The sequence below is a fragment of the Physella acuta genome, unplaced genomic scaffold (assembly GCF_028476545.2).
Source record: "Physella acuta isolate Inbredline_101_S28 unplaced genomic scaffold, ASM2847654v3 ptg000101l, whole genome shotgun sequence".
Classification (NCBI taxonomy): Eukaryota; Metazoa; Mollusca; class Gastropoda; family Physidae; genus Physella; species Physella acuta.
In genome coordinates, this window is record NW_026731621.1 from 343,914 (window position 1) to 416,002 (window position 72,089).

At 34.2% G+C, this 72,089-nt stretch overlaps 3 protein-coding genes and 1 long non-coding RNA gene across 7 annotated transcripts; all 4 read right to left on the minus strand.

The window, feature by feature from the left end:
• Positions 1-1,660: 1,660 nt before the first annotated feature.
• Positions 1,661-3,056, minus strand: LOC131930744 (uncharacterized). The gene is made up of 3 exons (XM_059287348.1): positions 3,013-3,056; positions 2,417-2,483; positions 1,661-2,084 (listed from the first exon to the last, which is right to left on the minus strand). Exons 2-3 carry the CDS (start codon positions 2,472-2,474, stop codon positions 1,765-1,767), a joined length of 378 nt encoding a protein of 125 aa, XP_059143331.1. The 5' UTR covers positions 2,475-2,483; positions 3,013-3,056; the 3' UTR covers positions 1,661-1,764.
• Positions 3,057-17,149: 14,093 nt separating this feature from the next.
• On the minus strand, positions 17,150-20,424 carry LOC131930884 (uncharacterized). Its single transcript, XR_009384184.1, has 3 exons — positions 20,313-20,424; positions 17,894-17,960; positions 17,150-17,575 (listed from the first exon to the last, which is right to left on the minus strand). It is a non-coding gene; the product is annotated as an uncharacterized LOC131930884 (long non-coding RNA).
• A 5,701-nt stretch (positions 20,425-26,125) lies between these two features.
• LOC131930890 (uncharacterized) lies at positions 26,126-28,973 on the minus strand. The gene is made up of 3 exons (XM_059287555.1): positions 28,902-28,973; positions 26,892-26,959; positions 26,126-26,562 (listed from the first exon to the last, which is right to left on the minus strand). Exons 2-3 carry the CDS (start codon positions 26,947-26,949, stop codon positions 26,243-26,245), a joined length of 378 nt encoding a protein of 125 aa, XP_059143538.1. The 5' UTR covers positions 26,950-26,959; positions 28,902-28,973; the 3' UTR covers positions 26,126-26,242.
• Positions 28,974-55,320: 26,347 nt separating this feature from the next.
• LOC131930833 (uncharacterized) lies at positions 55,321-62,310 on the minus strand. 4 transcript variants are annotated; one of them, XM_059287498.1, is made up of 6 exons: positions 62,161-62,310; positions 57,966-58,071; positions 57,569-57,680; positions 57,233-57,292; positions 56,793-56,858; positions 55,321-56,628 (listed from the first exon to the last, which is right to left on the minus strand). In XM_059287498.1, the coding sequence occupies exons 4-6, from the start codon at positions 57,282-57,284 to the stop codon at positions 55,706-55,708; spliced, it is 1,041 nt and encodes a 346-aa protein (XP_059143481.1). In that variant the 5' UTR covers positions 57,285-57,292; positions 57,569-57,680; positions 57,966-58,071; positions 62,161-62,310; the 3' UTR covers positions 55,321-55,705. The 4 variants fall into 4 exon arrangements, with proteins under 4 accessions (XP_059143481.1, XP_059143453.1, XP_059143464.1 ...); XM_059287470.1 differs by having other exon boundaries at positions 57,233-57,295; XM_059287481.1 differs by lacking the exon at positions 62,161-62,310 and adding an exon at positions 59,553-59,646 and having other exon boundaries at positions 57,233-57,295.
• Between the last annotated feature and the right edge of the window lie 9,779 nt (positions 62,311-72,089).

Here is a 72,089-nt window from a genome sequence, read left to right on the forward strand (position 1 = left end):
TAGCGTGAACGACTGCTCCCCTTTTGAGCATTTTCAGCAGAGCGGCGCCTTTATCGGAGATTTAAGTCAAATAAAATGGAAGCAAGTAGGACTGCTGCAAAGACAAAATATAATCACCTTTTAGAAACTACGAATTGAAGATGTGACCCACTAGACTAATTTTATGTGTTGTAAATGGGCCAACCTAATTTTTATAACTCACTTCATGCTTAGTTTTTCGCCTTCTCGGTGCCTGATCACCTTTCAGAAGTCACGAATTGAAGCACAAAATGGGCCAACCTAACTTTTATAACTCACGTCATGCTTAGTTTTTCGCCTTCTCGGTGCCTAATTGAATACTTGAAGAACATGGCTCACATTGTCAGTCAACATCTTTACATAATAATAATGTTCTTTATGTCATAGCTGATGGATATACGCAGAGTTTCTTCCATGCATCTCTTGAGGGGGTTGGGTTGGCTACGTATAAGCCCCCTAAACGAAATAGAATTTATATAGAAAATATATACTTCCCCTGGATGCAGAAGTTTTTTTGGAAGAAAAACTGGATATACTCCATAAGTCACAGCAGATTACAAGTAGGTCTACAGGCCTAAGTTTGTTTGCTCGTGTTTTATTTGCCATAAATTAAATGAGTGATCTATTTTCTTTTTCTCCTATCATTGGAGTATTTGTTTTGCCATTGCCTATCTTGTGCGGTTTTTAGCAAAAGTCGAAACTCTTTTAGCAAAGTCGTAACGATGCCGTCTGGTACTTTCTTTCAACAGAAAACGACAGGTCACTCGAAGGTCAGCTGATATAGGCAGCAGCGTAGAGACCCATTCTGCGCCCCCGTGAAGTATCATTTTTGCGCCCCCCTTCCCCTCGCCCATTTATAAATATGGTTACAGTTAATGAAAAAGCACACCCACCCCCATCCTCCCCTGAATTAGAAAAGTTAGTGTCACTTTTTACCATTCATCATCCCGTAAAGGATTTTCTTGTGGTGCCACACAATTGATGTAGAAACAGTTAAATCATATTTGTATAGAATTTAATACTCCAACTTGAAATGGACTTTTAAATTTTTTTTCTACCCCTTTTGGCGCTCCCTTAAGGTCGACCGCCCCACCCGCATTCTCCAGCTACGCCATTAGATATAGGACATCTTTCCAAGATGGTTTGAATTTTCATTTTAAATAGGCTGTTACTATTTTTATCTAAGCCTGTGTTTCATTCAATAGTATGTTGTCGAGAACAGCTTTTGTAAAATCATATGTCGTTTAAAAAGCTTCACGAAAGCGGCTCTTCTTTTATATATATTCTTTTTGTTATCGACTGTATGTATGATAAAACTCAAATGTGTTTGTGGACTAGATCATTATAACCTGAGATATTGTATGTTATAATTTCTGTGATCTTATGTTTACAAGTTACCTGTGCGTGGCATGCACTAATAAGCATCATAGGTTGATATGTTTGCAGTTTTAAAAGTTGAGGTTCTTTTACTATCTGGGGCTGTTAACCCCGCAATTTACAAACCTCTTCTTCAAATTAGCTTTGAAAAAAGGAATATCACACCATTGAATGTATTTGAATGATGAAATGTTTTAACAATCCGAAAAATATTTAAATTAAAAAAAAAGACTAAAATAAATTAACACCAAATACTTTTGCCACTTTTGCTTTTTATTGAGCAGAAATTAAAACATAATTTTTAAAGACGTTAGTAGCAAAACAGTTATGTAAAAATAAAGAGCCGTCTTTAAATTGTGTTTAAGATTTCTAATGGAATGCATACCAGCGCACATAGGCACCGAAGATCTGTGTGTCTGCCCATGTAGCCAAAGTGATTTGAGCACCAGTTGTTGTGATCTGTCCCACACGAACCGAATACCTCAAGTTTGTGTCTTTACTTGCATCCATAGTTTCCACTGATAACACTACAGTCGGTGGCGTCCCGTAAGGCTTGGCGAACTTGATAGTTTGAACACTTTGCTTATCATTCCCAGACACCTGATAGGTATTGGAGTTTCCAAAGGGGACAAGACCTTGTTCTTTGTGACCGGCCACTTCTTCAGCCAGCTTTTGTAAGCATGCTGGATCTGAAAACGTAATTTCGTTGATTACAATTTTAAATTGATGTTAATAACGTGTTTATATCGTCTTTATTTTGTTGTTTAACAAAATTATCATGGGTATCAATAAAATGTTACTTAGATCAAATGAACTATTTATAGTGAAACAAATAAATGTTATTTTATACATAGTAGAATTTAGTTCGTCCTTAAACAATCTAAATAAATTCGATTGTAGACTACGTTTACTTTGCAGAAAAATAAATTGAATCCCATTAGCAAAAAATACTTTTTTTAAACAAAATAAAGAATTTGAAAGGATACATGATATCTGTCTAAAGTAACACCTAAATACTTACAGCTAGTTGATGAAACTGCTGAAATTAAACCCAGCACAACAAGAAGTTTTCCGTACATTTTTAATTACTGAAACAGACATTTAGATATGAAGTAAGTCAAATGGGCTATTATGCACTTTTCGCAGTAATAATTATGAAATACCCTTAATAAAGATATAAATCAAAGATTTGGCAGCATATATTTTGCATTGTGAAGAATCCTTTTTTAAGGAAGTTGATATTAACAGTAGTTACTTATTTATATATCTACTATTTTTCTTCTTTCTAAATTTTTTATTATGGAATATATTCCTTTCAACACAACTAAGTATTAATTCGGGCATTTGTCGCATTCGGGCAAGTGTCCATTCGCGCGTTTGTTGCATTCGGGCAAGTGTCAATTCGGGCATATGTCGCATTCGGGCAAGTGTCCATTCGGGAAATCGGCCTTCACGAAAACGGCATTCGGGCAAATGTCTTTCGGGAAAACGTCCGGCTCCCTCAGATGACTATCTGAGTCCCCAATCTTCAAGGCCTGGAAGCCACTGATAACAACACAAATTGTTATACATGAAAACGAACATTTAAATCGTCAAAATTACAAAATTACTACTTACAGGGAAGAAATCGTAATTTTTACAAGAAAAATTGTAGATGTATGGCTGTACAGAAAATAACTGCATTTTATATACGTTTTCATGAATTTGTTAACATCAATCTAAATAATAATGAGAGGTATTGGAGAAATGTACAGTTTAATTTTTGAATTGTCTTTGTAGTTGTTTGATCAAAGCTAATTATTCTTAAGCCCAGCATGTGAGGACAAACAACCACACACTAATTAGCAGCAACATTGTATTTTAATACCCGCATTATTTAAATATTTTAGGCACCCACGTGTTGAAGATAATTACTTTTATCCGAGATGTTTCCAAGCATACTTTTGACAACCTACATTGTCCATCTGCTATAGAGCTGAACGCTTTGTCATCACATTTACAGCACAGCTATTTCTGACATAAATTTCTAAACAGAAAATCATTTGTGTTTTTAAATGTTTACAACACTTTGTTTAAAAAATAGTACATTTTTTACACTATAAAATAATTTTCTTTTTAAGTAAGCAAATTAAAACAAAATATATAATAATATCTTTATAAAATGGACGTTTTCTAAAAAAAAATAAAAAACATTAAAGCATTAAAGTTAGAAAATATTTTGATTGGAAACAAAGAACTCCCAAATTTATAATTTTACCACTTTGTGTTTTTTCAATTGTCTATGCTATCGTGTCATTAATAATGTTTTTAAATATTCAGTAAATAAAGCTTCCGATTGTAATAGCACTGCGAATTAATATCTATATATATATAATTCTCTTCTGGGAGCCGTTAGAAAACAAGCTGCAAGCGCGCGCCTTGCAGTCCCCTCTTTTCCTCTCTATCGCTACCACTCCCATCCCCCCCCCCCCCTCACATGGTCAGGTGAGTTGTAGTTCACGCTAAATGTTTAGTTGGTGACGGCTATTAGGGGCAGATAATTCAGTTTGAAACTATTTTAAACTTAGAGGAGGTAACTAGGAGGAGGCTGCTTTCACGGGGGGGGGGATGGGGGTTTAGTGTTTTAAAGCAAATATTTTCAGTGGCAGCATTGGTACAGTCGAATTCACAAATTATGAATTACTGAAAAGTAGAAAAAACAACTAAATAGCGGCGTATGATACACCGCGGGTCGGCTCGTTGTTTAAATTGTTTCATGGGCCGTTGGTAAAACAACGGTAACCGCTCTTGTAATTTATATTTTAAACGTATTCCTAACCCTACAACAGGTGTTGTTTTATCTTAGTTGTTCATGTGTCATGGACTTGTCCATGAGTCTGAAGAATGTATTTTCCATCCCCTTTACCCCCTCATCCCCTTCTGGCCATTCGACCAACGGCCGATTTGTTATCTTGTTACTGCACGCTGTGATAGGCTTGAACGCGTTCATCAGGCTTTACATCGGACCGTACACGGAACATGTGTTAATGTGTAGGCCCCTATGCCCATATCTCCGTATAGGATTTGCTAGCAACGAATGTTAACACTAGACAGGAAAGAAAAAAACACAGGAAAAAAAAACACAGAAAAAAAAGTCACAGGAAAAAAAGTCACAGGAAAAAAGTCACAGGAAAAAATGTCACAAATATATATTTGCATGATATTTGTTATTACTTTTATGTATTAAATATTTAGAGAGTGCAAATTAACTTAGGATTAATTAAATGTAATGTAATGTGTGTAGGCTGTATACACATAGGAATTTTTATAATTCATCAAAAATATTTATTATGAAGTATGTAGATTGTAATTATTTTAAACTTAAGATTAGTAGCATTTAATAGAATGCTCCAAAGTCCACGTTTTTCATCGTGTTTTTTTAAAATATCAATATTAAATTACCGTGAAATGGTAAGTTCATCTGACTTGCTGCCCTCAACTCATGGCAACAATAGTTATATTTAGTTCAACCACCTTTACTGCCCACATTTATCACATTTATAAATTTCTTTTATAATTAAATTTTCTACCGCGTATTTAACTAAATACGTAACAAAAGTTGAGATTGTTGTGTTAATTATCTTAGAGAATTTTACTTACAATTGTTATAAATCATAATGCTTTTAATGTCAATAAATAATTTATGCGATCAAAAAATACAACCCACAACAATAAACATACAAAATTTTACAATTCATAACAAATTAATAAAAATATTTCTAAAAAGATTTTTGTGACTTTTTTTCTGTGACTTTATTTCTGTGACTTTTTTCCGATAACATTTTTCCACTGTGACTTTTTTCCTAGCAAAAGTTGTGACTTTTTTCTGTGTTTTTTTCCTGTGACTTTTTTTTCCGTTCACCCATTCCCTTAGGCCCTGTACTTGACCCTATTTACACAGATGTGTTATTCACGGTTGAATGAACATTGGTAATCTATGGCTCATCGGTTCGTCACGCACTATCCAGCGGTGGGGTCGGGTGGAGGAGCGTGTCTAGCCTCAAGCGTTGTACCCAGTGTTGTGTAGTAGGCTATTATCATAAGGCAATAAACTTGTGTAAGCTACAATTTAAGTAGGGAAAGACAGTGTATTGAAGTAAGTAGACCGGCTAACAAACAAAAAAACTTGATCTGGTTTGATGATAGCTGTTCTGAGAATACCACTTGATTGATTGGATGTGTAATACTTAATAGTCATAAATTCATTTCCTGTTGTATACATATTTTTTGCGTACATAGAAAAATCTGTCTAAAATGTACTACATAAATCAAAGCGTATTTTATTAGTCAAATGGTTCTTCCACACATAACAAGAAGTCCTTTTCTGTTTACTATCAGAGGGAACACAGTGCCTTTTTCCGCTCTTCTTTTCACGTTTTCTCAACTTTGCATTTTTACTCAAAATTCAACATTCAAATCGCTAAGGTTTTAGAATCCTTTGTCGTACAAGACTAAAACATTCCACGTGCATTTAGCATTATACCCTCTACAAAACTACGTTTGTACATTAAGTTTACCACAATACTTTAGGAAAAATTGATATTTAGGTAGCACCACCCCCTAATTTTTGCAAATCAATTTACGAAAAAATGTGTATTAAAAATTGAGTACGAGCTATCGCAATGAGTAAACGCAGAAATGTATATTTTGTTTTGAGAAATCTAAATCTTTCATCCGCTTTTAAAATTAATTATTGGAACAAAGTTATAGCGCTTTGAAAAGGTGATATTTTTCACACCTTTTCGCGGTTTCCATGGCTATTGACGGCTATATATTATTTTTGTCTATAGTTTAACCACTATAAACATATGAACTTATTAAACGTCAAAGAAATGTGTTAAAAAAAATTCTATCCGTGGTGCCTATCCTTAACTTTAAAAAAAAAGTGTAAATAATTTGGGCTGGGGGGGGGGGGAGTATTAAATGTAACAACTAACCTTGAAGATTATTATATATAGATCTATAGCTCTCGCAAAACACACGAAAAACATGAATATTAAGTGCGAAATTGTTTTAGTCATGCAACTTTATTTAATAGAAAAATTTAAAATACCAAAATAAAAGGATATAAAAACTTTTTAAGCACAAGCTTTTTATGTAATAATGAAGCAAAAATCAGAAAATAAATGTTTTTATTTCAATATATAATAGATTTTAGGAAAAAAAGTCACAAGAAAAAAAACACAGGAAAAAAACACAGAAAAAAAGTCACTGGAAAAAAAGTAACAGGAAAAAAAAATCACAGGAAAAAGTCACAAATAATTTTACATGGAATTTGTTAGTACTTTCATGTATTAAATATTCAGAGAGTGCAAATTAACTTAGGATTAATTAAATGTAATGTAATGTGTGTAGGGTGTTACCCTTAGTAATTTTTAAAATTTATCTAAAAATATTAAGCATGAAGTGTCTGAGTGTAATTATGTTAAACATAATATTAATAGCATTTAATAGAATGCTCCACAGTTCGCGATTTCCATCGTGTTTTCTTTTTTTCAAATACCAACATCTGACTTACTGCCCTCAACTCATCGCAACAATAATTATGCTTAGTTAAACCACCTTTACTGGCCACATTTATCACGCTCATTACATAACAAAGCATGGGATCAAAATAGAAAACCGACAAGGTTCAAAGACTGTCATTGACACAAAACGTCAAAAACACAAGATATGTTCGAACAATAATGTGCCTAAATTTCTTTTATAATTAACTTCTATAACCGCGTATTTAACTAAATACGTAACAAAAGTTGAAATTATTGTGTAAATTATGTTAGAGTACTTTTACTTACAATCAATAATGCTTTTAACGTCTATAAATAATTTATGCTATCAAAAAATACACCCACAACAATAAACATATTTTTTTTTTACAATTCTTAACAAATAAATCAAAATATTTCTAAAAAGATTTTTGTGACTTTTTTCTGTGACTATTTCTGTGACTTTGTTTCCGCTAAAAAAAAAATTCGCTCACCATATAATACACTATTATTCAAATAACTTTAAAGAAATGCGTGGGGGTATCTTATAAATATTTGAAAAGGGACCCTATACACAATAAAAAGACCCACAATTTAAAAAAAAAAATAGTTATTAAAGTAGTAGTGTATTATTATGTTACAATGTTGCAGTCTACATTAAGAAAGATGTCTCATTGGAAGGCAACATAAAATTACAGTTCAGTATCTGGAGTATATATAATTTTAAAAAAGAAATATGTTTACTATTAATGCATTTTAGTTAAAGGGCTATTCTTATATCAGATTTGGAACCGGGGCTTCTATTAATCTAGTGAGCTAAACAGACGTGGCATACAAAATATAAATATTGAAACTTAACAAAAAAATAATCTCTGTTCGTTGGTATCTACGAAGTAGTTAATAAAATAAACAGTTACATGGAATTAAACAGCCTTGGGCGTCAGAAATGTTTGAACTGCTGGATGTTTTAAAAATGCCATTTTATTTTTCTATAAGACGCCACACTCGAAGAGGGGAGGGGGGTCCGTAATTTTGTGACGTTGTGTGATGAGGGGGAGGGGGCTCAGATGGTGCGACGTCACACTTTTACATTATAAAAAAACAATGTTTGAAAACGAATTTTAGACGTCATTTCGCGTTTTAGAAAACTGTTTTAATAAATTGTAATAGAATTTTAAAAATACTCTATTTTGACAGAGTTTACACAAGATTTCTGGAAAAATATCGATGTTTTAAAAAAAATTAAACTACAATTTTGAGGGGGGGGGGATGTAGGCTGAGGTGTCACGTCATTTTAGGGGGGGGGGGGTCTGGCTTTTTGTGAGGAGGAGGAGTGATGTAGGGGAGGGGGAGGTAAAAATCGTTTAAAAAAGCGTGACGTCATTTATGTATGACCCAACAGAAAATTCTTTATCTTTCATTTGCCTTCATAAACAAATAAATGACACCTGTTGGTTGGGCTCAGCTGGTGCATAATTAGCTTGAATCCAACATCTACAAAGACATTAAAAAGATTCAATTGTAGTTTTCTCCAATATCTAACAAACTATTCTCAGCTTACTTTCAAAATGTTTTGTTAAAACTTGTGTATGAAAATGTGATCTTTTCTCAGTTGTTTTCTAATCAACAGGATACTTCATTTACGCCTTTTAAGAGAAAGACTTGTTCCCTGTAAAGTTTTATTTTTGTTATATTGTCTATAAAGCTTCTCATTAATGTGTAAGGTTTTATATTAGTATCGTAATTGAATAGAAAATATTTGATTTGTGTTATTATAAAAAAGATATACCCCATAATCAAAATATACAAAATGTATTCCTAAGCGTATTGTGGCCTAGATGTTCAGAACGAAAGCGTGTGGGCACGGAGAGATTGTGTGTGAGAATGGCCTCCCCTTAGGAGTGTGTGAACTGTAGTGTGTAAGGTATGGTGTATCGTCAACTTAGGTTAGAATGTAGTCCGTTTTTATCGTGTGAATGTTCACTGTTTCTCTGTATTATTTTGGAGATTTTATTGGACTGTTACAATTGAACTGCGTGGATTCCGTTTTCATTTGTGTTATACCTGATTCCAAAAGTAAATGGAAAGCTGGGTGTAACAAGCATATTTTTCTACGACCTACATTGTTCAAGGTAGAAAGTGTTCGTTATAAACATATTAAGAAGCAGCATTACAGATTATTTTATGATAAGTGTTATTTTAGTATATACTAAATAAATAATTAACTTCAATTAATGCTTCGGTTAAAATTAAATTTATTGCAAAACAAATATTTTTCTTTATCAATAATTAATACACAAAATTCACACATTACTTTAAATTTAAAAATTCAAGAATAATTAACGTATCTCATTTTTACAAGCTTTTATTTAATTCACTTCCTCTGTCTGTCGTCCGTCAGTCGTCCGTCTAAAATTACTGGCACTTCTAGCTGACAGATACGGTTTGTAGTTGAAATGTGGGTCAAGACATGAAGACAATGCAACATGACATTAAATTTGACTTAATTAAATGCCTAATTAACTTTTTATGAATAATTTAAAATTTTGACCAAATTAGTAGGCATTTCTTTCCAACTACTCCACACGCGTCATCACTTTCAATAGCGCGTCATCATGTTCAATGCACTAAAAAATAGAAAATTAATTATACACTACTATTTAAATCACTATAAAGAAAAGCGTTGGTCTACATGAGAGAATCTGCACAATGTGTAGAGCTGTAAAATAGTAATTAGGTAGAGAACAATTTTTGTTTTCAGACAGACTGCTAATCACACAGACGTTAATTAATGTATTGATTTATTCATTGGTAGAATAACCACATTAATTATAAAAGTTTAAAACAAAGACTTTACTTTTAGTGAATAGTGTTGTCACATGATATGTGTACTTTTTAGTATAATAAATGGCGGCTTCAATACAAGATTTCGTTTCCCATTCAGATCTTTAACGCGTTATAAAGCTAATTTTCTGTTGGCTGTAACTCAACAATACGTCCGTTTGCTATTTTTATTATGTTTCAACGCTATTATCAATAAGTTAACAGTTCTTTTTATTTTATTATACAATACATTTCTCTAGGTCTACAGATCAGCTGTCGATGGAAGAAAAAGATACTAATCTAGATCTAGATCTTCTAGAGGTCACTAGACTTAACGTAAATTCTAGATCTAGACTTAATGTAAATTCTACATCTAGAATCTAGAATCTATTTCAGGTCTTAATTATTTTATATAAATCTTAGTTTACCTTTAATGATCAACTTATTCGAGAATGCATGGGATTTATCTACCTAAGTTCTAGATCTAGATGTAGATCTACGGCAAAATCTAGACTCAACGTAAATTCTACATATAGATCTAGATCTAGATCTAGACTTAACGTAAATTCTACATCTAGAACCTAGAACTAGGATCTATATTGATTATATACTAAACTATTTCATGCCTTAATAATTTTATATAAATCTTTGTTTGTTTAGTTTTGGAATTGGCTAATTTGGGATATAGGCCCCTAATTAAATTTTTTTAAAATAGGACCTATTCGCGTAACGGGTTTCTTACTTTGCAGTACAGTATAGGACTAATTTTATATTGCGTCCTCTCAGTATTATCTTGTTCTAACTACTTATTTTGATTTTTTTCGAAAAACTCGACCCTATGATGTAGAAAAGCACTATGTTCAATCTCCACTTATCTACGTGACTCTAAGTCATCTGCTTCCTACCAAACTTTTCAATTTGACATTGTTCTAACTACAAGTTGATGCATTTGGCCAGTATAATCTTGTTCTATGTCAATTTCATAATATGATTCTGTTCTAACAGTATATAATTAACGCATAAATTTTCCTTGGATACGCTAGAATTATAATGTTCTACTAGACTACCCGTTATCTAGTTAGATAACTGTCGGTTTCGTGGGGTCATCCATAAATGACATCATGTCTGTCAGCACTTATCATCCCAAAATAACCAGACCCCACATTCAAAAAGAAGTTTTTTATATTAAAAAAAAACCTCTACTAAACTCTACTTCACCTGCCCAGTGCCCCACTAAGTCTCAGACATGTTTGTATTTTTAAAAAAAACGATTCCGGCCGGGCATGGCTCTGACCACACTATCCCTTCATATGCGGAGAACATAGAAACAGGTGAACTCTACTTCACCTGCCCTGTGCCCGCGAGGTCCTGATAGTCAACCTTATCATTCACACATAGGCCTTAAAAAACAATTGAAAACATTGTTGTAAAAAGAAAATAAATCCTTATACTATTACTAAATTCATTATTCTAAACTTGTATAATTAATGTGGTTTATCTACCCATGAATATATCAATAAATTAATTAACGGATTTAAATTAGTTTGTAATTAACAGTGTGTTTAAGAAAGAACAATATTTACCACTTAAAATCTTATTTTACAGCTCTACACATAATGCAGATTCTCCCCAATAACAAATCAAGAAACAAACAAACAAAAAATTAGTTATCAAACGTCGCTATTCAGTCAAAGTTTAGCCATTGTTCTAAAACTTTAAAATTAATGTGGTTAATCTACCTATGAATAAATCAATAAATTAATTAACGTCTTTAAATAAATGTGTTATTAACAGTCTGTCTGCAATCAAACATTATTCTCTACCTATATACTATTTTACAGCCCCCCCCCCCCCCATATAGAGCAGTTTCCTTACAGTACCAAATCAGACAAACAAAAAAATAAATATTCAAACATGTAAACAAACTTGAGTTTTAGTAGTATATAGATGTCCGATTCTGCCAATGAAATTAGCTGTTTCAGTCATGTGACTTGTGCGTCGTTGATCAAAATGGCGGCGTGTGAACATCTTTTAGTCTATTTTGTTTGTCATGCAAATAAACTGACTGAATTGCCAGATCCTGAATCGTAAGTATATTTATCTTTTATATGTTGTCTTAATTGTGCTATTTTACACATCTTTAGTTCAAAGTTTGTTTGTTAAAATATCTTTGTTGATAATAGGCCTAATATTGTTAATGTATACCGTATTATACCCCTATACACTATACTAATTGTATTGTTTAGTAGTATAGTATCTATAGGTTTTAATTTGTATTTATATTATCAAAATCATAATGAGGAGGTGTTCCAATATATGGATGATGAAAACAATGTCTTTGTTACAGATCAAAATGTGAAGCAGAGGCGTAGACACCCTTCCCGGCGCCCGGGGACAAACTTTTCGATTTGTACCGCCCCCCCCCCCCCTCGAGATTTTGATTTGCACTCCCCCCCCCCTCCCTCAAACTTTCAATTTGCACCCCCTCAACCTTTCAATTTATTTTTCCAACCCATTTTGGCGCCCCCTAAGCTCGGCGCCTGGGGACATATGTCCCCCCCCCCCCGCCCCCCCCCCCCCCACTACGCTACTGATGTGAAGTAATTCATTGTTAGTAACTCATTGTTAGTAACTCATTAGTCTTAAAACCATGAATATAAGTTTATTCCTGGTTTTTAGTTTAGTATTAGTGTAGCAGAGGGGGGTGGGGGAAATAAGTCCTTTTGTTTTTGCACTTTGTACTGATGTATTCTATCTTTATTTCTATCCACAGAGTAGCGCGAAAGAGAACAATAAAAACAACAGAGACCTGGTAATGCAGTGTCAATGATATGGGTATTGGCGCTGCCTGTATTCAAGTTGCGCAGCATCATTATGAGAAAAGAAACAGTGTTTATGTATATTCTCAATATTCAATTACAAGATTGGTTGTTTTTGCATTAGGAACTGTGTACATTGTGTAAAATTAATACATTACTTTTTAAGCTAATCCTGAGTTTTGCATTTATTGTATTAATACTTTAATTCCAGTTGTATCACAAGGCTGGGGGCGTGGTATGATACGCACGTGACGCCATTTAGAGGGCGACACTAATGTGAAAAACACTAAAATTTACAGTCAATATAATTCTTTATCCAGTTTATCTTAAAATAAAATTATAGGGTAGAGGGTGACACAAAACCAAAAATGTAAAATGGTAAGAGGGTGGAGGGTTGACACCCTCAGTTACCACACCGAGTGTCAACCTAACTAGACTCACCACTGACTGAATCAAATTATGTTAATGTATGCAGATAACCCAAAGTTATAGAATAAACTTTACATTTTAATGCACAAACCCACTTATAAAGAACTGTAAAAACATTACTTGTCATGTAATGTACTCTAATATATAAATTTTGCCATGGAAGTGATAAAAAGTGAAAATAAACGACCAAGGACAGTCAGATTTACAAAAAGAAGATATTACTCATACAAAAGTATATTATTACTTATAAAAAAGTACATTACACTTCTGGAAATCTATTGAAACTGGCTGTAAAAAAAACAAAATTTGACTTAAAACATTATACAATTTTCTTATCCTAATCTAGTTGATAGTATTTTGTTCTATCTCAAAAGTGAAAAATAATTATTTTGGGTTTCTGTTGCTACATAAAGTCATAAAAATAGCATCAATTCTCATTGTTTAATGCCCTTTAACATTTTATCAAAGAATAAATGAGTTTAAAATATTTTTAATAATAAATCAGACCCCGTGAACCTTCAAATGCGTTTTTCTCAAAACTACATTTTGGGAGGTAGAAGAAGATAATAATAGTCAGTGCTTCTATAGCTAAGATGTAAGTGGAATGGCTACTATGCGGGTGGTACGGGTTCGGGACACATCAAGACAAAAAAATTAAAAATTTCTAGATGTTTTTTTTTTTTAACTTGAATGACGAAGTTGTCTATCGGGACCTCGCGGGACACAGGGCAGGTGAAGTAGAGTTCAGATGTTCCTTTGTGTGGTCAGAGACATGCTCGGCCGGAATCGTTTTTTTAAACGATAAAAATATGTTGAGTTGAGTAGGTCACCTGTGACGTCAAAATATAAAGGAATAGTGTAGTCAGACCCATGCATGCCGAAATCAGTATTTTTTAAAAGATAATAAAACGTCTTTTTGAATGTTGGTCTGGTTTTTTGCAACGATAAGTAACAGACGTGATGTTGTTGTTTTGTTTAGGATGACCTCCGAAACCCACAGTTATCCAATGGATGACGGTAGTCTAGTATACTACTAAAACTCAAGTTTGTTTGCATTTTTTTATATATTTTTTTTGTCCGGTTGGCTACAGGAGAGAAGCTGCACTATGTGTTGAGCTGTAAAATAGTAATTAGGTAGAGAACATTTTTTTTGTTTTCAGGCAGACTGTTAATCAGAATTTTTTTTAAAGAAGTTAATTAATTTTTTTTATTTTTTCCTTTGGTAGATTAACCACATTAATTACAGTGGTGTAGGCCAGTGTCAGCAAACGTCAGTAAAAAATTGTATTAATGTGTTTTAAAATATTTTAAAACCTATATTTCTAACCGAAATTCTCTTTTCATCTTCAGCAGTTTTTCTTTTGTTTCAGAAACATTTCTCAGGGATGGGGGAAGGGGGGGGGGGAAGACTCTTGAAACTTTTTAAACGATCGCATTGGGGGGGGGGGCGATAAAAATTTAAAGAGGAGGGGGCGGAAACTGGTTTAAGTAAATATTTTCTAAATAAAGATGTTTTTTGCATGCTCTTCGGTGAGCGATTTTTACCTGTTTCATATCATGTGACATGGGATTATGGGTAGTTCGTGCCTGTAGCCGTGTCAGTCAGACCCAAGGCTGCTTTGGACACGGAGAGTGACGTTGCCTATAATACTGGTAAGTAGGTCAATAAACAGTTCTACGGCTCATGCAGGTTATATTGAGCTGTAGAACATGTTGGTGACCTACTTGCCAGCCCTATAGGTAGATCATGACAATGTAGACCTAATAAAGGTAATGTGGTAATATAAATTATGATTAATTATTACAATACCTATTTGTGTATTTCTGCTAGTACTGCATGTTGCACACTAGTTAGGTTGAGTATTTAGGTATTTAGTATTGTACTACTTATTGGTACTTGTTGGCTGTACTGTGTACTGGCCGTAACATATTTTATTACACCCGTGTTACTGTGTAGCGTACACGTGGTATTTCCAGTGATGTAACCTATTGTTTACATTTAAGGGTTCTGTTTTCGCTGTGTTCTACATTGCTTTTATGTGTTCTACTGTTCTCTACTGTCCTACATTGCCATTTATGGCTTAATGTTAATGTCAATAAAGCCAGTACTTGACAACACCAGCGTTGTTTCATTGTGTGCTTTATCTCAGGGTCAGCCCAAATGTAACACTCACTCAATGGGGATGCTTATTACCCATTGAGGTGTTGTCTTTAAAAAGACACACGTCGTCACAAAAAGCCAAACCCTCCCCGTTAAAATGACGTCATATCTCAGCCTACAACCCCCCCCCCCCCCACACACACACACACACAAAACTCCTGTTATCTTATTTCTTAAAACATCGATATTTTTCCAAAATCTTGACAGAACTCTGTCAACATAGAGCATTTTGATCAATTCCTATTACACATTTTTTAAACCGTTTTCTAAAACGCGAAATAACGTCTAAAACTCGTTTTCTAACATTGGCTTTTTTATAATGCAAAAACGTCACACCATCTGAACCCCTAATCACACACCGTCACAAAAATACGGACCCCCCCCCCCTCCCCACTTCACCCTCCGAGTGTGACGTCATTTATGGACAACCCTAGGCAACGTGAACGACTGCTTCCCTTTTGAGCATTTTCAGCAGAGCGGCGCCTTTATCGGAGATTTAAGTCAAATAAAATGGAAGCAAGTTAGGACTGCTGCAAAGACAACAAAATATAATCACCTTTCAGAAACTACGAATTGAAGCTGTCACTAAAGCTAATTTTATGTGTTGTAAATGGGCCAAACTAACTTTTATAACTCACGTCATGCTTAGTTTTTCGCCTTCTCGGTGCCTAATTGAATACTTGAAGAACATGGCTCACATTGTCAGTCAAATTCTTTACATAATAATAATGTTCTTTATGTCATACATATAGCTGATGGATATACGCAGTTTCTTCCATGTATCTCTTGAGGGGGTTGGGTTGGCTACGTATAAGCCCCCTAAACGAAATAGAATTTATATAGAAAATACATACTTCCCCTGGTTGCAGAAGTTTTTGGAAGAAAAACTGGATATACGCCGTCAGTCACAGCAGATTACAAGTAGACCTACAGGCCTAAATTTGTTTGCTCGTTTTTTATTTGCCATAAATTAAATGAGTGATCTATTTTCTTTTTCTCCTATCATTGGAGTATTTGTTTTGCCACTGCCTATCTTGTGCGGTTTTTAGCAAAAGTCGAAACTCTTTTAGCAAAGTCGTAACGATGCCGTCTGGTACTTCCTTTCAACAGAAAATGACAGGTCACTCGAAGGTCAGCTGATATAGGCAGCAGCGTAGAGACCCATTCTGCGCCCCCGTGAAGAATAATTTTTGCGCCCCCTCCCCTCGCCCATTTATAAATATGGTTAAAGTTAATGAAAAAGCACCCCCACCCCCATCCTCCCCTGAATTGGAAAAGTTAGTGGCACTTTTTACCATTTACTATCCCGTAAAGGATTTTCTTGTGGTGCCACACAATTGATGTAGAAACAGTTAAACCACATTTGTGTAGAATTTAATACTCCAACTTAAAATGAACTTTTAAATTTTTTCTACCCCTTTTGGCGCCCCCTTAAGGTCGACCGCCCCACCCGCATTCTCCAGCAACGCCATTAGATATAGGACATCTTTCCAAGATGGTTTGAATTTTCATTTTAAATAGGCTGTTACTATTTTTATCTAAGCCTGCGTTTCATTCAATAGTATGTTGTCGAGAACAGCTTTTGTAAAATCATATGTCGTTTAAAAAGCTTCACGAAAGCGGCTCTTCTTTTATATATATTCTTTTTGTTATCGACTGTATGTATGATAAAACTCAAATGTGTTTGTGGACTAGATCATTATAACCTGAGATATTGTATGTTATAATTTCTGTGATCTTATGTTTACAAGTTACCTGTGCGTGGCATGCACTAATAAGCATCATTGGTTGATATGTTTGCAGTTTTAAAAGTTGAGGTTCTTTTACTATCTGGGGCTGTTAACCCCGCAATTTACAAACCTCTTCTTCAAATTAGCTTTGAAAAAAGGAATATCACACCATTGAATGTATTTGAATGATGAAATGTTTTAACAATCCGAAAAATATTTAAATTAAAAAAAAAAGACTAAAATAAATTAACACCAAATACCTTTGCCACTTTTGCTTTGTATTGAGCAGAATTTAAAACATAATTTTTAAAGACGTTAGTTTCAGAACAGTTATGTAAAAATAAAGAGCCGTCTTTAAATTTTGTTTAAGATTTCTATTCGAATGCATACCAGCGCACATAGGCACCGAAGATCTGTGTGTCTGCCCATGTAGCCAAAGTGATTTGAGCACCGGTTGTTGTGATCTGTCCCACAGCAACCGAATACCTCAAGTTTGTGCTTTACTTGCATCCATAGTTTCCAATGATAACACTACAGTCGGTGGCGTCCCGTAAGGCTTGGCGAACTTGATAGTTTGAAAACTTCGCTTATCATTCCCAGACACCTGATAGGTGTTGGAGTTTCCAAAGGGGACAAGACCTTGTTCTTTGTGACCGGCCACTTTTTCAGCCAGCTTTTGTAAGCATGCTGGATCTGAAAACGGAATGTCGTTGCTTACAATTTTAATTTGATGTTAATAACGTGTTTATATCGTCTTTATTTTTTTTTAACAAAATTATCATAATATGTGATTTAGATTAAATGAACTATTTATAGTGAAACAAATAAATGTTATTTTATACATAGTAGAATTTAATTCGTCCTTAAACAATCTAAATAAATTCGATTGTAGACTACGTTTACTTTGCAGAAAAATAAATTGAATCCCATTAGCAAAAAATACTATTTAAACAAAATAAAGAATTTGAAAGGATACATGATATCTGTCTAAAGTAACAACTAAATACTTACAGTCAGTTGATGAAACTGCTGAAATTAAATACACCACAACAAGAAGTTTTCCGTACATGTTTTATTACTGAAACAGACATTTAGATATGAAATGTGTCAAATGGGCTATAATCAGTGGCGGAACTAGAAATCAAAGGCTCCCCCGCAAAGAAAAATCTAGGGCCCCCTATATATATATACATATATATATATATATATATATATATATATATATATATATATATATATATATATATATATATATATATATATATATATATATATTTATATATTTATATATATATATGATCTATATCCTGAGTAATTTAGTTTACTTCATTGCAATATATAACCATTCTGAGAGAACAAAACAGAAAAAATTTAGTCCAAACTCATTTTGATCCAAAAATAGTTTCTAAATCATGCTGGTCAAAAAAAATATAAAGACGTTAGCTTGATTCGTGAATGGTTTCTCGCGTTATGTTTTTTTTTTTCATTTTTGGCTTTTATAATATCAATTTTGAAAACATTGATTTTTATAGCTATACTATTGTATAGTACGTTTTATTTAAGTAACAATTCAGAGAATCATTTGCTTTTTAATATACATAGTACAAAACTATTTAAATGAGCTTCGAGGGCATCCTATTTTAAAGAAGGGCAGTAAGTCATGGAAGTAGTGTGAATGTTTACCTGCCTTTCAAACTATAGCTCTTGTAGATTTTAAAATATTTTTCTACGCAACAATCTCTGCTATAGTAGACATGTTTTTTTTTTTTACAAAACCACTTTCAAGATGCATGAAAACATAATTTTTGAAAAAAAAAATGCATTATTTTTTGGTCGGAACTGGGCCCCTAAACGTCCTGGGCCCCCCCGCATTGCGGGGTCTGGCGGTATGGTAGTTCCGCCCCTGGCTATAATGCACATTTCGCAGTAATGATTATGAAATACCCTTAATAAAGATATAAATCAAAGATTTGGCAGCATATATTTTGCATTGTGAAGAAGACTTTTCTTTAAGGAAGTTGATATTAAAAGTAGTGACTTATTTATATAATATTTAATATTTTTTTCTTTTTTTCTAAATTGGTAAATGGAATAGATTCCTTTTCAACACAATTAAGTATTAATTGTCAAATAGTTATAATCCATATAGGCCATTGACTCCGGTTTGATCCTGTTATTCTTTTTGAATATGCTATTATAGTCTCTGTCCAACTAACAACAAAATTACAATACCGCAGTTGTTTCTCATAGATGAGTGGTTGTCCACAGCTGTCGAGCCTCATCTCCCTTCTACGAGTTTAACCGACCCGACCACGTCGATAATACGCATTATGGTATATTCACACTATAATGTTGTGTCCGAAAAAAATGTATCACTTAAGTTAGGTTCCAATTATAATACCAGTATTGTGGGAACTGGGTGGTTTGATGGTTGAGTATACGACTTTTACCTCGATAGTCCCGAGTTCGATTCCCGGTTAATAGAACATCCCAAAGTCCACCCAATCTGTAACGGTTACCTGACTCATGTTCGGCAAAGTAAAGGCGGCTGGGCGTTGAGCCGACTACACAATCACTTTATATTACGAGGTATCTAAAACTGTCGAACTCTAATTCTTCTACCCCTATGGGCTATTAGGTTCGAAAGATGTTTTACTTTTCCTCTTACTTAATTTTTTTTATATTACTGTAATCTACAGATAGTTTTTATCTTGTTGAATAAAAATAAAAAACTTTACTACATAATTACATGTTTGATGAAAACCAGTGTCATGCGATAAAATTTCCCATCGGGAACAAGCTAAAGGGTCCAAGTTGGAGCCCCATCTGCTGGGTAATCAGATTGTGTACCTAGATGTGTATCCCGTACTACTTAAATAGAATTACATGCGAAGGACGAATAAGACAACGTGTATAATAATTTTGAAGCAACAAAAAAGCTTTCCAGAACACAACAGAATCTGCTCACAAGCTTTTGGATTTCTTAAAAAAAAAAAAGGAAAAAGAGTGTCAACATGGGTTTTGAACCCGAAACGGACGGGATGGATGACATGCTCTCAACTCGGTCGCTACAACCCATATCAATGTATCAAATTTATCGCGAGGTGTCTCTACGTGTAGACGAGCTGTGACGAGCTGATTTCTCGATCACGCCAACTTTTATTTGTTTTTAATTCAATCTAGAGTTAAGTACGCTCAAAGGACACGACAATGCACTTACATACTACTTATTATGACTGCGCGACCATGGATTTAAGTAGATTGAAATAAAGTATCGTCACATTTTTTTAAAAAAACTGAATACTTGAGACACTAAGAGAACTATCTAAGTCCCCAATCTTCAATGTCTGGAAGCCACTGGTAATAACATAAATTATTATACATGAAAAACGAACATTTAAATCGTCAAAATTACAAAACTACTACTTACAGCGAAGAAATCGTAATTGTTACAAGAAAAATTGTAGAAGTGCTGGCTGTACAGAAAATAACTGCATTTTATAAACGTTTTCATGAATTTGTTAACATCAATCTGAATAATAATAAGTTAGGTATTGGAGAAATTTACAGTTTAATTTTTGAATTGTCTTTGTAGTTGTTTTAACAAAGCTAATTATTCTTAAGCTCAGCCGGTGAGGACAAACAACCACGCACTAATTAGCAGCAACATTGTATTTTAATACCCGCATTATTTAAATATTTTAGGCACCCACGTGACGAAGATAATTGCTTTTATCCAAGATGTTTCCAAGCATACTTTTGACAACCTACATTGTCCATATGCTTTACAGCCGAACGCTTTGTCATCACATTTACAGCACAGCGTTTTCTGACATAAATTTCTAAACAGAAAATCATTTATATTTTGAAATGTTTACAAAGTTTTGTTAAAAAAAAATAGTAAACTTTTTACCATATATATAAATTATCTTTTTAGTAATCAAATATATATATATATATTTTTATAAAATGGACGTTTTAAAAAATAACACATTAAAGCATTACATTTAGAAACTATTCTGATTGGAAACAACGAACTCCCAAATTTATAATTTTACCACTTTGTGTTTTTTCAATTGACTATGCTATCGTGTCATTAATAATGTTTTTAAATATTCAGTAAATAAAGCGTCCAATTGTAATAGCACTGCGAATTAATATTGTTTAAATTGTCTTATGGGCCGTTGGTAAAACAACGGTAACCGCTCCTGTAATTTATATTTTAAACGTATTCCTAACCCTACAACAGGTGTTGCTTTATCTTAGCTTGTTTTTTTACGTGTAATTAAACCAACAATGATGTTTTAACGTTACATTTTAACAAGCGTGTAAATGATGGGGACTGGGGGAGTATTAAATGTTACAACTAACCTTGAAGATTATAACATAGCTCTCGCAAAACACACGAAAAACATGAACATTTAGTGCGAAATTGTTTTTAGTCAAGCAACACTATTTAATAGAAAAATTTTAAATACTAAAAAAAAGTATATAAAAAACTTTTTTAAGAACAAGCTTTTTATGTAATAATGAAGCGAAACTCAGAAAAGAAATGATTTTATTTCAATATATAATACACTATTATTTCAATAACTTTACAGAAAAGCGTGGGGTCACCTGATAAATATAAGAAAAGGAACCCAATAGACATAAAGTGACCCACGGTTTTTAAAATAGTTATTAAAATAGTAGTGTATTATTATATTACAATGTTGCAGTCTACATTTAGAAAGATGCCTCATTGGAAGGCAACATAAAATTACAGTTAAGTATCTGGAGTATAGATACTTTTTAAAAAGCAATATGTTTACTATTAAAGCATTTTAGTTAAAGGGCTATTCTTAAATCAGATTTGGAACCGCTGCAATTTTAATTTACAGAGCGTATGTTAAAGTAGGGGCTTCTATTAATCTATTAGGTGAGCTAAACAGACGTGTGATATAAAATATAATAAATATATATAAATGAAACTTAACAAAAACATAATCTCTGTTCGTTGGTATCTACGAAGTACTTAATAAAATAAACGGTTACAAAGAATTTAACAGACTTGGGCGTCAGAAATGTTTGAACTGCTGGATATTTTAAAAATGCCATTTTATTGTTCTATAGGGGTCGTCCATGAATGACGTCGCACTCGTAATTTTGTGACGGTGTGTGATGAAGGGGAGGGGGGAGAGGTAGAGATGTTGCGACGTCACACTTTTGCATTATAAAAAAGCAATGTAGAAAACAAATTTTAGACGTTATTTCGCGTTTTAGAAAATTGTTTAATAAATTGTAATATAATAAAAATACTCTGTTTTTGACAGAGTTCAGACAAGATTTTGGAAAAATATCGATGTTTTGAAAAAAAATTCAACTGCAATTTTGAGGGGGGGGGGGGTTGTAGGCTTAGGTGTGACGTCATTTTAGAGGGTGGGTCTGGCTTTTTGTGACGATGTGTGACGGAAGGGAGGGGGGAGGTAAAAATCTCCAAAAAGCGTCATTTATGGATGACCCCATAGAAAATTCTTTATCGTTTGTTTGCCTTCACAAACAAATAAATGACACCTGTTGGTTGAGCTCAGCTGGTGCATAATTAGCTTGAATCCAACAACTACAAAGACATTAAAAAGATTAAATTGTAGATTTCTCCAATATCTACCAAACTATTCTCAGATTACTTTCAAAATGTTTTGTTAAAACATGTATATAAAAATGTGATCTTTTTCTCAATGGTTTTCAAATCAACAGGATACTTCATTTTCGCCTTTTAAGAGAAAGACTTGTTCGCTGTAAAGTTTTATTTTTGTTATATTGTCTATACAGCTTCCCATTAAGGTGTAAGTTTTTATAATTGTATCGTAATTGAATAGAAAATATTTGATTTGTGCTATTATAAAAAAGATATACCCATAATTAAAATATACAAAATATATTCGTAAGCGCATTGTGACGTGGCCTAGATGTTCATAACGAAAGCGTGTGGGCACGGAAAGATTATGTGTGAGAGTGGCCTCTCTTTAGAAGTGTGTGAACTGTAGTGTGTAAGGTGTGTGATGTATCGTCAACTTAGGGTAGCATGTAGTTAGTTTTCATCGTGTTAATGTTCACTGTTTCTCTGTAGTAGTTTGGAATTTATATTGGACTGTTACAATTGAAATGTGTGGATTCTTTTTTTACCTGATTCCAAAAGTAAATGGAACGCTGAGTGTAACAAGCATAATATTCTACGACCTAGATTGCTCAAGGTAGAAAGTGTTCGTTATAAGCATATTAAGAAGCATCATTACAGATTATTTTATGATAAGTGTTATTTTAGTATATACTAAATAAATAGGTAACTTCTATTAATGCTTTTGTTAAAGTTATATTTATTGCAAAACCAATGTTTTTCTTTACCAATAACTAATACAGAAAAATCAAACATACTTTAGATTTAAAAATGTAAGAATAATTAACATATCTCATTTTTACAAGCTTTTATTTAACTCACTTCCTCTGTCTGTCGTCCGTCAGTCGTACGTCTAAAATAAGATCGAAAAGTCCGAGCGAAATTACTGGCACTTCTAGCTGACAGATACAGTTTGTAGTTGAAATGTGGGTCAAGGCATGAAGACAATGCAACATGACATTAAATTTGACTAAATTGAATGCCTAATTAATTTTTTATGAATAATTAAAAATTTTTACCTAATTAGTAGGCAGTTCTTTCCAACTACTCCACACGCGTCATCACGTTCAATGTATAATAAAACTCAAATCTGCTATTGGACTAGATCATTATAACCTGAGATATTGTATGTTAATAGAATATATAATATATATATATATATATATATATATATATATATATATATATATATATATATATATATATATATATATATATATATATATAAAATATAATATAATATATATATATATATATATATACATATATAATATATATATTATATATATATATATATATATATATATATAATATGTATGTATATATATACATATATACATATATACATATAGGGGTCGTTCATAAATGACGTCACACTCGTAGAGGGGGTTCCGTAATTTTATGACGGTGTGATGAGGGGGGGAGGGGGGGTTCAGATGGTGTGACGTCACTTTTTGTATTATAAAACAGCAATGTTAGAAAACGATTTTTAGCCGTTATTTCGTGGTATAGAAAACGGTTTTAATAAATTGAAATAGAAATTGATAAAAATACTCTATGTTGACAGAGTTCTGAAAAAATATCGATGTTTTAAGTAAAATTCAGCAATTTTGAAGGGGGTTGTAGGCTGAAGTGTGACTTCATTTTAAGGGGGGGGGTCTGGCATTATGTGACGGCATTTGACGGAAGGAAGGGGGAAGGTAAAAATCGTCAAAAAAGCGTAACGTCCCTACGAGTGTGACGTCATTTATGGATGACCCCTAGGCAGTGCTCTCATTTTGACCATTTTCAGCAGAGCGGCGCCTTTATTGGAGATTTAAGTCAAATAAAATAAAAGCGAGTTAGGACTGCTGCAAAGACAATATAAAATCACCTTGCAGAAACTACGAATTGAAGCTGTCAACCACTAAAGCTAATTTTATGTTTTGTAAATGAGCCAACCAATTTTTATAGCTCACTTAATGCTTTTTTTTCGCTTTCTCGGCGCCTGGTTGAATACTATGCAAGAACATGACTCACATTGTCAGTCAACAACTTTACATAATAATATGTTCTTTATGTCATTCATATGGATGGATATACGTAGAGTTTCTTCCAGGCATCTCTTGAGGGGGAGGGGTTGGCTACGTCTCCCGCTCCCCCCACCCCCCCCCCCCGACCCGAACGAAATAGAATGTCTATAGAAAATATATACTTCCCCCGGATACAGAGCTTTTTTGAAAGAAAAACTGGATATACTCGATCAGTCACAGCTGATTACACGTAGGCCTACAGGCCTAAGTTTGTTTGATCGTGTTTTATTTGCAATAAATTAAACGCGTGATTTCTTTTTCTCCTGTCAGTGGAGTATTTGATTTTGCATTGTCAACCTTGTGCGGTATGTTTACTGTTTTAGCAAAGTCGTAACGATGCCGTCTGGTACTTCCTTTCAACAGAAAATGACAGGTCACTCGAAGGTCAGCTGATATAGGCAGTGGCGTAGAGACCCATTCTGCGCCCCCGTGAAGTATCATTTTAGCCCCCCCCCCCCCTCGCCCATTTATAAATATGGTTAAAGTTAGTGAAAAACCGCCCCTTCCCCCCCCCCCCTACTTCCCCCACCTTTCCAGGAATTGGAAAAGTTATTGGCACTTTTTACCATTCACTATACCGTAAACGATTTTCTCGTGGTGCCAAACAATTGATGTAGAAACAGTTAAATCATATTTGTGTAGAATTTAATACTGCAACCTAAAATGAACTTTTTATTTTTTTCTACCCCTTTTGGCGCCCCCTTAAGTTCGACCGCCCCACCCGCATTCCCCAGCAACGCCAATAGATATAGGACATCTTCCCAAGATGTTTTGAATTTTCATTTTAAATAGGCTCTTGCTATTTTCATCTGAGCGTCTGTTTCATTCAATAGTATGTTGTCGAAAACAGCTTTTGTAATATCATTATGCAGTTTAAAAAACTTCATAAAAGCGGCTCTTCTTGTTATCGACTGTTAAATGTATAATAAAACTCAAATGTGTTAGTGGACAAGATCATTATAACCTGAGATATTGTATGTTAACATCTACTGTGATACAGGTGCGGATCTTATGTTTACAAGTTACCTGAGCGAAGCATGCACTAATAAGCACCGTTGGTTTGCAGTTTTAAAAGTTGAGATCTTTTTACTATCTGGTGATGTTAACCCTGCAATTTACAAACCTCTTCTCCAAATTAGTTTTGAAAAAAAAAGGAATATCACACCAGAGGCGTAGCGAAGAGAGGGGGTGGGGAAACATATGTTCCCGGGTGTGGACCTTAGAGGGGCGCTAAAATGGGTTGGAAAAACAAATTAAAAGTTTGAGGTTGTGTGTGTAAAATGAAAAGTTCAAGGGGGTGCAAATCGAAAGTTTGGAGGGGGGGGGGGTGCAAAGCGAAAGTTTGAGGGGGTGCAAATTAAAAGTTTGAGGGGTGGTGCAAATCGAAAGTTTGTCCCCGGGCAGGGTCCCGACGCCTCTGTATCACACCATAGAATGTATTTGAATGACGAATTGTTTTAACAATCCGAAAAATATTTCGATTTAAAAAAAAAACTAAAGTAAAATAACACCAAATACTTTTGCAAATTTTGCTTTTTATTGAGCAGAATTTAAAACATAATTTTTAAAGACGTTAGTATCAGAACAGTTATGTAAAAATAAAGAGCCGTCTTTAAATTTTGTTTAAGATTTCTATTCGAACGCATACCAGCGCACATAGGCACCGTAGATCAATGTATTTGCCCATGTAGACAAAATGATTTCAGCACCAGTTGTTGTGATCTGTCCCACACGAACTGAATACCTCAAGTTTGTGTCTTTATTTGCATCCAAAGCTTCCAAATGTAACACTACAGTTGGTGGCGTCCCGTAGGGCTTGGCGAACTTGATAGTTTGAACACTTTGCTTATCATTCCCAGACACCTGATAGGTGTTGGAGTTTCCAAAGGGGACAAGACCTTGTTCTTTGTGACCGGCCACTTCTTCAGCCAGCTCTTGTAAGCATGCTGGAACTGAAAACGTAACTTCGTTGCTTACAATTTTAATTTGATGTTAATAACGTGTTTACATCGTCTTTATTTTGTTGTTTAACAAAATGATCATGGGTATCAATAAAATGTGACTTCGATCAAATGAAAGATTTATAGTGAAACAAATAAATGTTATTTTATACATAGTAGAATTTAGTTCGTCCTTAAACAATCTAAATAAATTCCATTTTAGACTACATTTACTTTGCAGAAAAATAAATGGAATTTCATTTGCAAAAAATACTTTTTTAAATAAATTAAAAAATTTGAAAGGATACATGATATGTCTAAAGTAACAACTAAATACTTACAATCAGTTGATGAGACTGCTGAAATTAAACCCAGCACAACAAGAAGTTTTCCGTACATTTTTTTATTACTGAAACAAACATTTAGATATGAAGTATGTCAAATGGACTATAATGCTCTTTTCTCAGTAATGATTATGAAATACTCTTAATAAAGATATAAATCAAAGATTTGGCAGCATATATTTTGCATTGTGAAGAAGCCTTTTTTAAGGAAGTTGATATTAAAAGTAGTGACTTATTTATAATATATTTACTATTTTGTCTTCTTTCTAAATTTTTATTATGGAATAGATTCCTTTCGACACAAGTAAGTATTAATTGTCAAATTGTTATGATCCGAATATGTCGTTGACGCCAATTTGAGCCGTTTTTTTTATTTGCTTTTATAGTCTCTGTCCAACTAACAACAAACTTTCAATACGGCAGTTGTTTGATTTTTAAGTTATTTCTCCTAGATGAGTGGTTGTCCACAGCTGTCAAAGTACATCTCACAACCACGAGTTTAACCGACCCGACCACATCGATAACACGCATTATGGTATAATCACACTATAATGTTGTGTCCGAAAAAAATCACTTAATAAATTTTCTCCACAGAGTTAAGTTCCAATTATAATACGAGTCTTGTGGGAACTGGGTGGTTTGATGGTTCAGCATACGATTTTTACATCGATGGTCTCGAGTTCGATTCCCGGTTAATACAACATCCCAAAGTCCACCCAAGCTGTAATGGTTACCTGAAGCATGTTCGGAAAAGTAAAGGCGGCTGGGCGTTGAGCCGACCACACAATCACTTTATATTCCGACGTCACTAAAACAGGCGTACTCTAATTCTCATACCCCTATGGGCTATTAGGTTCGAAAGATATTTTACTTTACTTCTTACTTAATTTATATTTATATTCTTGTAATCTAGAGATAGTTTTTATCTTGTCGAATAAATAAAAGACTTTACTACATATTACATGTTTGATGAAAACCAGTGTCATGCGATGAAATTTCCCGTCGGGGACAAGCTAAAGGGTCCAAGGTGCTAGGTAATCAGATTGTATACCTAGATATGTATCCCGTACTCAGTGGCGTAGCGAGGTCGGTTGTCACCCGGTGCGCACTTAAACTTTCAAATTTCGATTTCCACTCCCCCCCCCCTCAAACTTTTGATTTTCACACCACTACTCCTCAAACTTTTAATTTTAATTTCCCCCCCCCCCTCCACTGTTGTCGGGATTTGTCAAATTTGCTCTTAAAAGACTATTTAACATTCGAATTAATAATTTAATTAAGTGGAATTATCATTTTTCTCTATATATTTTGCGATTTTTTGCCTTAGTGGCACCCCCCCCCCCCCCTAAATGGTGTCACCCGGTGCGGTCCGCACCCCCCCCCCCCCCCTTCCCTCACTACGCCACTGTCCGTACTACTTAAATAGAATTACACGCGAAGAACGAATAAAAAACGTGTATAATAATTTTGAAGCAACAAAAATGTTTTCCAGAACACAACAGATACTGCTCTCACACGGTGGGTAAGCTTTTGGACTTCTTATCAAAAAACAAAAACAGATATAGTGTCAACATGGGTTTTGAACCCGAAACTGACGGGATCGATGACATGCTCTCAACTCGGTCACTATAACACATGTATCGAATTTTAGTACTTTATCGCGAAGTGTCTTTATATGTCGACGGCAACGGGCTCCTGTGACGAACTGATTTCTCGATCCCGTCCACTGTTATTTGTTTTAAATTCAATCTTGAAATAAGTACGGGACACGACAATGCACTTACATACTACTTTTTGGTTATTATGACTGCGCAACCAAGTATTTAAGTATATTGAAGTTAAGTATCGTCACATTTTTTAATAAAAAAACGTGAATACTTGAGACACTAAGAGGACTATCTGGATCCCCAATCTTCAAGGCCTGGAAGCCACTGATAACAACATAATTAAATTGTTATACATGAAAACGAACATTTAAAGCGTCAAAATTACAAAACTACTACTTACAGGGAAGATATCGTAGTTTTTACAACGAAAATTGTAGATTTCTGGCTGTACAGAAAATAACTGCATTTTATATACAAGTTTTCATGAATTTGTTAACATCAATCTGAATAATAATGAGTTAGTTATTGGAGAAATGTACAGTTTAATTTTTGAATTGTCCTTGTTGTTGTTTGTTCAAAGCTAATTATTCTCAAGCCCAGAATGTGAGGAAAAACAACCACGGACTAATTAGCAGTAACATTGTATTTTAATACCCTCATTATTTAAATATTTTAGGCACCCACGTGTCGAAGATAATTGCTTTTATCCAAGATGTTGCCAAGCGTACTTTTGACAACCTACATTGTCCATATGCTTTACAGCCGAACGCTTTGTCATCACATTTACAGCACAGAGATTTCTGGCATAAATTTCTAAACAGAAAATTATTTGTGTTTTGAAATGTTTACAACGCTTGGTTAAAAAAAATAGTAAACTTTTTACCATATATATTAAATATCTTTTTAGTAAGCAAATTAAAACAAAATATATATCTTTATAAAATGGACGTTTTCTAAAAATAACACATTAAAGCATTAAAGTTAGAAACTATTTTGATTGGAAACAAAGAACTCCCAAATTTATAATTTTACCACTTTGTGTTTGTTCAATTGTCTATGCTATCGTGTCATTAATAATGTTTTTAAATATTTAGTAAATAAAGCTTCCGATTGTAATAGCACTGCGAATTAATATTGTTTAAATTGTTTCATGGGCCGTTGGTAAAGCAATGGTAACCGCTCTTGTAATTTATATTTTAAACGTATTCCTAACCCTACAGCAGGTGTTGTTTTATCTTAGCTTGTTTATGTGGCATGGACATGATCATGAGTTTGAAGAATGTACTTTCCATCCCCTTTACCCCCCTCATCCCCTTCTGGCCATTCAGCAAACGGCCGGTTTGTTATCTTGTTACTGCACGCTGTAATGGTAAACGGAAAAAAAGTCACAGGAAAAAAAAACACAGAAAAAAAGTCACAGTTTTTGCTAGGAAAAAAAGTCACAGAAAAAAAGTCACAGTGGAAAAATTTTATCGGAAAAAAAGTCACAGAAATAAAGTCACAGAAAAAAAGTCACAAAAATATTTTTAGAAATATTTTTATTTATTTGTTTAGAATAGTAAAATTTTGTATGTTTATTGTTTGTGGGTTGTATTTTTTATAGCATAAATTATTTATAGACGTTAAAAGCATTATGGTTTATAACAATTGTAAGTAAAAATATTCTAATATAATTTACACAACAATCACAACATTTGTTACGTACTTGGTTAAAAACGCGGTAGAAAATTTAATTATAAAAGAAATTTAGGCAAATTTTGCCGTAGGCTATTCTCTGGTCGGCCTCTCCTCAGTAGGCATTTTCCGAACATATTTTGTGTTGTTGTCGTCATGCGTCAATGACAGCCTTTCAACCTTGTCGGCTTTCTGTTTTGATCCTAAGTTTTGTTATGTAATGAGCATGATAAATGTGGGCAGAAAAGGCGGTTGAACTAAACATAACTATTGTTGCCATGAGTTGAGGGCAGCAAGTCAGATGAACTTACCATTTCACGGTAATTTAATGTTGGTATTTTAAAAAAAAACAGGATTAAAACCGTGGACTTCGGAGCATTCTATTAAACGCTACTAATCTTAGGTTTAACATAATTACAATCTACCTACTTCATACTAAATATTTTTAGATGAATTATAAAAATTACCATGCGTATACAGCCTACACACATTACATTTAATTAATCCTAAGTTAATGTGCACTCTCTAAATATTTAATATACATAAAAGTATTAACAAGTATCATGCAAATATATATTTGTGACTTTTTTTCCTGTGACTTTTTTTCCTGTGACTTTTTTTCCTGTGACTTTTTTTCTGTGTTTTTTTTTCCTTTTTTTTTTTTTTCCTGTGACTTTTTTTCCTACAATCGCTGTAATAGGCTTGAAAGCGTTATTCAGGCTTTACATCGGACCGTACACGGAACATGTGTTAATGTGTATGCCCATATCTCCGTATAGGGTTTGCTAGCAACGAATGTTAATACTAGACAAGTGCCGACTTTTTTTTTCGAATATCGTTAAATGGAGAAAGTCTTTTGATTCAGAATGCATTTCCCCATCTGTCAGTAGTCATTAATTTGACGTGAGTGACGTAGTTTTTTAGTTATTAGCTTCCTACTTTGGAGCCGGGTACTGGACGGTGGGGTACGAGTTTACCCAGCGTTCAGTGGGGCGGAAGATAAGCCAGATGAGAACCAAAGGACAAAAGTGACCGATACAGTTATCAAACCGATATCCAAGCCAGTTAGTCGGTGTTTTCGTTGATGCCTGCCTGGCTAATGGGAGACACCTCCTGAGCCGATGATGTGAGTGAAGGAAAAAAAAGTTAACAGCGTCTAAAGTGGATTGGGATGGTCCTGTAGTTTTATTATTTGATAACTAAGTTTATCATAACAGAGCTAGCTAAAATAATTGGTAATCTATCGTTTTGGGTACGTAAAATCGACCGCGACTTGTAATGTGAAAAACAGGTGACTCCTTAAATTTTAATAATTATTTCACATTTTGAGGAGGATTTGTGTTTTTTAAATTACTGTCTTGTTTCCTTGTTTCATTTATGTACCTGTTTTTAAACAATTGAATTAAAACTTTTCAGTAATAAATGAAGACTAGCAATGTTTCCAACAGATGCAACCATGCTCATTTACTATAGCAGCCATCTTAAGTTTTATTTATTTTTTATAAGAGATTCAGGGGGAAGCCACTCTATTTTACAAATGGCTGCTGTTTATATAGCAAATCTGCTCGCAGACAGTGCTGTTTAAAGTTAATTTCTGGCCTATATTCATATATTTAGCCATTGATTTAGGTTTATTATTCATTTATCTATAATATTTGACACAAACATATCACAATATACTTCTATTAAAGCCTTGACAACGAGGTAACGTTTTCGTACATTAATAGCCGCGGGCAATTTTACGTACCCAAAACGATAGATTACCAAATAATTTAATATGTTTTGTGCGAAACATTTGTATGTTTTTATTTGAATACATATTATTTCATATTAAAAGCTATTTATTTTAAATTTTTAAAAATAAACTTATTTACCTTATCCTAATCAAATACCAAATATTGAAATAAAAATGTTAGTGGCTCTTTAAAAACTGGAAAATTTAGTAAATTGTAACTTTTGGCTCTTCTGTCTCAAAAGGTTGCCGACCCCTGTCATAAGGCAATAAACTCGTGTAAGCTACAATTTAAGTAGGGGTAGACATTTTATTAAAGTGAGAAGACCGGCTAACAAACAAAACTTGATCTGGTTTGATGATAGCTGTTCTGAGAATACCGCTCGATTGATAGGATGTGTAATACTTTATAGTCATAAATTCACTACCTGTTGTGTACATATTTTCTGCTTACGTAGAACAATCTGTCTAAAACTTACTACATAAATCAAAGCGTATTTTATTAGTCAAATGGTTCTTCCACATATAACAAGCAGGGGCGGAACTACAGTGCCGCCAGACCCCGCAATGCGGGGGGGGGGGGCACGCCAATTAGGGGCCCAGAGCCGACCATAGTACACTTTTTTATAGTAAAAAAAAATAAATTTTCTTGCATTTTTGACTGGATGGTTGTTTTGTAAAAAGAATACTGTAGCTGCGGTTAGATTGTCTTTCTCTTACAATCATACACACGCTGTTGTCGGCAAAATTCTTTTGAAAGAGGCCGCTAGATATTTTGATGACTTTTGTTTCTTTATAGGGTTGGTTATGGGCCCACAATCAATTGTGATTTTACAATGTAAAATATACTTTTTTGTATTTTGTATTATTCTATACTCTACAAATAATCACAAAGTATATAATAACAATAATTTTGGTTGTTCTTCTTCTTCTTCGTTCTTAATTATTGGTGTTGGAAAGGATCGAGTCTTATCTGCCAGGGGGTTTGCACTCGAGACTCGAGAAATATCGGTCGTATGTACGTTCACTTATTTTTGTTTTGGGGTTATCCATTAAAAGACGTCACGCTTTTTTGACGATCTTTACCTCCCCCCTCCCCCCCCCCCCATCACACATCTTCACAAAAAGCCAGATACCCCAACCCCCTATTTTGAAATAACAAACAGATCTACAACGGTACTGATTTAATATCTTTTAATTAAAAAAAAAACAACAGACTTTTTGTTCAAAACCCGATCAGACCAGAAATGATATACTATATATATATATATATATATATATATATATGTATATATATATATATATATATATATATATATATATATATATATATATATATATATATATATATATATATATATATATATATATATATATATATGTATATGTATATGTATATATATATATATATATATATATATATATATATATATATATATATATATATATATATATATATATATATATATATATATATGGGGCCCAGAATTTCTTTTGCGGGGTGGCCCTTCTTTTCTAGTTCCGCCACTGATAACAAGACGTTTTTTTTCTGTTTTCTATAAGAGAAATAGCACAGTGCTTTTTTCCGCTCTTCTTTTCACGTTTCTCAACTTTGCATTTTTAATTAAAAATTCATCATTTAAATCGCTAAGGCTTTGTAACCCTTTATCATACAAGACTAAAACATTCCAAGTGCATTTAGCATTATACCTTATACAAAATTAAGTTTGTACATTAAGTTTACTACAATACTTTAGGAAATATTGATATTTATGTAGCACCACCCCCTAAGTTATAGCGCTTTGAAAAGATGATAGTTTTCACACCTTTTCGCGGTTTCCATGGCTATTGACGGATATATATTATTTTTGTCTATAGTTTAACCACTATAAACATATGAACTTAATAAACACCCATAAATATGTTAAATAAAAAGAAAATTCTATCCGTGGTGCCCATCCTTAACTTTACATTTTAAAACACGTGTAAATGATGGGGGCGGGGGGGAGTATTAAATGTAACAACTAACCTTGAAGATTATTGTATATAGATCTATAGCTCTCGCAAAACACACGAAAAACATGAACAATTAGTGCGAAATTGTTTTAGTCTTGCAACTCTATTCAATAGAAAAATTTAAAAGGCTAAAAAAAAGTGTATAAAAAACTTTTTAAGAACAAGCTTTTTATGTAATAATGAAGCAAAAATCAGAAAATAAATGATTTTATTTCGATATATAATAGATTGTAGGAAAAAAATCACAGGATAAAAAAACACAGGAAAAAAAACACAGAAAAAAGTCACAGGAAAAAAAGTAACAGGAAAAAAATTCACAGGAAAAAAAAGTGACAAATATATTTTTACACGGAATTTGTTAATACCTTCATGTATTAAATATTCAGAGAGTGCAAATTAACTTAGGATTAATTAAATGTAATTAATGTGTGTAGGTTGTATACGCATAGTAATTTTTATAATTCATCTAAAAATATTTAGTATGAAGTGTGTGATTGTATTTATGTTAAACATAATATTAATGGCATTTAATAGAATGCTCCAAAGTCCGCGGTTTTCATAGTGTTTTTTTTTTAAATACCAACATCTGACTTACTGCCCTCAACTCATCGCAACAATAATTATGCTTAGTTCAACCACCTTTACTGCCCACATTTATCACGCTCGTTGCATAACAAAGCATGGAATCAAAAAAGAAAGCCGACAAGGTTCAAAGGCTGTCATTGACACAAAACGTCAACAACACAAAATATGTTCGGACAATGTCTACTGAGGAGAAGCCAACCATAGAATAGCATTCGGCAAAAGATATGCAAAACACAATAATGTGCCTAAATTTCTTTTATAACTAACTTCTCTACCGGGTATTTTACTAAATACGTAACAAAAGTTGAGATTGTTGTGGAAATTATGAGTATTTTTACTTACAATCGTTATAAACCATAATGCTTTCAACGTCCATAAATAACTTATGCTATAAAAAAATACAACCCACAACAATAAACATACAAAATTTTACAATAGTTAACAAATAAATCAAATTATTTCTAAAAAGATTTTTGTGACTTTTTCTCTGTGACTTTATTTCTGTGACTTTTTTTCCGATAAAATTTCTCCATTGTGACTTTTTTCTGTGACCTTTTTTCCTAGCAAAAACTGTGACTTTTTTCTATGGTTTTTTTCCCTGTGCCTTTTTTTCGCTCACCATATAATACACTATTATTTAAATAACTTTAAAGAAAAGCGTGGGGTCACCTGATAAATATTTGAAAAGGGACCCAATAGACAATAAAGTGACCCACGATTTTTAAAATAGTTATTAAAGTAGTAGTGTATTATTATATTACAAGGTTGCAGTCTACATTTTAGAAAGATGCCTCATCGGAAGCCAACATAAAATTACAGTTCAGTATCTCGAGTAGCCTTTATATACTTTATAAAAAAGAAATATTTTTACTATAAAAGCATGTTAGTAAAAGGGCTCTTCTTGTAACAGATTTGGAACAACTGCAATTTTAATTTTTCAAAATGTATGCTTAGGCAGGGGCTCATAATTTCTTTATAGTAATTTAAATAATAGTGCATAATTTATTTTCTTCTTTTTAGTGCATTATTACATAAAAGCTTGTTATTGAAACGATTTTATGAAAAATAAATGTGCCAATTTTGAAATCTATCTCTCTGTATTTAAATTGCATCATAATTTTCCAAGCAATATATGTGGTGTCAATGTAATTTAAAAAGAAAAGGATATGCAAACTTGATAATTATTGTACTTTACTTACATTTAATTCTTCAATACTAAAGTATTAACGCAAAAATATAACATTTTATATATATAACATATTTGGAAATAGCATAATTATTATATAATTTATATAAAAAATCGACGTGTTGTATATAAAATGTCTGTTTCAGTAGAACGTAAGATGTACTGAACTCTCCTTACTAAATGTTCTGTGTTCTATTGCCCCAAAGGCAGGGGCCTGCCAAATTTGAAGCGCTGGTGGCGCCGGGAAGTGCCCTATCAGGCACCCGAGCACTTTGCTTTATATATATATATATATATATATATATATATATATATATATATATATATATATATATATATATATATATATATATATATATATATATATATATATATATATATATATATATAAGTAACTATGTATATACGAATATGTATGTATTCACATATATTTTTATGTAATTTTTTACCTCTCCCCCCTCAATACATGGATTACCATATACGTTATTACGATTCTCAACCAAAGTGTTTACCTCAGGCATATTTTGCAACGTTCAGTTAATGTAACCCCCCCCCCCCCCCCCCCCCCCCCACGGCGATTGCTTTAAACTGCTCAGATTTCATACTAAGGATTTTTATCTATAGTCGGTTATAGCATGTTACCTCTATCATTAGCAGGTTTACGTCATGGTGTCACCACCCCCTTCACCGTCGTCGGGATTTGTCAAATTTGCTCTTAAACGGCTATTTAACACTCTAATTAATCACTTAATTAAAAAGAATTTTCTGTAGGCCTACATATTTTGCTATTTTTGCCTTGGTTTCACCCCTCTAAATGGTGTCACCCGGTGCGGTCCGCACCCCCAGTGCCGGCGCCAAGTTATTTTGCGCCCTAGCCAAAACTTATTAACACCCCCCCCCCCGTAATTTTATTCGTGCCTCCATATATATACATATATATATATATATATATATATATATATATATATATATATATATATATATATATATATATATTAGAAGACTGTCTCACTAAATTCTAAATTAAATAATTTCATTGCTAAGTATATCCATCATGAGACAACAAATCACACACAGAACTCATTTATGGTTTGGAATAATCAAGTTTTTAAAATTTCTTATTTACGCCCAACGTAAATTATGAATAGTGTTCCTTCTTTTGGCAAGTCGGTCAAAGACTATGAATCATGGAAACGTGATACGTGCAATGGTTTCCCGCGTATTTTTATTTTTTTTTGCATGTATTTTTAGTTTTAATTCGCTTAGTAAAAATTATTTTAATTAGTTTTATCGGCACCACGATTCGACTATTTAAAGGTGAGAATAAGTCATGGAGGTGGTTTAAAGATTTGCCTATTTTTCATACTACAATGGAATTTATATAGAAAAAAAAAACTCGATATTTTCAAATAAGGGGAATGGGGGCTCATTTTTACCAACGCGAATACTTATAGGCTCTATATAGGTCTAATTTGAACATGCGGTGCAAAATTGATAGTTTGTCCTGGGCACCTAAATAGATCCATGCGCACCCCACGCCCCTCGCTACGCCTCTGCTCGCATGAACAGGTAACTTCAACAGGTTTTATAACCCAGGATCGAACTTCGACTGAACGGCCACAATTCCAAGGAAATTGCCATCAACACAATATCACATTTGCCTGCCGCCTTTAGCACCTGTTTCCAGAAGAAGTTTACTTAAAAATTCCTGATAGCTGTCCTACGCTTCATCAAATCGCTGTCCTGCGCTCCAACGCTGTCACACCGCAGCTGATGCGAGATAGACGGAGTTGCTCTCAATCTGTTGCCACTAATAGGACTGGTAAGTAGGGCACCAACAAGTTCAATAAAACCAGCATGAGTCATAGAACTGGTTGGTGACCTACTTACCAGCTCTATTAGTGGCAAACCGGTCAAAGATATTTAAACGGCCGACATCGACAAAAGGCCGACAAGATAAAAGGCCGACTGCCAAAAGGCAGACATCCAAAAGGCCGACAGGACAAAAGGCCGACAATACAAAAGGCCGATATTCAAAAGGCCGACTTGACAAAAGGCCGACAAGACAAAAGGCCGGCAAGTTTTATAAATAACAAACTACAATTACAGCCATGTTTAGTATCTAAAATATGTAATTATATACGACTTTTTAAGTTTCTAATAAATAATCTTAGGTACGTACAATAGGATAAAATAAAACACACGATATAACCAATTATTTGTTGCTGATATATTGGTCCATATATAGGGAAATCACAGGGGTAAGTTTACACAAAAAACTAGCAACGCCACTGGGTGGGATTTGGCGCCCTATGCTATTTAGTGAGCACGATAGCACCTACGTTAGTTCTAAGGAGTACCCTATAATATTGACTGCGGTAGTGTAGTTGGGGACTCCCGAAAGCACCGTGCTACGTCCCTGACACATGAGCGGTCGCCAAAATGTGTTGTATCTCACTATTACTTAGAGTGATTAACGTACACTCAAGGCTTTCATACACCACGCCCTAGGGCGTGCTGAGCGGTAGTGCAGGCAAACCGGTGTCCCGACAAATATGATCCAAGAAATGTAGCACAAACTGGATTATGAGAATAGCCACTGAGGATAAGCCAAGATGAATTGTTTGGGAACTTACCAACCACCTGGACGACTGTGACTTTGCTGATGACTTGGCTTTACTCTCACAAAAAGACATCCAAGCAAAAACCACAAAAATAGAGCAAATTGCTTAAAGCGTTGGGCTAACGATAAGCTCCGGGAAAACCAAGCTAATGAAAATAAAAGCTAAGCGTACTCTCAAGACCTTTGCGAACGGAGCAGAGCTAGAAAAGGTCGAAGACTTTAAGTACCTCGGCAGCTATATATCAGCAAATGGTAGCATGGAGAAAGAAATAGCCACCAGAATAGCAATGGCTGCACAAGCTTTTAACAGACTCGCTAAGATCTGGAAATCATCCTCACTGCAGCAGAGAACTAAAATAAGGATCTACAAGTCTAATGTACGTTCTGTACTCCTCTATGCTGCAGAGTCATTGAAACTAAACTAGAAAGGAGAGAGCCGACTCAGAGGCTTTGAAAGAAGATCCCTCCAACTTATCCTCAGAATAGAGTGGGACGACAACGTCCCGAACAAGGAAATATGGCAAAGAATAGGATTAAACGACATTGTTTCAGAAGTTCGAATGAGGAGATGGCTGGGCCATGTCCTACGCATGAGCAAAAGAAGACTCCCCAACATGGCGCTGAAGTGGAACCCGCCTGGAAAGTGAAAGAGAGGAAGACCACTGGGAACATGGAGGAGGGAGATGGAAGAAGAAGTGCAGGATACCGGCAAGACCTGGCATAAACTAAATTGGCCCGCCCAGGACAGGGTGGAATGGCGGAGATTTGTTGCTGCCCTATACTCCATAGGGAGTGATGAGGATTAAGAAGAGCAGTGTAGCACAGGCATTGTTTACATTTAAATAAAGCATTTTTCATCAATAAGGCCAAGCGTCATTGATGAAACCCTTTTAAAATATTTCGTCAGAATTTCTTCTACGCGTGGGGACGTGCACGCTAGTGTAATAATAATTTAGAGAAAAAGTTGCTTTTTAGTTTGCTTAGTAAAAAATTATTAAAATGAGCTTTTTGGGCACCCCTATTAGATTATTTAAAGAGGGGTGATAAGTCATGGAAGAGGTTTAAAGGTTTACCTATCTCTTACACTACAGCACATGCAGTTTTTGTCTACGGAACGGTGTGTGTTAGTAACTGTAGATCAATCACTGCTGTAGTAGATCTGTTCATTATTTACAAACCACTAGTCGGTTGTGCCCCCCCCCCTCCCGCACATCTGGCGGTATGGTAGTTCCGCCACTGCTGGGTCTGAATCTATTTAATTTCATTTCTTTATTATTATAGAAATATAAATTAGATCTATTACCTCGACAATTTAACAACCTAATCGATGTTTAAATTAAATAAAGCGTGGATAAGCTATCCTAAACTTTGTTGTACTGGTTGGGATGTCACTTCTAGAGTTTCTTCCAGGCATCTCTTCGAGGGGGGGGGGGGTCAGAGCTCAGTATTTTAGAAACTAGACATAGAGTAACCAGTGTTTCTTCCAGACTTTTTTCTCTCGGGGGGGGGGGCACTTGAAATTTTCGGGGGGGGGGGGGGCAGACACTGTTAAAAATATATATTTTCTATATAAATTTCATTTCGTTCGAAGAGATGCCTGGAAGAAACTCTTGAAGTAACACTTCCAGTTATCGGAGGCTAGGGGTCATCCATAAATGACGACACGCCTTTTTGACGATTTTTATCTCCCTCTCCCCTCCGTTACAAAAAGCCAGACCACCCCCTAAAATGACGTCACATCTCAGCCTACAACCCCACTGAAAATTGCAGTTGAATTTTTCTTAAAACATCGATATTTTTCCAAAATCTGGTCTGAACTCTGTCGAAATATGGTATCTTAATCAATTCCTATTGTAATTAATTAAAAGTTTTCTAAAACGCGAAATAACGACAAAAATTGTTTTCTAACATTGCTGTTTTATAATGCATAAGTGTGACGTCGCACCAGCTGAACCCCCCCCCCCCCTCACAAAATTACGGACCCCACCTCCCCTACGAGTGTGACGTCATTTATGGACGACCCCTTACTCAAAAATTATAATAAAGTAATCTAAGTTATTGTGTTACTTAAATGGTACTTAAGTTATCAGCTTTTGATAAACACATAATAGTATTATACAGTATTCTAGTATGAAATGTGTTGTTTGGGTCAATTTGTTTGGTGACTTTACATAAGTTACTATTTTTTAAACAATACAAATCAGTAACTCATATTCATCAAAATTTGAAATGCTACCTCGAATACAGCAACTAGGAGTACTAGGACAACTATTATTGAATTATTAATTTTTTAAACGGACAGAAATGATGCTATAACTATAAGTTTTACATTACCATAATTTGTTGAATTATATCCAAGACATTAAATAAAATACATTCATAAAAATCTAACATTTTCCCCAACTTATATAAGTAAACTAAGATGTATAAGTAGTGGTTAAACGTCATATCCATAATGAAAAGCTTTTATCAGCAGAGAGACTATATTAGGCTAAGCTTATACGCCGTCATGCCAAGTTTCGCGATATTAGTCATTTAGTGTGATGAAAAAAAATTCCAGGATATTCATTGAATTCTCCGGCCAGGAAATGTTATCTTAAAATTCCCGGATCTGTTGGAACCCAGATTATCTTACCACACAGAGAAAATGGGCCTTAGTAATGCACTCACCTGATCTACAATCTGAGTTTAACAGTTGAAGTAACTTGAAGTTGCACGACTTTAAGTACTTTTCCTCCATTGACAACAAATCTAACAAGATCAGCCAATGACTACACGAAGTCATCAGATGAATGATCACACACTTAAAACAAACACATTCTTGCTATGTATTATTCATGACACCTAGTAGATGGAAATTACAGCAATCATGTTTCACTATTACCATGTATGTTAAAATTAAAAGTATCCAAAAGCACTTGGTGATTTTGCTACAGCACACAAATTATTTCAGCAAATGTAATATAATTGTTTTTTGTAAGCCAAGTAATCCATAAATTTTAATTTATTAAATTGCGGTGTTGACTAGTGTTGATTAGTAAATCAATAAGCAGATTTACATTGTGATAATTCACTTGTCTACAGGGAAAAAAACTGGTTTACTCATTATTCAACCCTTCTTGGCATTCAGTTTAACTGGTGTATTTAGGTAAATGGCACAGTGGCAAATATGGTAACAAAATGTGTTCACAATCATTAAGTCACAACAGTAATTGTATAACACCATGCATAAACTAAGGAACCAAAAAAATAACAATGCAAACAAGTAAAAACCACACAAACATTTTAATCTTTTATTCCAAGAACCGTTCTTCCATTAAAATAATGCCAACAATGGTACAAGTTGTTGATATTCTCTGCATACTTGATGAAACATTTCTGGACAAATACATTTACTTAGACTTGAAGTAATCGCGCACAACATCCAATGCTGGTGTCTCCATTCCATAATCCTAAAGAAAGGAAATTTAAATATACATGAAATAAACCTCAGTATTCAGACGTTAATAACAATAAAATTCTGTATTAAGTAGCAACTAATGCAGAAGTGGAAAGAGCTTTCAGTGTAGGACTGGGGCGTCCTGAAGACGGAGGGAAGAGATGATGAACAAATACAGAAACTTGATTAGAAATCTTGTCTAGGCAAAAAAAAAGGTGGGTCCAATAAGTGATCAAAATAATTAAAACAAGGTTTAGTTAACTTTTAATTGAAAGTTTCAGCCTATGGAATTTTTAAGGAACTAACACTCTGGGCTTACAGATTCCAGACAGAACACCATTAAACAAAATTCAAGACATACAACAAAACATATATTTTTTAACTGCTATTATAGTATTATTAAAATGTGCAAATATCACTCTCGCTTATATTTACCCTTCACTACCATATGTGCCTGGGAATTTATGTATGTGGCACAGGTTATAATTAAGAATGTTTTAAACATTTTATTCCTAGAAGTAGAATTAATTTAAATTAAAAGGTGATGAATTTACATTCAAAATGACCCCACCTTAAATTACGGAGGGTTAAAATGAATGTGGGACAATGTTTAAATAAGATCGTTCGACTGATATATCACGAAATAAAATGTATACATCAAAGCATTTATAACTAAAGTAATTTAGGAAAACGTGAATGTTGATATAATCAAGACTGACACCCACTCACATATGTACACACGCTTACACACTTACACACGCTTACACATACTTACACACGCTTACACATACTTACACACACTTACACACCCTTACACAAACGTACACAGCTCATAGTTGCTAAACCGAAAAGTCTCGAGTTCGAACCCTCCGGCAAATGAGGCCCATTAGCTGGGGACAGCCACTCTTCTAGGAGAGACAACTCCAAAATCAAACAACTGCTGCCTTGTAGTTTGTTCTTGGTTGGGCAAAGGCTATGGAAGCAAATCCAAAAAGAAAAGTAGGCTGAAATCGGAGTCAATGGCCTCAATGGCGCCATAACCAGTTGACACGTATCCTTAATTGTGGTGGAGGGGATCCCTTCCAACACTAAAAATTAAAAACGAAGAAGAAGAAGACTTATGACTAAAGTGAAGTAGAGCATATAGAGATAGTGAGTTAGGTACCCATCGGAGTTGGGTGGACTCAGGGACGGCTTATGACTTGGATTCGAACTCGAGACTTACTGGTCCAGCTCTCTACCGCTAGACCACCCTGTCCCCATAGTAAGGGATAGCTAGAACATAAATGGCTTTAGAATTTGAGTTATTTATAGAGTTTGAGTTATGTTATTCGTTGTTAAATGACGTCATTCAACTAGGTGGGGGGGGGGGGGGGTAGATAGTTTAAAATTTCTTTATATATTTGTATACAATGATTAAACTTAACATCTTTTACAAATATGTATATTTTGTTTACTATTAAACAAACTAAAAGCTAATTAAATTTAAAAAGTTAATTCTAATGTGATGTACGCTGCCAAAGTTTAACATAAGAAATTGATACAATTTTTAATAAGAGCTGAACAAGTCTGCGATAGATTTAATCTTTGCATAAAAATGTATAGTTATTTTATTAAAAGAAAGTATTTTTTTAAATACTTTTATTTTCAAACATGTGTGTATGTGTTCCTAAGTCCGTACACTCCCTTATACGAACCTGACGGACCATGTGAAGTAGAGTTCACCTTTTTCTGTGATCTCGGCATATTAAGGGATAGTCTGGACACCACTGTGCTCAGCCGTTTCGACTTTACCTATCGTGATTTAGGTACCCATCATAGCTGTGTGAACTCGGGGAAGTACTACAGAATTTTACGGAATCGAACTTAAGGCTTTCGGCTTAGCAGTCTAGCGCCCTACCGCCAGGCCATGGTATAGACTAAAATATAGCAAAAATATAGAAATAAACTAAAATTTAATTATCAATATAAATTGGGATCAAAAGATGTTTAAGTAGAACAAAGCAACCATAACCAAACAAATGTAAACATAACAGATAATAATCAACAATTCTACATTAACTTATACAAAGAAAATGGGATATACATCACGCTCGACAGAATTAGAGCCTAACCTCTTATTAGGTATTGGTAGAACAAGGGGAAATAAGTTGTTTTTTTTTAAAAGAATTATCCCCCCCCCCTCCAACTAAAGAGAGAAGCAGTGGTATACTACGTCGTCAAAAATTGAAGGACACAATTGACACATGAGTCAGTTATATCAGAGAAAAAAATGTGCAGAACAAGGCCAAATTGGATATGTTTTTAGCAGTGGGTGTTAAACCAAGGCCATGTTTGACACTGTTTTATATAGATGAGAGGTTAATGTTTCATGTGAGACAATGTCTAGGCCTTTGACGTGGAGACAGAACAAAAGAAAATTGTATTGGATTGCAGTGTAAAGGTGTGTCTTTAAGTTTCTTGTATGCTTTGTTTGTAGGTTTGGCAGTTTTCTTTTTCATGTATTATTTATATTAGTGTTGACTTAGATTGATATTGTGTTACACAGTAACTTAAATAGAATTTCTGTTGCTAGGAAAATTGTAATCGTGATAATTGAAATTTTAACAGCTGTCACGTCTCTATAAAATTCTTATATAAAACATATACTGTTCTTAAATTAGATTATACTTAATCATTATATTTGTACTTTAGAGAATATTTTTAAAAAATACAGTTTAAATTTTTACTTTCTCGTATATACGAAGTATATAGAAAGTATTGTAATCGTGCAAAAAAAAAAATCGAGATTTTTGCAAATCTCGACGTTTTACATCTCACTGATACGGAAAAACATAATTTTGCAATCTTGTCCGTATGTCTGTGTGTCCGTGTGTGTGTGTGTGTGTGTGTGTGTGTGTGTGTGTGTGTGTGTGTGTCCGTGTGTAAACACGATAACTTGAGTACCGTTACAGCTAGGTTGATGAAATTTCATATACAAGTATTATATCAAAATCGTAGATCCGTATCAACTTTTGAGCGATTTCGGATAACCGGAAGTGGTACTTTTTCTACTTTGAATTTTTCAAAAGCCTATAACTTGAGTACTATTTCCGATAGATAAATGAAATTTCACATGTAAGTAAAAGATCTAATTCTCTACCTTCTGTTAAATTTTGAGTAATTTCCGTTGACCGGAAGTAGTAATTTACGCTACTTCCGATTTCTCAAAAAACTAATGTAAATTTATAAAGTACTAATACTATTGCGCACTATTATACACACCTTTATTAGGCGTTCGCTTGGTGCGCAATTGTTTTTTACTGAGATTCTATTCTATTTTTAAAAGTTTCAGTATTTAAAATGGATTAAAGATCATAACTATATCCCCAGTTACCATCCCCTGTTGTTTTATATAAGAATATTCGAGAAAGTTTAGGGGAGATCACTACCGGTTTATTTATAATCAAGTATGTTTTTCAAATTATTAAACAGTAAGCTGATAAAGTTAATTTTTTATCTTTTTATTTGCGATTTTGTAAACAGTTTGTAGGGTAAGTAAACATCTTGCTTAAGTAACGATATTGGGTAAATAACCATCTTGTTAAAATAATCAACTTGGGTAAGTAAACATTTTGGGTAAGTAATCATTTTGGTTAAGCAAACCATCTTGGGTAAGTAATCAGCTTGGGTAAGTCACCAGCTTGGGTGCTTAACCATTTCGGATAAGTAAACATCTTGGATAAGTAACCATGTTGGGTAAGTAAGTATCTTGGGTAAGCAACTAAAAGGCCGACACAGACAAACAACCGACACGGAAAAAAACCGTTAGGAAAAAACAAGGACAGGAAAAAATGCGGCATCTAAAAGGTCGACATAAAAAAGCCGACTTAATCTAAGGCAGACAGACCATAATGCCGACATTGGCAAGGCCGACAAAAAATGCCGACTTGATCTACAGCAGACAGACCATAATGCCGACATCTACAAGGTCGACATAGAAAATGCCGACTTGATATAAGGCAGACAGACCATAATGCCGACATCTACAAGGTCGACATAAAAAATGCTGACATCTACAAAGCAGACAGACCATAATGCCGACATCTACAAAGCAAACACACAAGAGGCCTAGTGACCGTAAGGCCGACAAGTTTTTAATAAAACAATTATAAAAGAAAATATGTACAAGTCCAAGTGCACAAAGTTTAATCTGCTCTATAAATTTGCATTGATTTGAATAATGGTGCCTACAATTTGCATTCTTTCATTTACGTTTAGAAATATGGAAGTATTACGAAATACTTGTTTATCCATTGTACACTCACGTCATCTCAAGTCGCATGGACCCGCATGTTCACCTTATTATAGCATGTGGGCTACGATTCCGTGGGCCATTAACTTCGTTCATCACTGTCTGTCTATAATGGATCAGTTCTATTACATAGGAAATACATTTTAACATAATTTACAGATACACAGAATGTAAGTTTTCAGTAGTTGTGCTAAACATGTTGGCAAGCTTGATATTCACGTAATAACTGTTTTATTGTCGTCTTACTACAGCCGCACTAAATATACACCTAAAACAAGACAAGAGTATATATTTTATATCACAACTACTTATACAGTATGTTTTTGTGGTTTCTGGTATCAAGGCTAATGTAAAATGAAAATATAATAATTTTCTCTAGGTATTTACGTAAACGCGTATATCTATATATATAAAGCAAAGTGGTCGGGTGCCCGATAGGGCACTTCCCGGCGCCTCAGGCGCGTCAAATTTGGCACGAAGGTGCCTTATGGCGATAGAACACGAGGGCCGGTGACGTTTTGGCAAAAAGTCTACGGACAGGGGGTCAAAACTGACCTCGACTGACCGGCGCCTTATATGGGCTATATTACGAAAAAAAAATTCCGACGACGACCCCCCTTGAAATTTTGTGAGGTGGTAGGAGAACACCCTGGGGTGTCACAAAAAACTCGGCATATCTGGGAAAACTTCGTAAAGGGGTCAAAAGTGACCAGTTGTATTTCCCTATATAATCTTTGTATTTTATGGGAAAAACAGAGGGTCATTTCAACGCAGACTTTAGGGAACTTAAACTCAGTATATCTGGCTAATTTTTTGCGTACTCTTAGGTGAATGGCTTGGCCTTTATGGAAAACTGTCGGTTTGACTCAAAGCCCTCGACGAGGGCTAAAAAGTGACCGCGAGTGAAATTCTCTTTATATGAGCTCTATTACGAAAAGAAAATTCCTCCGACGACCCCCCTTGAAATTTTGTGAGGTGGTAGGAGAACACCTTGGGGTGTCACAAAAAACTCGGCATATCTGGGAAAACGTCGTAAAGGGGTCGAAACTGACCAGTTGTATTTCCCTATATAATCTTTGTATTTTATGGGGAAAACATAGGGTCATTTCAACGCAGACTTTAGGGTACTTAAACTCAGTATATCTGGCTAATTTTTTGCATACGTTTAGGTCAATGGCTTGACCTTTAGGGAAAACTGTCGTTTTGACTCAAAGCCCTCGAGGAGGGCTAAAAAGTGACCGCGAGTAAAATTCTCATTATAAGAGCTATATTACGAAAAAAAATTTCCTCCGACGACCCCCCTTGAAATTTTGTGAGGTGGTAGGAGAATGCCTGGGGGTGTCACAAAAAACTCGCCATGTCTGGGAAAAATCGGGAAATGGGTCAAAACTGACCAGTCGTATTTCCCTATATAATCTTTGTATTTTATGGGGAAAACAGAGGGTCATTTCAACGCAGACTTTAGGGTACTTAAACTCAGTATATCTGGCTAATTATTTGCATACTTTTAGGTCAATGGTTTGACCTTTAGGGAAAACTGTCAGTTTGACTCAAAGCCCTCGAGGAGGGCTAAAAAGTGACCGCGAGTGAAATTCTCATTATATGAGCTATATTACGAAAAAAAATTTCCTCCGACGACCCCCCTTGAAATTTTGTGAGGTGGTAGGAGGATGCCTGGGGGTGTCACAAAAAACTCGCCATGTCTGGGAAAAATCGGGAAATGGGTCAAAACTGACCAGTCGTATTTCCCTATATAATGTTTGTATTTTATGGGGAAAACAGAGGGTCATTTCAACGCAGACTTTAGGGTACTTAAACTCAGTATATCTGGCTAATTATTTGCATACTTTTAGGTCAATGGTTTGACCTTTAGGGAAAACTGTCAGTTTGACTCAAAGCCCTCGAGGAGGGCTAAAAAGTGACCGCGAGTGAAATTCTCATTATATGAGCTATATTACGAAAAAAAATTTCCTCCGACGACCCCCCTTGAAATTTTGTGAGGTGGTAGGAGGATGCCTGGGGGTGTCACAAAAAACTCGCCATGTCTGGGAAAAATCGGGAAATGGGTCAAAACTGACCAGTCGTATTTCCCTATATAATCTTTGTATTTTATGGGGAAAACAGAGGGTCATTTCAACGCAGACTTTAGGGTACTTAAGCTCAGTATACCTGGCTAATTTTTTGCATGTTCCTAGCACAATGGCTTGACCTTTAGGGAAATCTGTCGGCATGTTCATTAAACACAAGTTTTAAAAAAAATATCATCTTTTACAAAAATTCTAATTATGTCTTTATTTAGTCCTATAGCACTTACTTCCCTTTGATAAATTAGGAAAAACACAATTACTTCCCTTTATAAAATCATTGCATTAGTCGAAAATAATTTACTTTTTAATTACTTTGTTTTGGTGTTGGGAAAAAAAAATAATTACATAATTAGCGGGGATTGATCAAGTGCAAATGTTGTAGGTATTTTACGGATAAGCTTGGAGTATTAAAATTGTTCATCAAATTGAAACAGGCGCGTTCGTTTAAGTGAGTGAAAAAGACTGTGAATAAGTTGGGGTACTATAGTCGTTCATTAAGCTAAAACAGGTGATTCCGCCACGGGCGTTTATGTTCGCGTTAGTGTTTTCTTTGTGTTTAGGTGGGTTTGCGTTAGTGGTTGCGTTTTGATTTGGTTCGTTTTTGTTCTTTCTTTTTTCGTTTTTGTTTGTGTTTTTTGTTTGGGTTTGTATTTGTGTTTTTGGTTGGTTTTGCGTTTGGATTTGGTTTGTTTTCGTTTGCTTTTTCGTTGTTTTTTTTGTTGGTATTGGTGTTTGTGGTTGGGTTTGTTGTTAGGTTTTTGTTTTCGTTTGTATTTGTAATTGTGTTAGCGTTATGTTTGCGTTTTGTTGTTTTGGTTTTGGTTGGTTGTGGTTTGGGTGGGCAATGCCGGGTTTATGATGATTACTAAACACACAGGTAATGGTCTTTAACAGAAAGGTTTTTCACAGAAGCCAGAGCAGGGCCTGGCCGGGACGGCTAGTTTCTTATATAAGCAAACTATATAAGTAAACAATGACATTCGTCATACGTTCAGGTTTCAAGGGAGGTAACGTTTTTAAAAATTATTATTTTTCAAATAATTGTATACTATTTTAAACAGAAACAGAACATGACGAAGTATAGCATTTGTTTAGTACAAAATTAAGTTGTTAATTTAGTTACGTATCTTAATTAAATAATCAAATAAATTTCAAAAGGCAATGTAATATACACTATTAGATATACTGTTCATGGAACCTGTGTAGTTCTAATTCCATTTTAGTTATACATTGCGTACTTTCCTATATTTGTTCTACCAACGGAATTTAAATGACAAACAAAAACATATTTTCTAAAGTTAGCATTACTGTTTAAATTAAAGCACTCCCCACCCAATCCATCGCTAAATAATTAAGTATTCAAATTCTCAAATGTTTTTTAAAAACCTAAGCGAAGCTAGGCAGTATGCCTAGTATATATATATACATATATATATATATATATATATATATATATATATATATATATATATATATATATATATATATATATATATATATATATATATATATATATATACATATATATATTGATCTACTATCTAAACTAAGGCAAACTGATGCAATGTGCTTATCCTCGTTTTCAGCATAGGGGGAGCGGTGAGCGTAAAACAAGTTACAAATAAATTAAAACTTTCTAAACCCGAGTCAAAAAGTCATATTTTGATACTCACTAAACTTAAGTTTCAGATAGAAAGTTTAAATATTTGACAGTTTTATCATATTTTGATACTCAATAAACTTAAGTTTCAGATAGAAAGTTTAAATATTTGACAGTTTTATCATATTTTGATACTCAATAAACTTAAGTTTCAGATAGAAAGTTTAAATATTTGACAGTTTTATCATATTTTGATACTCAATAAACTTAAGTTTCAGATAGAAAGTTTTAATATTTGACAGTTTTATCATATTTTGATACTTAATAAAGTAAAGTTTCAGATAGAAAGTTTTAATATTTGACAGTTTTGCCGTACACTTACTATAAAACAAATCTAAAACTGTCGCGGTTGAGGAAATTAACTTGATCTGTCCCATGTAACGTCTACAGAAGAGTATAAACTAGAAACATAAAGGAGTGATGTAGACTAAAGTAAAAGTGATTTTTTTTTAAAAATGACAATTACACAGATCTTGTTGCTTATATTGACGGATTTTATCCTACCATATGGATTATCATTCAAACATTTTAAAAGCAGTTTCTTTAAATGTGTATATGTGTGATTACTGGAGAATGGGATAAGTATTTTTATTGTGAAATCCAAAAGTGTAAAATTCAAATATACCGGGAAACAACTGAATAAGTATTTCTTAATCCATCATTTTAATTGTTGCTCCCCTTTGACCGTAAATAGATTTATTCAATATTAAAGACCTGCTTAGCTTTTCAAGTAGGCCCTATACCTTTATAACATGTATTTGAAAGACCACAGCAAAGAGTTGTTTTTTCCCACGTTTTCTTTAACTTGCTTTCTCTGTTTGTTTTTCCAATCAAATCTTGCGATCGAAATTTCTGGCACTTCCCAGTTAGCTAGCGCGCTGAAATTTTCAGGGAAGCTTTCTTTTGGATGACCATAGAATATTCAATTGTTATTATTACTAAATTGATCAATGGAAACATTTTATTGAGCATTTTAGACCGCTATATAATCTATATATATAATTCTCCTCTGCGAGCCATTAGAAAAAAAACGAGCGACGCCTCTCTCTTGCCGCGCGCAGTGACGCGAAACGATCCCACGTCGCGACAGGCTTAGGGGCAGATAATTTAGTTTGAACCGACTTTAAACTTACAGGAGGTAACTATTACCACTGGTGGCCAGTTTGGGGGAGACGATATGGTCGAGTGGTTGGGCACACGATTGCTATCCCACTCGACACGGGTTCAAATCTATGTGTTCTAGTCAGTAACCAGCCCTCGTCCTAACCGCTATCAACTAACCTCTGACAATCATTCACTTGCGATTGAGACCGAAGAAGAAAGGGTCTCTCGTTTTTTACGAGTTGTCTTTTTACGAGTTGTCTTCGTTTACCCAAAAAAAGTGAAAAGATAAAATCGATAGCAAGATTTCAATGCAAACAAACAGACAAAGACTAAAAAGTAGAAAATAATAATCATTAAAAAAGTTTTAAAAAACCCACGTTTCCTGATTGAACTAAAAAGTAGAAAATAAATACTATACATCACAATAATGCAAGCGATCACTCTACTATAAGCGATGAAAAACGTGGGGTGCCGTGATTTTCTTACAGTTTCTAATACTGTTGACTCTCTACAAGCTCCCTAATAAAAGTCAATAGTATTATCTAATCAATAGTAATATAACTTTTACTTCGGCGCCCCACGTTTTTCATCGCTTATAGTAGAGTGATCGCTTGCATTATTGTGATGTATAGTAATTTATTTTCTACTTTTTAGTTCAATCAGAAAACGTGGGTTTTTTTAAACTTTTTTAATGATTATTATTCTTTTACAAGTTTAATTAAATTGTTTATCAGAAAATAAACTAAAAAAAAACTATATAATCCATCGTCATGCTTAAATGAATTCGAATCTAAGTAGACTTGATTTAACGGTTGTATTATACATTGTGTTACATCACATTTTGTTAAATTTACAATGCAACATTAAAGCAAACTTGTATATCATACGGCCAGTTAAGCAGAAAATTTAAAAGTTCATTTATTTGTTCTACCCATGACTTATTGTGCTATTGAGTCCATTCGGAACACCAAGTAGAACTTTAATTCCTCCAAACATGTCCTTTACACATGAGAGATAAGAATATGTACACCAAAGAACGTACTCAAACCTGGGATTTAAACTCGTGCTCTTGGGGACAAACTGCTTGTATTCCATCACTCGAACATGTCGTCCCATGTATCCAGTTGATTTTTTAAAGTTCTGCTTTACAGTTATAATTTTTGAAATATTTGAAGTGTTTTATGTTTTACAATAATACTAGTTAAGTAGCCTATACCAATGCGGGTCCATAAACTTTTAATTAAGTTATTCACAAAATCACCATCAGATTGTTCAATGATATCTAGTAAATTAGAATGACAACAATTCTTACATAACTGTTCGTCTACCACATCAATAAGATCTCATTTTACATTTCAATTGGAGCAGGTCTAGAATCGTCGAAATATAAAACTACACTACCTGATGTTCCACTTTTTTCAAATGTTCTTATCCATCTTAGTTTTACAGGTGTATTAGACTTTAAAAATGTGACTTTGTTGTAAAGTTTAAACTTACAACCCATGACAGCCAATCTACTGCTGGTGACACACCGTAAGGGTGACCCAATCTACTGCTGGTGACACACCGTAAGGGTGACCCAATCTACTGCTGGTGACACAAGGATGGCCCAATCTACTGCTGGTGACACAAGGGTGGCCCAATCTACTGCCGGTGACACACCGCAAGGGTGACCCAATCTACTGCCGGTGACACAAGGGTGGCCCAATCTACTTCTGGTGACACAAGGGTGGCCCAATCTACTGCCGGTGACACACCGTAAGGGTGACCCAATCTACTGCCGGTGACACAAGGGTGGCCCAATCTACTACCGGTGACACAAGGGTGGCCCAATCTACTGCTTGTGACACAAGGGTGGCCCAATCTACTGCCGGTGACACACCGCAATTGTAATGTGACTTTGTTGTAAAGTTTAAACTTACAACCCATGACAGCCAATCTACTGCTGGTGACACAGCGCAAGGGTGGCCCAATCTACTGCTGGTGACACACCGCAAGGGTAATGTTTTGGGCTCACAGTCACCACCTAAGTAGAGGATGACACGACTAACAGTTGAGCACTCTATCTACTGCTGGAGATGCTGACTTGTATATGTCGCTCAATCACGTACACAGCCCACCCCCCCCCCCCCATGTGTCTCTCGGCATTCACACCACATGCCTGACATCGTGTTACACTTTCTCGGACATCTGTGTTGACCATACATTGAGTGGTGTAAGTAAAACTATTTAACAGTTTCTAAACCCGAGTTAGAAAGGCACATTTTGATACTCAAAATGCTATTTCATCTAGAAGTTTTAAATGTTTGACAGCTTTGCTGTAAACGTTCAATAAAACAAATCTACAACTGTTGCTATTGAGTAACTCTACTTCATCTGTTCCATGTGCACTATACTCTGTGACGGTAACAATGTGTTGTACTTATCTTGTTATCAATTTAATTCGCTCTATTAAAAACATTATTCTCCTAACAACAAAGGAACTGCTTACATTGCAGGAACTGATGTAGGCTGAAACATTGGAAATTGATTTAAAAGAAAAAACTGCAAACAACCGACCGTGATGCTAAAATTGACTGAATTTTATCCCAGAATATGGACTGTCATTCAAATATTTTAATAGCATTTACTTTAAATTTATATTTTGCAAGCTGGCGGGTGAATAAGAATATTTTATGGTGAAATACAAAAATGTAAAACGTCAAATTTAATAAACGGGGATACAACTATGTAAATACTTTTGATTCAATTATTTTCATTGTTACTTCCCTTTGACCATAAAAACGTATATTGCAATTTAGAGATCGCACGGTCGCTTAACTTTGTCCAAAAACTTTTATTTCATACACTTGTTTTATTGTTTTTATCACAATATCTTACAGAGTGTATACTTATGAAACAGATGTACTTACTTGCTTAAACCTCGCCCCTTCCTGTGGAGTATAGGTCAGCCACAAATCTCCGCCATTTCACTCTGTATTGGGCGAGCCACTTCAGTTCATGCCAGGTTTTGTCAGTACCCAGAACTCCTTCCATCTCTCTCATCCATGTTCCGAGTGGTCTTCCTCTCTTTTCCATGTGGAGTCCATTCTAGTGCTATGTTCGAGAGTCTTCTTCTGATATGCGAAGAACATGAAACCGATAGAATCCCTAATTAATCTACAAGTTATCCTGAAAAATGTATCGATATTTCAACCTAAGTAGGATTGGTGTAACATTTGTGTTAAACATTGTTACTTATTATATTTAAATTGACCAACAACTTTAACTAACTTGCATAGCATGCAGGCAATTTGGCAGAGAAAGTAGAGTTTATGTGTTGGTGCTATACCCATGACTTATTACGTCATTGAGCCTACACAGAACACCCAGCCGAATTATTTTTCTCCAAACATCTCCACGAACACATCATATTTGTGCATCAAAAAAGGTAATCTAACATGGGAATCAAACTCGTGTCATTGGGGATAAAATGCGTGTAGTCTTTTACTCGATCATGTCGTCCCTTTTCTCCAATTGCGTTATTTATGCCACGGTTTACAGTTTTCATGTTTAAAAACTTTTTATTCCGTGTTTTACATTTACACTAGTTGTTCTTTCACTGCCGATCTATCAACCTGTGCAAAAGATGTTTTACAATATCACAGTCAGTTTGTTCAAGGATTTCTAGTCAATGACAGCATTGTTTACACAAATGTCAGTCAATGTCAGCAGTGTTTACACAAATGTCAGCCAATGTCAGCAGTGTTTACACAAATGTCAGTCAATGACAGCAGTGTTTACACAAATGTCAGTCAATGACAACAGTGTTTACACAAAAGTCAGTCAATGACATCAGTGTTTACACACATTTCAGTCAATGACAGCAGTGTTTACACAAATGTCAGTCAATGTCAGCAGTGTTTACACAAATGTCAGTCAATGTCAGCAGTGTTTACACAAATGTCAGCCAATGACAGCAGTGTTTACACAAATGTCAGTCAATGACAGCATCGAACTACTTTTTCACATTTCTATTGGAGCAGATCTAGAAGCGACGAAGTATCTAAATATAGTATGCGATGTGTCAAATATTTTTAAATGATTAGAATTCCTCATTTTTCTAATTATCTCATTTAAATTAGTCTTACGGGTGTATTGAGCATAAACAAATGGACTTTGTTGTAAAGTTTAAACTTACAACCAGGCGCGAACATCGGCATCACAACTTGCTCTGTTTAACAACAACTTAAACATCAACAGACAACAACTTAAACATCAACAGACAACAACTTAAACATCAACAGACAACAACTTAAACATCAACAGACAACAACTTAAACATCAACAGACAACAACTTAAACATCAACAGACAACAACTTAAACATCAACAGACAACAAAGATTAAAATAACAACAGTAAAAAGATATTTTCTATTACCATTTAATGTTGTCTAGTGCGAACATTTTGTGAGTAAATACAAACAGAATGAATATGACATTTAGCAGGTAGGTTACATTTTATTTACAGGTAATAGCCAGGCTATAGGTATATAGTATATGACAACAATTTGCCGACAAAAATTATAAGCAAATTATTTACAACATTTCAAACAAAAAAACTCTAAAACCCATCAATATACATGCAAATTAAAACGGTTAAACGGTTTAAATCAATTAAAACATTTGTTTTGATCATTTAAACGTGATAAAATGTTTACAAGACATGCAAGTCTTAATACAATCAGTTTAATGACGGGAATAGTTCCGCCATTTTGTTTGTTTACATTGTGTAGACAAGGGGAGAGAACTAACAGTTACATCACTACACATCCTCCCCACTATAATTTCCTTCAGAGTTTGATCCACTGTGGGGATGGTCATACAACAACACGTCATATCCCAGCCTGTAGACAGTCGCTCCACTGGAGCCTGGACATGTACATGTTGTGTACCAGTACCTGATGTACTTGCTGTAATTGCCATAATCCCTCTCACGTTTGTGTGTCCATTGTCCTACAGAGACCTGTTTAGGACAGCCATGAGGATGTGACACTATAACGGTCAACTTGTCCACATCAAAAAATCTCCTGTATTTGTTCTCTACTTCCTCACATAGATCATGAAAGTGCCAACGCATCTTGTACAGTTCATCAACCAACTCTAAGTCACATGTCACATATCTCAACATACACCTGTCTTTCTCAATGTTTGCCTCATCCCACACCTCCCAGCCATCAAGACTGACCACTGGACTTTTATTATCATCAAAACCTAAAACACACCTGGTCTGTCTCGCCTCACTCTCATCAAACACCACGTGTGTGGCTGTCAACACATAAACCTCCCCCCACACTTTGCTGGGTGTGGCAGAGACTTGACACTTGGCACAACGACAAGTTCCCCATATGTCACTCTCTGTGGACTTGTACACACTACACACCCTCCCCGTCCCTAACCTCATCACGTGACGTCCTCTGTCTTTATAACATGGATATGGAACTTGAGTGCCTGGGTAAAACTCAGGTCTCTCTAGACTGGTGAATTTAGTCTTTACCTGGACAGTTAGGGCTGCCAATGTTTTGATTGTCTCAAACATAAGGTCGTCAGGGTAACGTGAGGGGAGACAACTTGCGTTGAAATCTTTAAGAGGTATAAAACCTTTGTGTCCTGGATTCTTCTTACAGCCAGTAACATGTTTGTGTAGATCAGCTTCTCCTCCGTAGCACATCTCAGCTTCATGATTTCCTACAGGAAGAAACAACAAATTATTTCTCTAGCAACAGAAATGTTAGACAATGATAAACTGCATTTTAATGGAACAAGTTTACTACAGTCATTTAGATATTAAACTAGCACATATATTAAACTGTTTACATTATAATTGCCTTAACTGTTTTAGTATATCTTACCTGGATGAAATACACCTGATTCTTTAATCTTTATTTGCTTGTTTTGAATTTCACAGCTTGCCAGAACTGAAACAATGTATAAGTTTAATTTCCAACTTACAGAAAAAAAACAATGCTACAAAAGTGCTAATTTAATAATATCGAATAATTTAAATTTTACAGACATATATTTCTAAATTTTCACTTTCTACTACATCTTTAACATTCAATCGCCCTTTATAATGTGTTGCAAAAATGTTTTTAAACAGCCAATGTGAAAAAATGCCCTCTGTGCCTACAGCTACTGTTGTGAAATAGAGCTATAATTATTATGACATTTATTGTAACAGTACACACATTTTTTAACTGTACAGCTTAATAAGCAATAACAGATGATTTTAGAATTGTAAAATAAATTACCTGACCATTTTTAAATGAATTTAAATCAACTTTTTTCTTACCTGAACTGCGTGGCTCCTGTTTCCTTTTTGGCTTTCTGTAGGAATTGCCCATGGCCAATACTGCTGTAGTATAAAATAAGTAACATTATATACCAGTAATAATCTTAACAATTATTTAAAAATCTTAAGATTTATTTTAAATCTAAAAATGATACTATAGAAAATTGAAAATGTTTAAATAAGCAAAATAGGTAATAACTTTAGGCTTTATAGTATCAAATTTTTATATACTAAGCAGTCTATATAAAAATAAAATATTAATGTAAATAGCAATACTTATTTCTTCTTGTCTAACAAATAAAAAAAATGTAAGTTTCTAAATTTTTGAACACTTACAACTTGGAGACTATTAAATGTTTCAGCTTGAACCTTGAATACAAACACCTTTCTGTTCTCAAGTAAATGTTGTAAGAATAAACAGATAGCTGTCCGACCTTGAAATCATGCTCTGAAATAATACAATATAGTATAACAACATATGTCATATAATACAGACATACCATATAATATAATTAATTTTTACTCTTTATTGATAACAGTGGTGGTGAAGGAAATTCACAAATGTGACTAATTTTTGTTATACAAATTATATTACCAAGTAAGCTATGTAGGCCTACTTGAGTTTGTTTAAAATTTAATGTTTTACCAAAAATGAGTTTAAATTTAAATAAATTAAATTATGTAACATTTATCAACATTTTTATCAAAATTCAAAGAATTAAATAAAGCTTACAATATTCACACAATTCAAACACTTTAATGTTGTCATTAAACACAACCTCTTTTCTTGTTAGGACGGAACGGCATTTGAACACACAGGAGAATCAAAACTTCAACACCTGAAAGCATACAATTAAGGCTAGATAAACACAGGAACCCTTTAAACTTTAAAAGTATTATAAAGTAAATAAAGTCATGTAATTAGCTGGAGATTGTGTTAAGACATTTAGCACCCTTTACTTATACAAGTAGGCCCTCCATTATATGTCAATGACTGTAAGATATTTAACCACAACCTAAGCTAGTGGCTGCTAACCCATGTCAAGAGAAGGTCTAGATCTAGAATTTTAAAAAAATTTCTTTAAACTAGAGCTAGTGTGTGGTAACATACAAAAATTACTTTTTAAAACTATTCTAACCGTCTAACAACTCTAACCCTATGTCAGTCTATAACTCTAGGACTCTAGGATGGTTACCACTTCACTAATTTAGCCATGGATTTGAATATAGATCTAGACAGACTATGGGGAAACTAGTCTAGTTTTTAAGAGCTAGAAATCTAGATCTAGTCTAGCTAGATTAGTCTAGAAAACTCTAAAACTCTAGAATTCAAGATCTAGATTCTAGACTTACTGAATTCTAAATCTACTAGTTACTAGAGTCTAGATTTCTAGATCTAGTAGATTCTAAATACTAGACTAGATCTAGATTCTAGATCTACTTACTAGAGCCTGGATTGTGATCTAGATCTAGAGTTTTTTGCCGATCTGCACAACGCCGCAGTCACTCTCTGGTTTTCGGCCTAGACTCTAGATCTATAGATTATCTAGATCTAGCTACTTTATTTTGATGTTTTATGCAAAACCGCAGTGTTTGAAATTTGATCTAGATCTCTAGTTAGTAACTATTACTTCACTCTATTACTATTAGTATTAGATAATTAGAGTCAAGTCTAGATTTTAAATCTAGAGAGCGAGAGATCTAGATTCTATCTAGATCTGGAAGAATATTATAATATATAGATCTAGGCCTATAAATAATATATACGATTATATACTATAGAGTCAGTATATAATTATAAGAATATTTATAAGATCTAGATCTAGATCTAGATTTTTTCTAGTCTAGATAAAAAACCTACAATCTAGATCTAGATCTTTTATATTATAGATCTAAAGAATATATCTAATCTAGAATAGATCTACTGATCTAGGGCCTACTACCATTGTCTAGATTAGATATCTATTATCTATCTAACTATCTAGATCTAGATATAATCTAGATCTAGATCTAGATCTAGATCATACACTCTGACCAACAAGATTTAGATCTAGATCTAGAGATCTAGATCTAGAATTAGATCTAGATATCTCTAGATCTAGAATCTAGATCTAGATTCATCTAGATCTAGATCTAGATCTAGCTAGTCTAGATCTACTCTAGAAATCTAGAAATTTAGATTAAGTGTAGATAATGATATCTAGATCTAGATCTAGATCTAGATCTAGATCTAGTAGATTTCTAATCGTTTTACATTTTAGATCTAGATCTAGATCTATTTAATTAATTAATTAACAGGTTTCATGCTAGGCCTACGTACTCCAAGTAGATCTAGACCTAGATCTAGATCTAGATCTAGAAATCTAGATTCTAGATCTAATCTACCAGTTTGCTAATGCAACGAAGCAAAATGATCGTCTGCTGTCTAACTAGTTTTGCTTTTAAAAGTATCGATATCATCATTTATTTTTGAGTATGCCATTTAGGCCTTGAGTTTATAGAAATAAGGCAATAGGGCCTATACAATACATTATTATCTCTTTAACAAGTTAGGAATCTTAAAGTTAAAATCAGCATATTATAAAAAAATCATCTTTCATTTAAATTTCAACCTATTGTAGAGTCATAATATGCATCTTGATATAAGTAGAATGATTAATTATTTTGAATATGGATATGGTCCACATTTGCATACATAAATACTTTATCTAAATAGTCACCCCTCCCCCTAAGCACGTATACCGTGCCCTTAAGCGAAATATAATTTAGGGGCCTATATAGAAAACATACTTTTACCAGTGGCCGCCCCCAGTGTTTCATCCCAACCCCCGAAAATTTCATCTCCTCCGTGGAGCAAAGCGTCTGAACGAAACACTGGTCGCATTTGTAGATAACACAGATTAAAGGTAGACCCTACTTCTATATTATAGACCCGTTTCCTACTTTGGCCACTAAGGGGCGTCCATAAATGACGTCACACTTGTAGGGGGGGGTCATCCATAAATGACGTCACGCTTTTTTTGACGATTTTTACCTCCCCCCTCCCCTCCGTCACACGTCGTCACAAAAAGCCAGACCCCCCCCCCCTAAAATGACGTCGCACATCAACCTACAACCCCCCTCAAAATTGCAGTTGAATTTTTTTAAAACATCGATATTTTTCCAAAATCTTGTCTAAACTATTACAATGTATTAAAACAGTTATCTAAAACGCGAAATAACGTCAAAAATATGTTTTCTAACATTGCTTATTTATAATGCAAAAATGTGACGTCGCAACAGCTGATCCCCCCTCCCCCTCATCACACATCGTCACAAATTTACGGACCCCCCCTCCCCCCTACAAGTGTGACGACATTTATGGATGACCCCTAGGGGTGAGAAAGTGAGGGGGGGGGGGGGGGGGGTTCAGATGGTGTGATGTCACACTTTTGCATTATAAAAAAAGCAATGTTAGAAAACGAGTTTTAGCCGTTATTTGGCGTTTTACAAGACGGTTTACATAAATTGTAATAGGAATTGATCAAAATACTCTATGTTGACATAGTTCTGACAAGATTGGTGGGGGTTATAGACTGAGGTGTGGCGTCATTTTAGGGGGGGGGGTTCTGGCTTTTTGTGACGATGTGTGACGGAGGGGAGGGGGATGTAAAAATCGTCAAAAATGAAATGATGTTTTTTTCAGACATTTTTTCTCCGAGAGTAGAGGGGGGGGGGGGACTATACATTTTGAGCGGGGCGTGCAGATAAATTTCTCAGGGTGGAGGGCCTGACACAAATAAAAGTTTATATTTTCTATCTAAACTAGCAATTGGTACCCGTTACACGGGCAATTCTGATAACTTTTTCTTTTAGATATTCATTTCCAGGGAGCGGCATTTAAAACTGTCCGAAGGGCGAGGGGGGTTGGAAAGGGGGGGGGGGGGGGGGTAGCGGATACTGGTTTTTCTATATTTTTTAAAATGAATTTCCCCTTTTCAATATCGTTCGGAGGTGAAAGGGGGAGAAACGGTAGAGATGCCTGAAATAAACATATATATCTACAGAAAGTGAGTATCGAAATGAATTATAATTCAGCTGTTTTAAAAGTCATTATCGGAAACTTAGGAAAAGAAACATCTTATTGATCAAGAGCATTGGAATGAAACATTGTTAAGATTATGAAAAAGAAGGGGCTTTGTTTTATCTAATGCAGTGGCGTAGGCAGGGGGGGGGGTTAGGGGGGGTCATAACCCCCCCATAGACCCCTCGGTTTATATATATAAAGTGTGAGGGGGGGGGTGCAAATCGAAAGTTTGTCCCCTGGTAAAAATTGGACCCCCCCCCCCTTGAGACGATCCTGGCTACGCCACTGATCTAATGTCTATGTTTATACTTGTTTAAAGTAACACACACTACCAATACCTATTGGAAAAATTAAAACCAAATTATATATTGTATTAATCAACACAATACCATATGTGTTTGTGTGTGTGTGTGTGTGAAAGATTGGACAACCCCACACTTTAGGCGATCCTGGCTACGCCACTGATCAATAGAATCAATGAGTTTATGTAGGGGTCACTCGTTGCATATCAGTAGGCAACATTACGACATAATTAATCAGTAATTATATTATATATATATATATATATATATATATATATATATATATATATATATATAAGTAGGTAGTATGAATGGGGAAGAGGAGAGGAATGCTGCATAGAAACTTGATATCGGTATTAATTTTAAAATACAGGTTGTTTGTTTTTTTTGGGTCACCCGATTTTGAGTTATTTCTTATGAAGGGAAAAATTAAATCTGCAATTTTATATAGATGTATGCAGACATAAAAATGTTTCATTTAATAAGCCCTATTTATATTTAAGTAAAAAATCAAATAAACTATATTAATAAAACTAGGTAGAGAAATAGTAAGCACATACCTTCAGCAGCAGTTCGTATAGGGCTATATTGAACTGGAATGGCGATTCCTCAGAAAGTATTATTTTTAGTACCACGTAAAGTCCGGGAATATGAGGTTTTCCCGATTTTATTTCATGTTTGACATTTCCGTTTATATGGTACTTCATCAACATACGTACAAAATGCGAAACAATAAACAATATAACTAAAATCAGTTATGTAAAATAAATAAACAGTTTTAAAATATTATTTAACATTATTTTATGTTGTATTTTAAGGCTCCATTCTTATTTTTATTAATATAACATATAACAATCACTGGTTTGAAAACAATATTGAATTTTTTTTAACAAAGCAAACACTTTAATATTGTGTATTGTCAATAAACTCGTTATATTAGCTTTTACAGATTTATTTATTGATTATCAATATCCACCTATACATCTCTTTATATATATATATATATATATATATATATATATATATATATATATATATATATATATATATATATATATATATATTATTTATATATATATATATATATATATATATATATATATATATATATATATTTCTGTTTCTGACACAGGGTTGCTCCGGTCGTCGTTTGGCAGTTCTTCAATAAATGATTTGTTTTGCTCACATACCTAGTGTTTTAATTTCAATGTCTTTAAATTTTATACTGGCCAGAATATGTGTGTAATCTTGTTTTGGGTGGTCAGACACGTAGCGACTCGAGCAGCGTGAGCATGGTTTCTGTCTCTTACAGCACGACTGTATGCTCTGGCCTGTCGGGGACACCAGGCATAGAGCTGAACTGTTTATTCTAGTTGTCTCTGTACATGATAACGTGTGGTTTTTCCTTTACTATTTGTATTTGTTTGTGAATTTCAGTATCGCTTGTCATATTGATGATGTTGTTTTGTGTCTCTGGTGTATTAAGTGAGGTTTGCACAATGCTGGCCATTCTGCTGAAATATTTTGATTAACACTGGCCATGTGTCAATCACATTCTATTTAGGAATGTACTCAAACTGGAAAACATGTCAAATCACTTATGTCCAGTTCGTGTGCTAGCTGATGACATGTTTTGTTTTTCCCTTGATTCTCATTTGCTGGTTTAAAAATAACTTACAAAATTTGTGGTTTTACGAGGGTAAATATTGGACATCCGTTGTTATTCCACTGTGGTATGTTTTTAAAAACCTAAATATTGCGGTACTGAGCTGGATTTTCGCTTTCATATCTTTATACAAAATATATATTTATTAGTATTACATGAAAATTAAGCGTCTCCTAAATTTATATAAGAGGACACCTGTTGTTTTCAAATAGCTTGTGTGGTTTTCGATTACATAAAGTATTGAGTCACTTTAATTTAGATAATGTCGATTTTATTTTCGCTACTACTTATTTCTATAAGTAACGAAACAGTTTGATATATTATTGCATTTACTAACAAACATCAGAATATTTTCTTAAATAAACCGGTAGTGATCTCCCCTAAACTTTCTCGAATATTCTTATATAAAACAACAGGGGATGGTAACTGGGGATATAGTTATGATTTTTAATCCATTTTAAATACTGAAACTTTTTAAAATAGAATAGAATCTCAGTAAAAAACAATTGCGCACCAAGCGAACGCCTAATAAAGGTGTGTATAATAGTGCGCAATATTATTAGTACTTTATAAATTCACATGCGTTTTTTGAGAAATCAGAAATAGCGTAAATTATTACTTCCGGTCAACGGAAATTACTCAAAATTTGACAGAAGGTAGAGAATTAGATCTTTTACTTACATGTGAAATTTAATTTATCTATCTGAAATAGTACTCAAGTTATAGGCTTTTGCAAAATTCAAAGTAGAAAAAGTACCACTTCCGGTTGTCGGAAATCGCTCAAAAGTTAATACAGATCTACGATTTTGATAAAATACTTATATATGAAATTTCATCAACCTAGCTGTAACGGTACTCAAGTTATCGTGTTTACACACGGACACACACACACACACACACACAGACATACGGACAAGATTGCAAAATTATGTTTTTCCGTATCAGTGAGATGCAAAACGTCGAGATTTGCAAAAATCTCGATTTTTTTTTTTTGCACGATTACAAGACTTTCTCTATACGAGAAAGTAAAAATATTAATTGTATTCGCAGTATTTCTTACCGTCACTTGATGTCTTAAAATACGTCAACCATATCGTGTATACTTGTTTCAATTTAAGACATTCGTCTAATAATGCGGTACAGCTTGAGTTTACTACTTTTCGATTGTATATAATTTTGATATTATGTGTTAACTATTTTAAAAACGGTGCATTTGCTTTTATTTTTAAATACGATTCAGTGTAATTATACGAGACAAAATCTTTAATCATAACATTTTTCTGCTATAATTCGTAGTTTATAAACTTTAGACATTCTTGGTACACGAACAAATATAAGCAGTTGCATATTGTTCAGCTATTCAGTCACAATACTCTCCACTATAATTTCCTTTAGAGTTTGATCCACTGCAGTGTTTCTTCCAGACTTTTTTCTCCGGGGGGGGGGGCCACTTGAAATCATTTCGTTCGGGGGGGGGGGGGGAGGGGGGTAACATTTTTTCGGGGGGGGCTCCGCCCCCCCCCCCCCCCCCCCTTGAAGAGATACCTGGAAAAAACTCTGATCCACTGTAGGGATGGGGGATACCATCCATTATATTTTAAGTTATAGACAGGTGCTCCACTGGAGCCAGGATATGTACATGTTGTGTACCAGTACCTAGTCCAGTCTTCCCTCTTTTGTTTGAATGTCCATTGTCCTATAGAGACTTGTTTAGGACAACCATGAGGATCAGACACGATAACGGTCAACTTGTCCACATTAACAAAGTTCATGTATTGTTTCTTTACTTCCTCACATAGATCATCAAAATGACATCGGATATTGTTCAGTTCATCAACTAACTTTAGATCACATGTCGTATATTTCAGTTGACACCAGTCTTTCTCAATGTCTACCCACCCCACCTTCCAGCCATCAAAACTTACTCCTGGACTTTTATTGTCATCAAAACCTAAAACACACCTGGTCTGTCTCGCCTCACTGTCATCAAACACCACGTGTGTGGCTGTCAACACACGAACCTCCCCCCATACATTGCTGCAGTGGCGTAGCCAGGAACTGGCCATGTGAGGGGTTCAAAAATGTTTCCATAATATATATATATATATATATATATATATATATATATATATATATATATATATATATATATATATATATATATATATATATATGACTATATACATGACTTATATATAGGGGTCGGGGTCCATGGGAGGGGTTATAACCCCGCTAACCCCCCCCCCCCCTTGCCTACGCCACTGCTTTGCTGGGTGTGGCAGAGACTTGACACTTGGCATAACGACAGGTTCTGTCACTCTCTGTGGACTTGTCCACACACCAAACCATGCCCGTCCCTAACCTCATCACGTGGCTTCCTCTGTCATTATAACATGGATATGGAACTTTAGTGCCTGGGTAAAACTCTGGTCTCTTTAGACTGGTGAATTAAGCCTTTACCTGGACAGTTAGGGCTGCCAATGTTTTGTTTGTCTTAAACATGAGGTCGTCGTCATGGTAACGAGAGGGGAGACAGCTTGCATTGAAATCTTTAAGAGGTATAAAACCTTTATGACCTGGATTCTTATCACAGTCAGTAACATGTTTGTGTAGATCAGCTTCTCCTCCTTAGCACATCTCAGCTTCATGTTTTCCTATAAGTTCAAGGATAGATTATATTATTTATATGAACATACGGAAAATGATTATGGTGTATATAAATTATAAGATTATCATTTAAACATAATCAAACTCATTTAAGGCTCAAAATAATTAAGTTTAATAAATATGTGTTTTACCGCTGACAAAATCGTAAATTAAAGAAATATAAAAATACTTAAGAGCAACAAGATTTTAAAGGCACTGAAAATTAGAAAATAAAGCTAATCTGGTTCCTTTCAAAACAGCTTTGGTCGCTCATGAACTCTTTTACATATTAATCACATTTATAGAGACCAAATGTACGTTTTAGTACGTAAAAGATCTCATGAGTATTTATTTATATTTGTATTAATTTGATTTCCGTCATGCTAAGTGTATAAAAGCTAAACAAAACATACATGCTTTGTCAATTGTTATAAAACTGTTGTGGCTATCACAGCATTGTAAATCTGCAACAAATAAATTTGAGTAAGTTATTTTGACAACATACATTAGTAAATAATGACCGGGCTAATAGTCAATTAAAGTATTTTTATATTTTTCTGGTAGTATAGATTTCAAAGCTACCTAAGCCTTTTAATGTAAAAGAATTATTAATTCGTATATTTTTTTTTTAATTTATTTCTAAATAGCCAGACCTTTTTGTGAATGAAAAATATGTTGTTTTTTTTACCTGCACTACTTGATTCAAATTTTGGTTTATTTTCTGTTGTAGTTTCCCATGTCTTATGTTCCAGTAATTATCTTAAAACAATAGGTAATACGATTTAAAGTTATATTCAATTATTAAATATGTCCCACTTTATCAAACTAAAAATGGTAGGTAAATTATGTAAGTTGATAATAATGACTTTAATACTTGCAAAGTATTTCAGAAAATGAAAATATAAACTATGAAAAATAATATTTATTACACTTTTTGGCATGGTTAAAACGTTTTTTCTTTAGTATTGACAGTTACAGGACCAATACTCATCAGTTTCCTCTGTTAGATAAACACGATATTTTTAAAAAAAATCTTATTCAATAAAAAATGTAATCATTTTTTTCCAAATTTGGTACTTTGGTGAAATTGACAAAGCAAAGTGTTTACGTATACCATGTAAGTAGTCATATGCGTTCACGTATAGTAAAATGCTTTAATTAACTTGAAAATCTGACATGAGTTTGAGATTCGTAACATTATTTTTTTAACAATGCAAACATCTTATTAAATGAAATCTCGAAGCGTATAAAGGCTAACACACATGTTTTTTGATGGTTAGTTTAAGATTAGAGATGTTTATTGAGTTTTTTGAGGCAGGCAATTATGCTAAGTAGTTTATAATGGTAATAAATGTTGTAAACATTTTACTAATCCCCCCCCCCCCTCTCTCTCTCTCTCTCTTTCTCTCATGTGCTCAATTTTAATGGCCTTCGACACTAGAAATGCTCTGAAAATTAAAGTAAATATAGCGCCTTATACAAATTAATTAAAATTATCTGACATTTCGTTATAACTTCCTTATCACCGACGTTAACTACTTCATGTTTTAGCCGGGAGGCCCCGAGTACTACATTTCCAACACTAGTACACCACCTATGACTAGTTAAGTTCCACATAGTAAATCACAGTCACAAACATTGTTAACATCCAACTATCGCCCACTACCCATAGTGTAAAAAGCGAGTGTGATTAAAAAGGGGGTGGTAACTCGGGATATAGTTATGATTTTTAATCCATTTTAAATACTTAAACTTTTTAAAATAGAATAGAATCTCATTAAAAAAGAATTGCGCACCAAGCGAACGCCGAATAAAGATGTGTTTAATAGTGCGGAATATTATTAGTACTTTATAAATTCACATGCGTTTTTTGAGAAATCGGAAATAGCGTAAATTATTACTTCCGGTCAACGGAAATTACTCAAAATTTGACAGAAGGTAGAGATATAGATCTTTTAGGTACATGTGAAATGTCATTTATCTATCTGAAATAGTACTCAAGTTATAGGCTTCTGACAAATTCAAAGTAGAGAAAATACCACTTCCGGTTATCGGAAATCGCTCAAAAGTTGAACAGGATCTACGATTTTGATAAAATACTTATATATGAAATTTCATCTACCTAGCTGTAACGGTACTTAAGTTATCGTGTTTTCACACAGACAGACAGACAGACACACACACACACTCACAGACATACGGACAAGATTGCAAAATTATGTTTTTCCGTATCAGTGGGGTGTAAAACGTCGAGATTTGCAAAAATCTCGATTTTTTTTTGCACGATTACAAGACGTTCTCTATACTTCGTATAATACGAGAAAGTAAAAATGATGTCAGAGAGGGAGATTGAGGAGGAGTTGGCAAAAATATTACATACAATAAATATACATTTTTCCAACATTGAACAATCAACCTCAAATTGCTTGTTTGGATTATAGTATCTAGAAAATATTTTATTTAAATAAATAAATAAATCAGGTTGTGCAAATGTCTTCATGAAAGTTGTTTCAAATACTAGAAAGGAAAACAGACTATTTCTGTGTTTGCAAAGATACATTTAATTTATTACTACTATAATGTCTTGACCACAGCCCGTTTAAATATTTAATGTAATAAGACCAGACCTTGTTAAGTAAAAACAAGTAATAAAAGTCTAGTGACAATTTAAGCGCAATTTCCTTATGTTATCCATAACAATTTTAAATCGAGATAAATCATATATTCAGCAAATAAATAATGCAACACAAGTAGTTTCGTTTCTCTCTACACGAGCAGAGCTTGTCCCCCGCCCCCTCGCGAGACCTGCGCGAGTCTGGCCAATGGCAGCGTGACGTTACCTCTCACTAGCGATCACTAGCGACTGCCTCAGCCGGTGAGAAATATGTGTATATTCTTAGTTATCTTAGCCAATACAAATTAGAAGAAATTAATTTTTTGTGACCGAACGAAAGGATATTTTTGAAAACTTTCTTCGGCAATATTGTTCTAAATTATGGCAGGAATCGATTGGTAAATGTTTTAAGTCGCTAAGTGGTCTGGTTGTCGAGATATTGGCCAAAAACTGCATTTTCTCGAGGTTTTTTGGCTTTTTCGGGAAATACAGGAAGGAAACCCGGGAATTTTTTTGGCCTATGTTCATTCTCGGAACTTGCTTAACATATTTGCTTCGGAACTAGTCGTCGATACTGCTTCGTTCAGGAGGAGATACGACTTAAAGACGACTTAAAGCTGCGGACACACATCCATCCATCCATCCATCCATCCATTCCCAGAAATGACGAGTTAATAAACGCAATTCTCCAGAATGGAAATTGCGTTAAAAAACACCCTCTAATGCCGTGTGTTTGTAACTCGAATTCAATAGGTTATAGAATATGTATCTACTCAAGCGTAACGTTGTGCGCTGGTCGTTTAAACGCGTGTTGCGGTGTGTTGATGTAGTTGTCTAGGCTAGAGTTCAAATAGCAAGCCTAGTATAAACAATTTGTAAATTCAACAATTAGTGAGACTTAATGATTGTAGCTTTAACATAGAGACGAACATTGAATATAAGTAGTGAAAATTCAGGTTTTTAAAGTGTTTAATTGAATTGTAGTGCGTATTTTTAATAAAACAAGGCCGAACGTTATTTGTACATAACAGTAGGTGAATACAAATAAAATGGCGGATTATTAAATTAAGCCTTAGGTGGGAGGTAGGCTAAAAGTGTTCAAAGGCCAAATATATCAATATACAAATGTACGTAAGCTTAAAACTTAATACTGTTACAATAAATTTACGATATATATATATATATATATATATATATATAATGTATTTATATATATACACATATCGTCAGATGGAAAGTTCTATTGAACAGGGCGGGAAACATAGCACCACAACTGTCTACTTCTCCTGCATTTGTCGACATGTCGAAGTGCAACATGACACTGGTATAGTTTTTTAAGATTCTCTCCGGTTTAAAAAAAATTATAATTTTGCTTTAACTATTTTGTTTTTCAAATTTTAAGAGTACGTAGTAATACGTAATCTACATTATTAAGCCAAACTTAATCTTATTTTAAAATATGAAATATGGTTATTATAATTTTAAAAATATGTATGTAATCGCTTTCTATTTAATATAAATTTTAAGGCACAAATGCTAACTATAATTGACACCTAACTCAATCCTTTACTCCTTTACACAGATATTCAAGTAGCTCCCAGTCAACGCCTGTTGCGCAGTTTATTAGTGCATCACCTCTAACTCCACAGTATCCAAGTTTTTCCTTTCGTAAGTTTAAAAAAAAATATTCTGTTTCTATTGTTTTCCACTCATACAGCGAGAAGCTTCATGAAAAGATAGACATGTGTCTGTGCTTGCCAGAGGCGTAGCTAGGGGAGGGCGGCCGCCCCGGGCGCCGACCCTAAGGGGGCGCCAAAATGGGTAGAAAAAACATTTACAAGCTCATTTTAAGCAGCAGTTTTGAATTATAAACAGTCAAAGTAAAGAAATTTAACGGTTGAGAGCCTTTGCATACTGATTTAACTGTTTTCTACCTTGATTGAATAACTGTAAAAGGTATATCCTTAAGAAGCAGTGACCGGAAAAACTGCTTTCCAGCTTTCCTAGATGGAGGGGGGGGGGCGCTTTTTCGAAGACTAAAATCAGAAAAATTAAGGAATAAATAACCCTTATCACTCAGAAAAGAACCCATGGAGCTAAAGCGTATTTTTACGATTGTGTAACATAAAAACAAGAGTTAGTCACGTTTAAAATCCGCTCTACCATTTTTGTCCAAGATGGTGGGGCACTTTTTCACCAACAAAAATTGCAGGATTTGTACTGGATCGGTTACTAGATAACTCTTTTAACACTTAGATAAGAATTTTTTTTCCTCTAGCTTGTTTCAATATACAATCAACCAGTCAACGAAATACCCATATCGTATTCCAATGTGAACAATAATTTGCTATTGTATGTCACTTGTATGACCTTAATCTAACAAACTTATAATCCAAATATATACTATATCATAAAAAAGACTGTTCCAAATATAAAACATAAAAAGACTGTCCTAACGAATTAGCACCGCTACAATATTTTTTTTTCTGACATTACTAATCATCATCTTTAAAGGATAATGCATCTTAAGGGGAATTTAATTGGCGTCGAGTTAAGTTTTAGGGAACGACAATCATACAGGGTAACTATTAATTTTTTTCAAGACTGCCGCACACACATACATACACACACACACACATATATATATATATATATATATATATATATATATATATATATATATATATATATATATATATATATATATATATATATATATAAATATATATATATGGCGGGGCACAAAATTGAATGTTCGCCCCGGGCGCCGGGAGGGGTCGCTACGCCTCTGGCGCTTGCACGATAAGATCTTTATTTATTTTTTTTATAACTGACAGATTTCTTCTTGATCGGTTTTGTTGTCTAGTACATTTTCTACTGTTCTACCCCATTGATTTTAATTCCAAAGTCCTATCTTAGACAAATCAGTTCGCCGTTTTTAGCTTTGGTTCAATAAGGGCAGATCTAAAAAATAGTTTATCTTTTTCTCTTTTTAATTCACTTAATGCAAGTCGATTACACAATCGAGTTTGGTGGACTAAGGTACGTGTTACAGACTCTTGTCATGATTGTTAAGTCGAGACATTCGAGTCAACAGTTGTAAATCCTACCGTCAGAACACGCCTTCACATTTGTATATAAAGCAAATCAAGTTTTATGTATTGATTAAGCCAGACAATAAAATAAACATTGCTTTTAGTACACTGTCGACTATAGATGATGAGTGTACATTATGTAAACAATTTTCAAACGTTATAAATAATCTACAAGCTAGAGATAAACGAAAACAATCCAGAAAATTATCCTTGTGGCATAATTAAAATGGCATCTAATGAGGAGGTAATACACCTGCACATCGCGCCCATAATCAAGTTTTTGTTATAATTACAATTACTTATATATCTAAAAGACCTACACATTATATAATGATCTTGCATAAATATAATACAAGTTTACATAGTCTGTAGATTTCTGAAAGAGTTAGCATTTATATATTAAATACCATTTACATGTGTTAACTAAGTTGATAAAAATGAATCATACGCATAAAAATACAATTTAAA

Coding starts and splice junctions, on each gene's coding strand:
- LOC131930744 (XM_059287348.1), bottom strand. CDS start 2,474: ATGTACGGAAAACTTCTTGTTGTGCTGGGTTTAATTTCAGCAGTTTCA. Junction 2,085..2,416: donor AGCAGTTTCATCAACTAGCT/GTAAGTATTTAG, acceptor TTACGTTTTCAG/ATCCAGCATGCTTACAAAAG.
- LOC131930890 (XM_059287555.1), bottom strand. CDS start 26,949: ATGTACGGAAAACTTCTTGTTGTGCTGGGTTTAATTTCAGCAGTCTCA. Junction 26,563..26,891: donor AGCAGTCTCATCAACTGATT/GTAAGTATTTAG, acceptor TTACGTTTTCAG/TTCCAGCATGCTTACAAGAG.
- LOC131930833 (XM_059287498.1), bottom strand. CDS start 57,284: ATGGGCAATTCCTACAGAAAGCCAAAAAGGAAACAGGAGCCACGCAGT. Junction 56,859..57,232: donor ACAGGAGCCACGCAGTTCAG/GTAAGAAAAAAG, acceptor ACATTGTTTCAG/TTCTGGCAAGCTGTGAAATT. Junction 56,629..56,792: donor ATCAGGTGTATTTCATCCAG/GTAAGATATACT, acceptor TTCTTCCTGTAG/GAAATCATGAAGCTGAGATG.